General features: G+C 33.4%; 3 protein-coding genes, 2 long non-coding RNA genes and 1 pseudogene across 12 annotated transcripts; 4 read left to right on the plus strand and 2 right to left on the minus strand.

Moving 5' to 3' along the window:
- The first annotated feature begins 10809 nt into the window (after positions 1–10809).
- On the plus strand, positions 10810–12479 carry LOC114176123 (uncharacterized). The gene is made up of 5 exons (XM_085669796.1): positions 10810–11161; positions 11247–11303; positions 11439–11525; positions 11831–12031; positions 12286–12479. The coding sequence occupies exons 1-5, from the start codon at positions 10930–10932 to the stop codon at positions 12375–12377; spliced, it is 669 nt and encodes a 222-aa protein (XP_085525922.1). The 5' UTR covers positions 10810–10929; the 3' UTR covers positions 12378–12479.
- Positions 11316–21449, minus strand: LOC114176116 (uncharacterized). 8 transcript variants are annotated; one of them, XR_014992973.1, is made up of 5 exons: positions 21213–21449; positions 21048–21133; positions 15673–15840; positions 14866–15210; positions 11316–11504 (listed from the first exon to the last, which is right to left on the minus strand). XR_014992973.1 is itself a non-coding variant. In XM_028061054.2 (4 exons), exons 1-4 carry the CDS (start codon positions 21340–21342, stop codon positions 14983–14985), a joined length of 612 nt encoding a protein of 203 aa, XP_027916855.1. In that variant the 5' UTR covers positions 21343–21449; the 3' UTR covers positions 14565–14982. The 8 variants fall into 8 exon arrangements, 4 of the variants coding, with proteins under 4 accessions (XP_027916855.1, XP_085525934.1, XP_085525937.1 ...); XR_014992975.1 differs by lacking the exon at positions 11316–11504 and adding an exon at positions 12906–13208; XR_014992974.1 differs by lacking the exon at positions 11316–11504 and adding an exon at positions 14565–14590.
- LOC114187768 (uncharacterized) lies at positions 13554–14141 on the plus strand. The gene is made up of 2 exons (XR_014992978.1): positions 13554–13695; positions 13765–14141. It is a non-coding gene; the product is annotated as an uncharacterized LOC114187768 (long non-coding RNA).
- A 14937-nt stretch (positions 21450–36386) lies between the features above and the next one.
- Positions 36387–36816, plus strand: LOC114176321 (uncharacterized). The gene is made up of 3 exons (XR_003602988.2): positions 36387–36483; positions 36582–36703; positions 36777–36816. It is a non-coding gene; the product is annotated as an uncharacterized LOC114176321 (long non-coding RNA).
- Positions 36817–39990: 3174 nt separating this feature from the next.
- Positions 39991–48646, plus strand: LOC114187778 (uncharacterized; annotated as a pseudogene).
- Positions 48647–60338: 11692 nt separating this feature from the next.
- LOC114182072 (cytochrome P450 87A3-like) lies at positions 60339–66680 on the minus strand. The gene is made up of 9 exons (XM_028068823.2): positions 66347–66680; positions 65662–65983; positions 65422–65571; positions 62945–63196; positions 62733–62822; positions 62542–62620; positions 61283–61389; positions 60810–60937; positions 60339–60716 (listed from the first exon to the last, which is right to left on the minus strand). The coding sequence occupies exons 1-9, from the start codon at positions 66538–66540 to the stop codon at positions 60605–60607; spliced, it is 1434 nt and encodes a 477-aa protein (XP_027924624.1). The 5' UTR covers positions 66541–66680; the 3' UTR covers positions 60339–60604.
- Positions 66681–72089: the final 5409 nt, after the last annotated feature.

Raw genomic sequence — 72089 nt, forward strand, 5'->3', positions numbered from 1 at the left:
ACATGAGAGTAATTGGATATGAACCTCCCCGCTCATATCATCACATGTTCACCACCATCCATGAACCTACCTACTCATGGCACAGCATCCCCTGATCCAAGTATCACGTCACTGCATAAAAGCAACCCACACAGCCACTATCCGCAGCGTTATCGCCTGGCCCAGCCTAAGCGCCGCTAGGCGAAACCTGCACAGACCGCTTGGCGGTTCAGCCCTTGCCGTTGAGCACCAGCCACTTCTAGACCCCCTGTTACAGGGTCTATCGCCTGGCGGATTACACCTTGTCGCCAGGTGCCACGCGATGCTAGGGCTTCCTTGGAGGTCCAATCGCTTGACGCACACACCCAAGCCGCCAGGCACTATGACAGTAGCGCACCAATGACTCGTTTTTGGCACACAATAGGTCACGTTAACCTTATGCTACAAGAATACCCCCCTTGATTTCGTGTTCTCGCATTCTTCAACCCCTGATTTGTGCAATCTTGCCTTGCTCTACATGGTCCATTACCTATAAACCAATTTCATAGTTTACTTTAGTCCTGGATTAGAATTACCAATCATACTATTACTATCCAAGAATTTTCCCTAATCTGAATGACTTTAACACACACAACCCAGTATATTCAAGTCCACAACTATTTATTCTCCATTGCACAGTACCACAACCAATTCAATTACTTTCCACTTAGGTCCCTATACTATAACCCCTAACTTAGCAACTAATACCTAAACATCACACTTTCCCAACAATACCCCTGCATAACATATCTTTTCCAGTACTTACACTCTCCATCAGATTAATACCTTCTCTATTTCTTAGTGTCATTCCCCCTTTAATTCCAACTATATTCCAGTACCTACACTCATATACCTTTATTCTTCTTAAAAACTCCCTCTCATTTTAAACCTATACATTAATTCTTTTGGTTCCATCCACTAAATTTTCCATTCTCTCTCAATTCCCGAATATCTTGCGCTCTACCATGCACTTAACTACATAAAACTGGGTCTGCACTCTATTATCGCCTGGCAGAAAGCGGGGCGCCGCCAGGCGGTATATTAGTGCTAGGAATTCCTCGTTGAAAACCAACAATTGCAATGATCTATCCCCATCACGATGAAATTTCAAAGATTACCTGAGCTTGTCGGCCATGGCTATAAACTCGTTGAATACATCAGTGTAGCGCGCGTGCGGCCCATAACATCTAAGGACATCACAGACCTGTTATTGCCTCAAACTTCCGTGGTAAGTGGCCATAAAGTACTCTCAACCATTTGAACTAGTACTTTTTCACATCATAGCACTCCGCATTAAATGCCTTAAAGGCTCCTATTACCCGCATTTATTAAATAATTATTTAATTAATTATTTAAATCTCTCAGGTCTTACATTGAATGTGCATTCCTTTGCCACCACAAATAACAAACACATACCACATAAGTGCAAACATAATAGGAAAAGGTATAGGAGACAAACTCAACCTATAACTTCCCTCTCTTTTACCAAAACCTTTAGCATTAAGAAGGAGACTATCTCTACTATAGTCATGAGTGTGCACCCTCATCACTTTACCAAGATATTTTCTATTCTCAATGCTTCCAGTTTCACAACTCTGCGCAGTATGCAAGCAATAGTATGATTGATAGACTACACATTCATTCCTACAAGGTTTCGCAACCGAAACACAACAAGCTCACTCCCCAAGGTCCAAAAATCTTTTTGAAAACCATTGATCTGATACCAAATGTAACATCCTAACTGGATATTACGAATTTAAAATAATAAAATACAAAATAATAGATAAATCGCGTTTAATGAAATACAATTTCCTAAAAACGCAGGAAATTTAAAACTTTATTACGTATTTATGAAATACCTCAATTCATAATTGTAAATATAAACTCAAATACATAACCAAAGTTTGATAAAGTGAAAGTTTACAAATCACTTAAAACCAAAAGCTTAAAATAGCACATGGCCACTACCATGCCAACTATGTTCTTCAAGATGTCTTGCTACCACACCTATCGGCCACAACCAATAGAGCACGTGTGGGAAACCATGCTACGAATCACACACCGTAACGCTAGGTGGAGTTCCTAATACGAACATAGTTCGTAACGTCCCAAGACTACCAAACTCGTCAACTAATTACTAAGGAGGGCAATCTATCTGGACCCATCCGTACGGGCCACAACCAACACACTCACACTAACAACACTCGCCAACTCGAGCCACAACTCAAGAGTTCTTCATGTTCATCCACCATCTTGAGTCACAACTCGAGGGATGCCATTCTGAGCCACAACTCAAGGAACACCAACAAGTCGCCTTTAAGACATTATCAAAGTCTTGTAGACCACACACATACAAAGCAAGCCAAATATCTTTGCCTTAGCAACATCGCTTGGTGCTACTCACGAGCCGCTAGGCGCACCACGCTTCCAGACCGCTTGGTGGGGGACACGTGCCGCCAGGCGCCAAGCGCCTCTGATGCTACTATTTCAGCAAGTATCACCTGGCGGGACAACCCTTACCGCTAAGTGCCACACACTTCAATACTTTACTGGTTTTGTAGCTATCGCCTGGTGGTCAAACACCATCGCCAGGCGCTACACCAGTACTTACGCAGTACTGGTTATTAAGCACCCAGAACAAGGTAAAATTAATCCTATGCGCTAATGCAAATTTTTTATTAACACACATGCATTCATCAATAAACCAATTCTCAACATGTGACTAACCCCAAAGGAACATTCAAATTCATAGAGACTTACAACATAACCCAATCATGCTTGATTAGAAATTACTTGAAATTATCAAGAGGTTATTCATGCATTTTAAAGACTTCAAAACCAACAATCAGTACTGGTTTTTAAGCACCCAGAACAAGGTAAAATCAATCCTATGCGCCAATGCAAATTTTTTATTGACAGACATGCATTCACAAATAAACCAATTCTAAACATGTGACTAAACCAAAGGAACATTCAAATTCATAGAGACTTACAACATAACCCAATCATACTTGATTAGAAATTACTTGAAATTATCAAGAGGTTATTCATGCATTTTAAAGACTTCAAAACCAGCAATCGTGCACAACATATATCTCTAGCTAATGACCACCAAATAAAATCTCCACCGTTCAAAGTGAAAACCTACATGTTATGGACCACCTGTCAAAATTTCACCAAAATCGGATGGTTAACAAATCGGAAAATGCAGTTTTACGAAAACTGCGCAAACGAGAGGTAGTATAAGTATCCCGAAGTAGATGCAACATGAGAAGGCCCCTGTTAGCACTTCAAATTTCATTATTTTTCTTTTCTAAAAGTTTTCTTTTAGTTTAAATAAATATGTTTAAGTCTTTATAATTAATTAGTTTTTGTTGAGTGTTTAAGAAAAATCAATTTTCATAAAAATGTGTTACAAATGTTAATTTTAAGAGTATTTTGTTGCATTTAATTTTGTTCTTTTAGAATTTCCCTTTTTAGAATAAATGTCTTTGCTAGGATACCCTTTTATTGTGTTGTTTTTAGGTTTTGAACCCTTGACTTAACTTTCTCTTTATTGTAGAGCAACCCCTCCTTTGGTCAACTAAAAACAAAACCTTGACTTATTTTCTCCAAATCGTATAGCTCCCCTTACGATGCACGATTGGAAACCTGCTAATTAGGAAATCACGTGAATCTCTCTTCAAGAGAAACGAGCGATGTAGATCCTATGCGAAGAGAGAAAGTTGATGTGGAATCCAATCTAAGGGAGGCCAACGCAGGCTGTAAGACCTGAAAAATTTAAATAATTATTTAATAAATGAGGGTAATGAGAGCCTTTATGACATTTAAATATGGCTCTTTTGATGTGGAAAAGTACTAGCTTAAGTGGTTGTGAGTACTTGGTTATGTTGAAAGGACTTGGGTTCAAGTCTTATGTATGCCATTTATGTGTTACTTTAATTGTTTATTATTTTAATAATTATATGCTTGAACATGATGAATGATAATATAATCCTAGATGTATAGGAATTGTCATGAAAAATGATTTGGTTGAATGGTTATGCATTGGCTTGGAAATTGTGTGATCGTGTGTTCGAACCTTAGCTTACGTAACAGAGGGCAATTGGAAGATCTGTGGAAGAGCAAAGGAGATCGATGTTGATCAGGAAAATTGTTTGAGATGCATGAATGTATTTTGCATGTGTTTTCTTGATTGTGATAGGTTTCTAGAAATTTTCCAGAAACCTCCTAGTAGAGCTTCAAGGCCGCTAGGCGACTCATATGAATTTCCTTGTAATTATGGGTTCTTGCGAGGAATCGCCTGGTGGCCAATTCATGCCGCTAGGCTACACAACCATTATCACCAATTTTCTAAGTTTTTGCATGAAGCGCCTAGGGGCGATAAACACCCGCCAGACGATGCAAGAGGATTTAGGCTCGCTTTGGGTTTTGTTGTGATTTTTAGGTGTTTTGGTCGAGGGAAAAAGAAGACTTACCTGTTGGTTAAGTATTTGATTCCTGTAATTGTTGAAATATGTCTTGGTTGGATGTAATTGGATGAAATCATGATTAAATGTGAATTAGGGTTTGCATTGATTTAGAGAAAGTTAGGGTAGTATGATTTGGATTATAATTTGGTGGTGACTTTCTATGCATTGAACTGGTAATCATTGATATGTGTAATTGGATGTATGAATAAATGATGAAGTGGGAAAGCAGACAAATGGAGACGAAAACTGAGTTACATTGGATTCACACAAGTGCAAGCCAGTTATGGAAATCCCAGAATTCTATGCACCGTCTGGCAGCACTAGAACTATCGCCAGGCACCCTACTAGTACAGGGGACACTTTGTTATTTAACTGGGCTAGCAACAAGGAGTTGGGTCTAAAAGGTTCTTGGGAATTGAGTGGGGACTATATGAAAAATGGACTGCAGAATAGGACCTATGTTTGAATGATTACCTTGAAGTTACCTAAGTTGAAGATATGAGAGAATAGATAGTAAAGTGGGGAAGTAGAGAATGGGATTTCAGGAGGGTGGTTGGAATGGATAATGATAATATGGTGTGATTTGTTTCTGATAAGTATCATGAATTGCTAAAAGTGGGAATTTCTATGGATAAGGTAAGTGGGATTGAAATTGTGAAAGAGATACTACTCCAAATGGTAAAGGGACACTAATTATTGTTGGATGGGGAATAATAGAACTGGGTTGTGTGTACCAACTTGGGATTGTGGGTTAATTAACAAGAGCATGGTAGGTTGTGATTAAGTCTAAGTGATGGAATACTTGGGTTGGTGAAATCACATGGGAATTAGAAATATTGTAAGGAATCTAAAGTGTGGAGTTTAAGACTATGGAACCTGATGAAATTAAATTGGTAGAAAGCATTGTGGATTTTGATGTTGGATGGTGGATAAAGTCTGCACTATTGTGCATAAACTAGTACAACTTGTTGTACTAGTGTAGCGTTTGGCAGTGGGGTTCGAGCCGCCAAGCGATAGTTGCAATTCTAGAGGGCCACAGGGACGCATGGCGCCTGGAGGTGGGGGTCGTCCCGCCAAGCGATACCTACAAAGGCAGTGTGTTCAAGGGTGCTTGGCGCTAGGCGGTAGAGAAATCCTGTCAGGCGGTCTGCAACTAACTTTCGACTGGCGGTACTGAAGCAACACCAGGCGATAATGTAGGGGCAAAATGCTTGTATGCTTTGGATGTGGGTGGTCTACAAGGCTTTGGGTGATACCTTAAAGATCGACTGGCTGGAGTGTTCCTTGAGTTGTGGCTCAGAACGATATCCCTTGAGTTGTGGCTCGGGATAAAGGGTAAACACGTGGCATTCCTTAAGTTATGACTTCAGATGGCAGATGAACACGAGCATTCTTTGAGTTGTGGCTCAGATTGACGAGTGTTGCTGGTGTGAGTGTGAGTATTGTGGCTCGTACGGAGGGTCTCCACTTGATTGAGCAATCACAGGTTGTGGCCAATGATGTGTTAATCTTGTGTTGAGAGTACGAACTTTGGTTCATATTGGGAACTCCACCTAGCATTACAGAGCGTGGTTTTTAGCAATTTTCCCGCATGTGTTCTAGAAGTTGTGGCTTGTAGGTGTGGTAGCAAGAGCATCTTGAGGTATTCATCTAAAGATGTAGAACATTGATAACATGGGGTGGCCATGTGGTATGGAATCAAAGGATAAAGGTTCTTTGATGTGTGTGCATATATTTGAATTATTGATGAAGGATTATCTTGTTCCTTTTTAAGATTATTGAATATGGTGTGAGTTGATTAAGAAAGCTAAGCGAAATCCCCACTGGACATTAAGATAGCAAGCTATCTAGATGTGAAGGTTCCTTTCACAAAGCTCAAGAGAAGAAGATGATGGATTGATTCAAAACAAAAAGGAAATGGAAAGCAAATAAACCATAAAAAATAAAGAACAATTAAAGGAAGAAGAAAACATAAAATGGAAAGGAAAGAAATGGTAAAAATGTGAGAAGCACGCCACTACAAGGCTAGGCTAGAAGCCATGGCAACCTTAAAGATGAGTGGATGTGTGCCGCCACTTGCTATGCAAGATAAGGCTTAAAAGTATTCACTCCCAAGGGAGGAAACTCTCACAAATGGTTGAGACACAAGAGTGTTTTTACTTCAAAATGTTCAACCCTTTTACATGTCTAGGAGCACCCCTTATATAGAAGAGTTTAGGGGCCTCTAAGCAAATAAAAGATACCTAAGGATGTCTCTACAAAAACCTAACCTTAGCTTCTAGAAACTAGGTCAAATAAGGTTACACAAAATGAGAGACAAAAGAGCTAACTATGGTGTGTTCAAGGCTAATTTCGTTCTAGCACAAAAGGAGACAAAAAATGTGTCTCATATGTCTCTAAAAAGTGGCCAAAGTGTGCTAAAAACAAAAGAAATCAAAGGTACATAGGTATACTTGCTTCATGCCTTTTACTTTATGCTTTATGCCTTTGTTTTACTCTCTCGTCCACATCATTTATGTTGTTGCAAGTGGTTTTGATGAGACATAAATAGGAGCAGGGCAGCATGTGATTTTATGATTTCCACTTATTTTCACTACTTTTTAATTTTGTTTAAGAACAATTTTGAAATTGTAAGACTTGGAGTTTAAATCACGATTATTATAATGGACGATTAATGCATGATTTTAATTTTTCCCTTGAAAACAGACAATATAATAAATGAGGTTTTATTTCTTTATTCTATTTTATTTATTTAAAATTAGTGTTACACAGGCACTCTAATCGTGATCAAAGAAGGTGATTTGAAGATCAAAATGGAGAGTGAGATGGTTGAGTCATGATGAACGAAGAAGGATAAATCAAACCAATCAAGGGCAAGGAAATTGGGTGCGAGATTTGTGATTATGGTTTGGAGCAAAAGTAGAAAAGGGTTAGGTTGATTTTAGAGTATTCTATCAATTTTCTGATTTTGCTTTTCTTTTGGGGTTTAAAAAGGGCAGATTCTAGGTTTTGCAAAAGGCCTTGGTTATGCGCGAGAGAGAAATTTTTGGGGCTAGGGTTGATGTTCTTGTGTTCCTGTGAGCGAGGGAGAGGAATTGTAATGTAAGGAGTTTTCTCCATATATGATGAAGCGAACAATAGTCTTCGTGAGATCGGATTTTCCGTAGTGTGTTAAGGTGGTTCTACTTAGTTCACCCACTTAGAAATAGACACCGGGATTGGACTAAGAGACCTTCCTTTCACCATTTAAACTTTTAGCACTCTCTTTGTCTCTGCAATGAAATTCACTTACACTTTGCTGTTCAGTTTACATTCAAAGTTCCAGTTCTTATTTTCAGCTTATGCCTTTGTTTGTTTATTGTTCACTCTCAATGTTATGATTTTTGCCTTCAAATTTTGCAGCGTTTTTAATTTTCTTTACTGCTTTCCAGTTTGAAATTCAGTTTAAGTTGTTGAGTCACTGATTGAACATGGGTGGAATTTGTACAGTTGAATGTTTCTTTTTGGAAACCAAGTGACTCCAAAGTGGACACAAAGTTACAAGATATCTTCTCGAGAGGGCAAAAAAAATCCCAATTTGATCATTGAATTAGTTTGCACGTTTATGATTATTCAGCTTTGTGAATTTCTGTTTAGGCACATTTACAATTGACCATTTTACTTTGCTGTCTGCGTTTTATATTCTGGTTTTAGTTGGAGTTTTCTATATCTCAATCTTAATTTCATGCAGTAGTTAGTTTAAGATCATGCTTTCTGTTACTAATTTTGGTAGAAATTTCCTCTTCATGCATGTTTAACTTCTGCACTTGTATCTGCATCTTTTATTTATTGTGATTAATCATTCAACATTCTATATTCCACTACTATAGCTTCTGCATTTAAGTGAGTTAAATAAGTAATTCTGCTGCTGTCATGTGCTTAGTTAATTCTGCAATACACACTCTGCATGTCTTTCATTCATAATCTGTTTTTGAGCATTAAGCACACCAGTTAGTGAATATAGGGATACATTAGACATCTGCATTACATTAGGACACAACTGACTTCATATTTAGTGTCATCTGCATTTGCATATCACATTTTGATCATTGCTGTCATGGTCCAATTTTTACTGCTGTCACGGACCAATTTTTACGGCCATGGTCTAAAATACTAGAGCTCAATTTGTATTTCATGCAGTGCATATTCCATTCCAGCTTGACATTCTACTTGCATCTGAATTTCTTCATCACCATCTCACATCCATTCATTCATCTTTGACTTAACCCAATTTAGAGCATCTTTGCATTCATACTCCACTGCAATGTGTTCTGTTTTTAGAGTTCTGCACTGAATCCATTTAATGTGAATATGATTGAGCATTCTATTGTTGTCACGTGTTGGCTCTCTACTGTTCTTCTGGTTTAGTGCATTGTGACAAGTGTGCTTGCAACTGAGTCCTTATTCATCTCTGAATTTTAGCTTCAAATGGCATGCTGGTTTTGCTATCAATTGTTGTAGGCATATTCTATTCTCTGCTGTAATTTTCTTTGACGTTTATCAGCTTCAAACAGCAGCAACATTTGTGATTAAGTGTAGGGTCTGCATTTTGGGTGTTATCTATCTGTTGCATCAATTAAATGCTCAATCAAGTGCTGCACATGCTCATAAATTAGCAGTCATTCAAGATTCTGCATAACATATCTGGATTTAATTATTTTGTAATGGCAATGTATGATTTTTCTGCTGCCATATGAAATCTATTTTTTGATGCAAATTTTTGGTCTGCAGCAGCACATTTTCATGCCAATTCTGCATCTGCATGCTTCATTCATCTTCTTCATCATTATAATTAACATCATTCCTTAGATACACTGCAGCAGCATTGCCTATCATGGCATAGTGCACTCATGCATATCATATTTAGTTTCAATTAAAATAAAGTCTGCACTTTTCTTATTTTATTTTAAAATTTCTTTTCTCCTCATTTGTTTTCTTTTATTTTCTTTTTAACGAGATTAAATTACGCAAACTAGACTTAACACACACCATTTCCGTGGATTCGATCTTGAGTATTTTTCTTATACTTCATTAGGAGAAATTATTTGGTTTTGTTTAACACTAAAAACCACTGAAAAATACGATTTAACAGTCCCCACAAATCACTAAAAAATAATTGAAGAGGGTGCGTGCAAACAGTAGCGGAAGAAGAAGATGGTAAGTGATGAGATTTACCCATACAACATGAAGAACAAAAAATGAGATTCTTACTATTAAAAGGAACATTACATTTAGTCATAACAAGTTTCAATACATTAATATTAGGATGTCTTAATCTTGAATGCCATAAATTGAGTGATGATTGGGAACACGGAGTAGCAGTAATGGAGAAGATAGCAGCAGACGAACTAGAGTTGGACAGACCAGGCTAAAAGTGAGGAAAGGAATAGAGACCATCAACACCAACAACACCTTGGAGGAGTAGTTCAGAGTTGCTGGAGATTTAACACAACAAGAATGAGGATAAAACTCAAAATAAACATCATTTTCTAGAGCAAACAAACGAACACTAAGAAGATTTCTAGTGATGGATGGTACAAGTAATGAATGTCGAAGATGAAAAATTAAGGAAGGGTGTGTGGAAGGATGAAGGGTAGTAGAACCAAAAGCAAGAACATGCAGACCTTCACCATTACCAACATTGATGTTGTCTGGACCACCAAGGTCTTGAATTGTTGAATATTTTGAGAGTCATTGGTGAGATGGAAAGAAGCACCTGAATCTGGAACCCAAGATATGGTGGTGGCAGGAGACGTAGAGGATGTCAACATAGCACTAGGAAAACCAGGAACTAACTGTGTGGATGCAGCAACACTAGAAGAAGTAGTGGCAGAAGATGCAATGTTGAAGGAAGAAGCAGAATATAGGGGCTGCTGTGTTGTAGGATCATAAAGAACCAGAGATATGTCAGGCTTAAAATTGGGGTCTGCACGAAAATGGCACATATTAGCAGTGTGGCCATACTTGAGACAAATCTGGCACTGGAAATTAGCAAAACGGCCACCACGGGCACGATCACAGCCTCGGGAACATCGTGCCCCACCACGAAAATTAAAGGGAGTAAAATTGGTGGGGAACGAATATGGAGCAGCACCAGAGGTGTAGTTGATAGATGGTGGAGGAAAAAGAAATTTTTGATGGTGTTGAATCCGTGCTTTATGGGCAAAAAGAAGAGCCTCCACCTAAGTTATGGGAAGGGTCTCAAATTTGCTCTTAATGACTAAAATCACAGTAACATAATCAGGAGAAAGACCCTCAAGAATAGCATCAACATAATCATTGAGGGATACAGGAGAACCAATTCCAGCCAACTCATCCACAAAAGATTTGATGCGGTTGAGAAAAGCATGCATAGATTGAGTGCCAAGGGACTGGTTTCGTAAATCAGTGCGAAACCTAAATGGAAAATATTCCTTCTAACAAATCAACATCAGAACAAGTAAGACAAAGATGGAGAATAAATGCTGCAAATAGAAGACGTAGAATGACCCCCCAACAAAGACTTATTGAACAGTCTAAAAGAAGGAAAAGTAATCCTGAAAACACAACCAACATTGTCCAAATGCCAAACAGAGCTTCCCGATTGAGAATGACATCTATTCGACAAATGGCTCGGTTCGTAACTAATGCAGGTAACATCACATTTTTCCTCATCAGTATTGTATGTAAACTATATATTCGATTTAAATAAAATTTAACTTATCTTTTAAATATTAGGTTATGGTTTGGTCCCACAAAGGTTTGCAGGACGTAATGATAATGAAGAAGAACCAAGTAATACACATATTACTGAAACTCTACATGGTTAATCAATTTTATTCATCAATATTTAATCCATGTTATTTACTTACCATTTTATGAAATATTTACATATTTATATTTATTATGCTTCATGCTTTCACATAACAGGTTCTCCTCATGCACCGCAAAGGTTTGAAGAATATAATGTATATGAAGCATTGTCAAGTACTTCACCTGTCAGTAACATAGATTGTGGTCAGTACACTATATTTGTATTATGTACAACAGTAAAAAAACATATATAAACAATAATGTATTCTAACAATCTTAAAAATACTTCATAAATAATTACATTTACTTATGCTTAAATGTAGAATAATATCTAACTCTATACAAACAAGTATAATACAACTTCTTTGTTTCGGTTTAAACCCACCTCATCACTACTGTATGTCATTACCCGAGAAAATCCTTCCGAGTATGCTTACATTCTTTTTAGTTCTTTCCTGTAAAGTATATATTTGATTCAAATACAATTTATCTTATTTTTTAAATATTAGGTTATGGTTTTGCCTCACAAAGGTTTTCAGGACGTAATGATAGTGAAGCAGGACCAAGTAATACGCACATTACTGATAGGTTTCCAGGACGTAATGATAATGAAGCAGGACCAAGTAATATGCACATTACTGACAGGTTTCTAGGTCGTAATGATAATGAAGCAAGGCCAAGTAATACGCACATTAATGGCACTGAACATGGTTAGTCAACTTTATTCATCAATAGTTAATTTATGTTGTAATTATGATTTTGATATAATTTATTACGGTGTTGAATAATAAAACACCTTTAAGTATCGTTAATTTTCGCAATTACTTCCTTTTTTTTCTCTGTGTATCAAGATATGATAATACTTTATTACCAACTATCATGATTTTTAATTTTCTCTTTATTTATTACAGTGATATTGGTTTTTTATTATGAACTTTTTTTTCATTGATTTAATACCACACAGGTTATGATTTTCCTACACAAAGATTGGAAGGATGTAATCATAATGAAGCAGGACAAAGTAATACACACGTCAATGCCCTTCAACATGGTTAGTAAATTATTTCCATTAATAGTTAATACTAATTTTGGTACCATTGAACCTTATTTGTATCTTTTTCCTACCATAATTAATACATGTTGTGCTTTAAGAATACACTTTTCATACTTTTGCAATTTATAATACTACATTATTTACTATTCCTCCAATTTATCACAATAATGTAGATATGCTACATGGATTCCCCCGAACACCTAATAGTGTTAGAAATTTTTCAAATACGGTTCCGATGCTCAAATTTCAATTGTCTACACTAACTACATGTCCACATTGTCATGCACGATTATTTTATCATGAATCGCGCGATATGTGTTGCTCTGGTGGGAAAGTCTTACTTCCACGTGTTCCTCCTCCACATGAGCTTCTTCAAATATTTTCAGATCAAACATCTGAAAGTAGACATTTTAGACAACATATAAGAAGTTACAATCATGTCTTCTCATTCACTTCTCTTGGTGTTCATATGGATGAAACTATAGTAGCAAATGGTCGTGGTATATATAGTTTTCGTGCTCAAGGTGCAATTTATCATAGGATAGGAGGATTTTATCCAAATGATGGGTCCAGACCCCGGGTTTTGCAGTTGTACATTTATGACACTGAACATGAATTACAAAATAGGATGTTGGAAAACCCTCAACTTCATCAAACTATTGTTCATAAATTGCAACAAATATTACACCGGTGCAATCCTTTTGTGCATGTATTTCGACAACTTGCTCAAGAACCAAATATTCAGATATGTTCTTTACTCATTAAAGAGCGTCCTGCGAATCAACCACAGTATCATCTTCCAACTGCATCTCAAGTACCAACTATTATTGTTACTGCAGACACAGAATCAATGGCACGTGGCCGAGATATTAAAGTTGTAGGTCATGATGGAAATTTAATAAACATACAAGAAACAGTAGGATATTATGATCCTTTACAATATCCTTTATTATTTCCATTTGGAACATATGGCTAGGACACCAACACAAAAAATCATAATGGCCAAAGTATCTCTTGCAGAGAATATTATAGTTTCATGCTTCAGGTAACTTCTATCATAATTATCCCAGTTTCATTAAATTATGTAATATTAAGAAGACTAACATATTTTAGAAACACGTGATTATTTAATGTAGATTCGTCCAAATGATCAGTCTGTAATATTACAAGCAGGACGACTTTTACAACAATATGTTGTAGATAACTACGTTAAGAATGAGACCGGAAGGTTACGATGGATTCGTAATCATCAAAACAACATTCGTGCTGAAGTGTACAAAGGTTTGCAGGATGCTTTGCATGAAGGACAAACTCACGCAGGTAAATATATTTAAAACAACATTTATTACATCTAAATATATTATCATTCACTCTTTCATTTCTTTGAAGATACTGTTGGAAAGAGGACAATATTACCATCGTCATTTATTGGTAATCGTCGAGACTTGACACAACGATATCAAGATGGTATAGCAATTGTTGCTCACAATGGAAAACCTGATATTTTCCTTACAATGACATGCAATCCATCTTGGAGTGAAATTTCTTCTGAACTACAAAATCAACAAACTCCACAAGATCGCCCTGACTTGCTCACAAGAATCTTTCGAGCAAAATTTGTGCAATTGAAGGAAGATGTTGTTAATAAAGGAGTCCTCGGAAAAGTTATTAGTTATATGTATGTTACTGAATTTCAAAAACGTGAGTTGCCGCATGTACATATGCTATTGATCTTAGATAATAATGATAAGTTACGTGATCCACAAGATTATGATAGCATTGTGAGGGCAGAAATACCAAATAAGGCAGAAGAACCACAATTGCATGAAGCTGTGTTGAAACACATGATACATGGTCCTTGCGGAACTCTCAATCCTAGATCACCATGTATGAAGCACAATTAATACCAAATCGACAACAAGTGCGATTTTATAAGCACCAAAACATCAATGACGTGTTGAATGATGATAACAACTCCAAAACCATGCTCACACAATTTTTTTCCCTCAATCAAAGAGTTCCCCAATCTAGAACATTTTTGTATCGGGAAATTCCAGAGCATTATTGTTGGAATAATAAACATAAGGAATGGTATCCAAGAAGGTCAAACAAGAAAGTTATTGGCCGAATTTATATTGTATCTCCTTCTGAAGGAGATAAGTTCTTCTTGCGGGTTTTGCTTTCTCATATGAGAGGACCAACCAGTTGGGAATATCTATTATCACCAAATGAAACATATTGTCACACATTCAAAAAGGCGGCTGAGAAATGGGGATTTTTAGAAAGTGACAATAGTATTCATGAATGCTTAGTTGAAGCATCAACTTTACAAATGGCATATGCTTTACGAAGACTATTTGTGACCATATTACCTTTTTGTGAACCAACTGATGTTAGAAGCCTTTGGAATCACTTTCACACCTATATGCTAGAAATAAAAAAAATTGAAATAACAATTGCATGATTTGCTCTTGGTTCAAGTTAGCTTACCCTTCTTGTATGCTGTGTGTTCCTTGTGTCTTCTATTTATGCAATGATCGTCCTTATGGAATGGCGTGAGCAGATATAGGTGCAGGAGAGGATACACCCCTCTGGGACAGGAGATGATTATGTTAGACGCTCCAGTAGTAGTTGTAGCCCCTTTGTTTTGCTTAGCTGACCGGGTGTTTTGTAACCCTTTAGTATTGTATGGGCTGTATATATATCGATTAGTGTATGTATTGTTATTTTGAGGATGACTGTATTATGCTTCATGCTTTCACATAACAGGTTCTCCTCATGCACCGCGAAGGTTTGAAGAGTATAATATATATGAAGCATTGTCAAGTACTTCACCTGTCAATAACATAGATTATGGTCAGTACACTATATTTGTATTATGTACAACAGTAAAAAACATATATAAATAATAATGTATTCTAACAATCTTAAAATACTTCATAAATAATTACATTTACTTACACTTAAATGTAAAATTATATCTAACTCTATACAAAAAAGTATAATACAACTTCTTTGTTTAGGTTTAAACCAACCTCATCACTACTGTATGTCATTACCCGAGAAAATCCTTCCGAGTATGCTTACATTCTTTCTAGTTCTTTCTTGTAAAGTATTGTCAACACCCAATTTGGTCCGGGTAAAAAATAAATTTTTGACTTTGATAATAATTAAGAGAAGAGAAAAATAGAAAGAAAAAGTGAACATAGAGTATATACATATATTTTTATTTTTCCTTTCTATCTTATTTCAATTTTTTTATTTCTATACGTATACTTATAGGTGTAGAAGAGCCACCAGCATCCTTCTCTTAGGGGATTTTGTGAAGAGAGACCATGGGAAAGTGGAGATGTTCCCAGATTCATTACCCCTACCAACTGCAGGAACAGAAGGACCTTCCATCCCTGAACCAGTGGTCCATCCTCTACCCACCGCAGCACTCAGTACCAGTCCCATCGCAGCATCCTGACCCAACAAATTCTTATCAGAATTTAACAACTTTCATGACCTAAAAAAAATACACTTTTATGCACATCACTTGACCCTTTTAGATACCGATGCAAATTGAACAACAGATTTTGGAAAAGGAATAGCAAAATTAAATATTTCTATTAAAGTATAATTCAAATTCTAGAAGAATCTAAAAAAATATAAGATAGAGTTATTGAAATGTAAAGAAACTTCTAGAGTATTGGAGAAAAGCCTAGGATAGAAAGAAAAATCAAGAACATTCAACTATGTAGAAAAATCTAGAAGTATTTGCATTAGTTCTAACTAGGAGTTTCTAGAATAATCTATGGGACTATAAATACCCATGTATCCTACCATTTTGTAACATCAAGAACAACTAACACAACATCCAATACAACTACTCTCAACTACAAATACACTTCTCCAACTACTACTTTCACACTCTACTATCTACACATTTTCTCTATCCCTTCAACTATCCCTTTCACAACCTTGAATTACTATCAGTGGTACCCGAGCTACGTTCGGTCATCTACTGGGCGTAGATAAACTTTTCAACTACTTCAAAAGAATTAGAACTCCATTCTATACTACTTCCAAAATATTTTCTCAACCTATGGCCACTACCAATCAAACATCATCAATTCCAGTACCTATTTTCACAGGAGAAAATTATGATTTTTGGAGTGTCAAAATGAAGACATTCTTTCGCTCCTAAGATTTATGGGACATTATAGAAGAGGAATTCACTATTCCAGAAGACATTTCCACTCTTACTGCAGCTCAGAAGAAGGAGTTGAAGGAAAACAAACAGAAGGATTCAAGGGCTTTATTTGCTCTTCAACAAGCAGTTGATGACACAATCTTTCCGAGAATAATAGGTGCCACAAACGCAAAGCAAGCTTGGAACACAATACAAGAAGAGTTTCAAGGAAGTGATGAGGTACGCAATGTTAAACTTCATTCTCTAAGACGAGAGTTTGAATTAATAAGAATGAAAGAATCTGAGACCATTAAAGACTACTATTCTAGAATAAAGGAAATAGTTAGTCAGATGAGAGCCTATGGGGAAACTATTCTTGACAAAAAAATCGTTGAGAAAATTTTAATTTATATTCCCCAAAAATATGATGCAATCGCAACTGCGATTGAACAAACAAAAGATTTGGCCACATTGTCAGTAACACAACTAATGGGCTCTCTTGAAGCTTATGAACAAAGATTGAAAAGGCATGAAGAAGACTCAGTCGAAAATGCCTTTCAATCAAAACTAAAATTACGGTCTCAGAATAAAGAATATGAAGAAAATAAAAGTAGAGGAGAAATTTCTAGAAATAAAGAAAATTCTAGAAGCTTCCCTATGACTCGTCAAGGAAAATATCCCCCATGTGGCATATGTAAAAAGACAAGTCACATGGAAAAAGATTGTTGGCATCATGGAAAACCTCAATGTCAATACTGCAAGAAATTTGGCCACGTAGAGAAGTATTGTCGTAATAAAAATAAGCATCAAGCAAACTTTGCTGAAGAACATAATCAGGAGCAATGCTTATTTTATGCCAATCAAGAATCTCCTAACGGAGGAGAAAGTTGGTACTTGGATAGTGGATGCAACAATCACATGGCCAAAGATCAAAGCATCTTCAAAGACATTGATAAATCTGTCAATGTCAAAGTTCGACTAGGAAACGGTACCATAGTGGAGTCTCAAGGCAAAGGAACTGTCATGGTGGAGACAAAGAAAGGTACGAAATTCATCAAGGATGTTTTATTGGTTCCCAATCTTAAAGAAAATCTTTTAAGTATTGGTCAAATGATGGAGAATGGATATTCTCTCCACTTTGAGAAAGATACATGCAAAATTTATGACAGTAGAAAGACAGAAATTGGCCAAGTAAAAATAAAGAAGAGAAATAGAAGCTTTCCCATAAGCTTCAAACTTGGAACTAATATTGCCATGAAGGCAGAAGTTGATGACTCGTGGCTTTGGCATAGGAGATTTGGCCACTTCAACACATATGCCTTAAAGCTTCTATATAAGAAAAACATGATGAGAGATCTTCCATGCTTAAAAGAGAATAATGAATCATGCGAAGGATGTCTCCTTGGTAAACAACATCGATTACCATTCTCGACCGACAAAGCATGGAGAGCTAAAGACTTACTAGAGTTGATCCATACTGATGTTTGTGGACCAATGAGGACGCCTTCACATCACAACAACAGGTACTTCATCCTCTTCATTGATGACTTCTCTAGAATGACATGGGTTTATTTCTTAAAGGCAAAGTCAGAAGTCTTTGGAATATTCAAGAAATTCAAGGCCCTTGTTGAGAAGCAAAGTGGAAAACAAATAAAAGTACTTAGAAGTGATCGTGGAAAGGAGTATACATCTCGCGAGTTTGACAAATTCTGTAAAGATGAAGGCATAGAGAGACAACTCACAGTCGCATATACTCCACAACAAAACGGTGTATCAGAAAGAAAAAATCGCACAGTCATGGAGATGGCAAGATCAATGCTAAAAGAGAAAGGTATGCCTAACACTTTTTGGGCTGAAGCAGTCTACACTGTAGTTTACATTTTAAACAGATGTCCAACTAAGGCAGTCAAAGACAAGACTCCTATTGAAGCTTGGAGTGGAAGAAAGCCATCAGCCAAACACCTACGAGTATTTGGATCTATCTGCTACATACATGTTCCTGATCAAAGGAGGCACAAGCTTGAAGACAAGACTATACGAGGAATATTCTTGGGATATAGCACACAATCAAAAGGCTATCGAGTTTACAACCTACAAACAAAAAAGCTCGTCATTAGTCGAGATGTTGAAATTGATGAAAATGCTTCTTGGAATTGGGAAGAAGAAAAAGTTGTTAAAAGCACCACTTTAGTTCCAGTGCAACAATATCAAGAAGAGGCAGAAGCTTCAGGTACGCCTTCTCCACCCCCATTAGAAGATTCTTCACTAGAGTCCACTCCAAGACGAGTAAGATCTTTGGTAGACATATACGAAACCTGCAATATGGCCATGATTGAGCCTAACTGCTATGAGGAAGCATCAAAGCAAGAAATATGGGTCAAGGCTATGGAAGAAGAGGTTAAAATGGTTGAGAAAAATAACACTTGGGAGCTCGTAAACTGTCCTCAAGGAAAAGACATCATTGGAGTGAAATGGGTATATAAAACAAAGCTCAATCCTGATGGAACTATACAAAAGCATAAGGCCAGATTGGTCGCAAAAGGATACTCACAACAACCAGGAATCGACTACAATGAGACATTTGCTCCAGTCGCACGACTAGATACAATAAGAGCTCTAATAGCCCTAGCAGCACAAAAAGGATGGAACATCTATCAACTAGATGTCAAATCAGCCTTCCTAAATGGAGTGCTCGAAGAAGAGATTTATGTTGAACAACCTCAAGGCTTCATCAATAAAGGCAATGAAGGCAAAGTACTAAGACTAAAAAAAAGCCTTATACGGCTTGAAGCAAGCTCCTCGAGCATGGTATAGCAAGATTGATCAATACTTCATCGATCAAGGATTCAGGAGGAGCAAAAGTGAGCCAACACTATATATTAAAGCACAAGGTCAGTATCACCTCATTGTCTCCTTATATGTTGATGATCTTATCTATACAGGAAACAATTTGGAGATGATGAAAGAATTTAAAGAAGACATGATGAAGACATTTGAGATGACCGACCTTGGGTTCATGAACTATTTCCTCGGTATAGAGGTGAAACAACAAGAAGACGGCATATTTATCTCTCAAAAGAAATATATTGAAGCCCTATTGAAGAAGTTCAAGATGTATGATTGTAAACCTGTCGCTACTCCATTGGTGGTAAATGAGAAACTACAAAAAGATGATGGAGCACAAGAAACAGATGCATCACGCTACAGAAGTTTGATTGGAAGTCTCTTATATCTCACAGCCACAAGACCAGACATTATGTATGCCACAAGTCTTCTATCAAGATTCATGCAAAAGCCAAGTCAGATTCATTATGGAGTAGGGAAAAGAATTTTAAGATATCTACAAGGCACAAATGAGTTTGGAATATGGTACAAAACCATGACTAACTCAAGGATCATTGGCTACACCGATAGTGATTGGGCAGGATCAAAAGATGACATGAAGAGCACCTCAAGCTATGCTTTCTCGCTTGGATCGGGAATATTCTCTTGGGCATCAAAGAAGCAAGCAACTGTTGCACAATCAACAGCTGAAGCAGAATATGTGGCTGCTGCTGAAGCAACAAGTCAAGCTATATGGCTTCGAAAGATATTCAAAGATATGGGAGAGAAACAAAGTGGACCTACTACAATCAACTGTGATAATAAATCAGCTATCGCAATGACGAAGAACCCAATACATCATAGTAGAACAAAACACATAGCAATTAAATACAACTTCATCAGAGAAGCGGAAACAAATATGAAGATACGACTTGAGTACTGCCCGACAGAAGATCAAATTGCAGATATCTTCACAAAGGCCTTACCAAGACCAAGATTTGAACTACTACGCGCTATGCTTGGAGTTACCGAATTTGCATCAAGGAGGAGTATTAAAGTATAATACAAATTCTAGAAGAATCTAAAAAAATATAAGATAGAGTTATTGAAATGTAAAGAAACTTCTAGAGTATTGGAGAAAAGCCTAGGATAGAAAGAAAAATCAAGAACATTCAACTATGTAGAAAAATCTAGAAGTATTTGCATTAGTTCTAGCTAGGAGTTTCTAGAATAATCTATGAGACTATAAATACCCATGTATCCTACCATTTTGTAACATCAAGAACAACTAACACAACATCCAATACAACTACTCTCAACTACAAATACACTTCTCCAACTACTACTTTCACACTCTACTATCTACACATTTTCTCTATCCCTTCAACTATCCCTTTCACAACCTTGAATTACTATCAATTTCCGTGGCAACAATTTTACTTTTATTCATTGCAACATTTCACAGAAGGTAACCGACCCTTTGAAATTTCACATATGTTAGGCATGGAAATGCATTGAAGCATAAATTTGGGGATATGATTAACACAGTTGATTTATTTTTCTTTTTGATAAAAAAAAACAGTTTTTTATCCATTAAAAATAATGCAACTGACCCTTAAAAATTCAGGATAAGTTATGCACAGAAACTGATTCAAGTTGAACAAAAAGAACGTACTTTGGACAGAGGGGAAAGGGAGAGGCAGCGATCACTGATAATTGGAAGGGTGTTATCCTTGGCGTCTGAATCGCGAGCATCATCACCTGAAACAAAACAGAAAATTGAAGAAAAATGACGCAGAAAACAAAAGGGTAAGCAAAAAGAATATAATAGAATACGCACGCTTGGAGGGTAATCGAAATTGGAGAGTCTTGGGAGGATAAAGAGAGGTTCTTCTCGAAGGGAAAATCGAAAAGGGAGAAAAGGAAGATGGAAGAGCTGCAGAAGAAGATGTGGCCAAGGTTTCCATCATCAATCAGATTGTGTTGTCTTCTCAGACAGAACAAACTAAACTAAACGAAACCAAGAATCCAATTCCTTGTCTAAGCTTCTTATTTCTAATTTCTAAATACCACAAAATATGTTAACACCACAAAATAATAAACTATATATAAAATATCAGAGGACATACGTGGAGTCACATTTCTTTTTAGCCAATTAAATTTTACTTTTATTATTTTTTATATACCACTCATGTTTTTCATTAATAATACTACGAAAACACAGACGCTGTCGTGCATGTGTGTTTGCTTTTTTTTTTATGTATTTATACGTATAATATTAAGAATAATTGACGACAACTTATGATGGGTATACGTAGATTGGTTGAAAAAAAAAACAGTAAATTACTAATTCGTAAAATTGTGTATCAACTAATATTTAATACAATTGATCAAGATTTGGAGTTAATGAGCTATATGTGATGATGGAGTCAATGGTAGTTGTCTATAAATATACAAACTATTTTTTAGTAGGTGTCTATAAATATACATTCATTAAAAAAATAAAATATATATTTCATACATACATGATGTAGAAAAAATTAGTAAATGAAAGTACCATAGATTTACATCCTTAAACATTTCTTTAATTGGGAGGCCAAATAAAGATTGATGTCTAGAATGTGTTTCAACTTCCCTGCATTTTAAAAAAAAGTAAATATTATTGTTAATATATATGCAAATAACAGAAATATTGTGTAGCAATTGAATTATGTATAAATAATAATAATAAAAAATTTATTTACCTTTGAAGCAGTCTTCTTAGTTCTTTGTAGAAGACATGGTCCATAAGTTGTTGAGTTTTAAAGAACTAAAAAATATTATTAAATAATGTTATTTAATTATGAGTCATTAAATGTATATGTAATGGTATACACATATTGAATAGTAATAAACTCATTGATGTATATATTTTGATAAACACAAAGATTGTTGTTGTAGCGAGTATGGATTGGTAATGATTTTTGTTGTTTCCTGGTAATGGAAAGAAGTTAAATAAAAAATAATAAAGATTTTGTGTGGTATGATAGAAGAATAATGGAAGAAAGTAAATAATTTTAAATGTGCATAATACCTGCATGTCTTTTGAGTAAATAATTCTCGTTTGATTAAATTTGAAAGTTGTATTTTATCAGTTATCATAGTGGATCCCAACCAATAGAATAAATTTCCAAATGATGAATCTACAATTGAAGAATATATGTAAACATGATGCATAATATAGTTATATTGATATATGTAAACATGACATATTATAGTTGAAATGAATTAATTTGATTACCTTGTTGTCTATTGGCCTAACTAATGAGAGTGAATATTCATCCTTCCAAGTGTTGTCTGTTGCGCCTGTGTGTTCGCATTTTTTAATTTTCAAGAAATTTAAGTTAAGATCAATAACAAATATATAATTTTTAAAATAGTTGTTAAACATAAAATTAAAAAAATATATATGTAAAAAGAAAATTTAAATAATGATTTAAGACAAAAGAGATTTCTAGAAAAATGATTAAAAATAAATTATTTATAAAGTAATTAATTTTTAAAATAACTAAGGGTAAAACGGGTATTATGAAATATGGACACAAAAAGAGGAATCCTCCTTATTGTCATAGAGTTAAGATCAATAACAAATATATAATTTTTAAAATAGTTGTTAAATATAAAATTAAAAAAAAAGATATGTAAAAAGAAAATTTAAATAATGGTTTAAGACAAAAGAGATTTCTAGAAAAATGATTAAAAGTAAATTATTTATAAAATAATTAATTTTTAAAATAACTAAGAATAAAACGGGTATTATGAAATTTGGACACAAAAGAGGAATCCTGTTTATTGTTATATATATATATATATAAACTAAATAATTAAATGTATCAATAATGCCAATTAAAGATTTTTATCTTATGTATTATCGGATTCCTGAAAACCATGGAACCAGTTGATGCTTCACAATCTATTGAGAATTCATTACAAATACTTGGAAGTTGTCTTAAGAAAACAAGGCGGTGCTTGCTACAAGTGTAGCTTCTCTGGCAGACTTTATCAAATCCAAATTTGGTAAACTTGATATTCTGGTAAAATCAGACTTTGATACTCCTGCCTTTGTTTGTTCTACATGAAAGTTTATCATAGAAATTCTCCATGCTTAAGCTTTAGTTAAAAGTGAAGTTTGTTGGTGTGCTCACCTTACTACTACTGTTAGTTCTTCAGTTTTAGAATGTTAGTTGTATGAGTGTGAAGGCACACTTCTTGTTTTTACCATAGTTGTTAAACTTTTAAATATTTCCTTTTATGATAGTTACTATTCCTCTTTCTAAATGTCCATGATAATCTCATCTCCACACCAAAGTCTTATGTTTTTTCTCATTTTTTAATGGAAATGAGATCTTTTACTCTTTAGTAACCATTACTTTTAATGACACTTTTAAGATAGTAGAGCCACCAGAGGTAAAGAGATTGAGTATTTTATATACCTGATTTATTTTTCCTTTCTTTATATGGCATGGGATGATTATGGCAAAAACCGCATTACAGGATTTTAAGAAAAGTACATTACAATTGGATTTAAAAAATAGTTCTTTATGTATCATTAAATTGCCAACTTATAGGATTTATGTATCATTAAATTGCCAACTTATAGGATTTTGAAGTATGTGTTCTTCTTGTAAGACTCGATAAATTTAAATAATTAAATAAATAATTATTTAAAAAATGCGGGTAATGAGAGTCTTTATGGTAATTAACACTGGAAGTAATGACAAGGAATAGTACTAGCTCAAGTAGTTGAGAATACTTGGTTATTTTGAAAGGATGAGTTTGAGTCTTGGATATGCCATTTTTTGTGTAATGTAATTGATTATTCTTTAAATAATAATATGTTTGATCATGATCAGTGATTATATAATTCTAGAATTATAGAGATTATCATGAAACATGAATTGGTTGAATTGGTTATGCATTTGAATTGTAATTGTGTGATAATGAGTTCGAAGCTTGGCTTAAGTGAAATAAGTTCCTTTTTGCCAAATTCTTTTTTCTTAGCATGAATGAGGGGGATTAGAAAACCCTAGCCATCTTGAGGAGCAGATGGATGGGTTGGAAAACCATCTCATAAGGTTGTTGAATGGCAATTAAACCCCATTTCAATGCATTTGGTTTTCTTACAATAAACCAATATTAACGCATAATTAAGGGGAAAATTAAGGGTGATATAATGTGTTTTGGAGGCTGCTTTTAGTGAGTACTCTAAGGAGAGAAATTGTAGAGCAACTATTGTGTTTAGTGAGTGAGAGGGAGAACTGAATTGAGGAAGATGATGTGATCCCAACAAGGCTTATAACTTGGGTCAACGCCTAGGCCCAAATCATGCTTAAGGCCCAATACATGGCCCACATGCACCTTCAAGCCCAAGCCCATCAAGAGGCCCAATAACAAGGAGCATGCTCAGAAAGATCCAATTAGGCTTCATTCAAGATGGCCCAAACCCACATAGGCTTCTCATACTCTTCACATGGGCCAAAGAAGATGTGAAGATTTGAAGAGGTGTCTCAAAGAGCAATAGAATAGCAATAATATTGGCCCATTGTTTAGGCTTTGCTTTCTAGAATAATAAGTCAAACAATGAGTAGTTCAATTGATAAAATTGGGCTTGACTAAGCCCAATAGGAGATTTGGCCATGAGCTATCAAAAGAGCCAAGGTGGACTAAGTGGAAGTCAACACTTCTTCCTACACCTCATGGATCCAAAGCATCCAAGGGTTAGGAATGCTTCCTCCTTTTCCAAGGCATCATCCAATGGCCAAGATCAAGCCTCCTTCTCCAAGCTTGATCTAAGGGCCAAGATCAAGGCCCACTCCATCCAATGGCTCTCCTTTCTCATGTGTTAATGGCTTCATATAAAAGCCAAAATTTCACTCATTTGTAGACACTCTTGAAATTTTATGCAATAGATGCAACTTGAGTTGAGAGCACTCCTCCCTCTATTGCCTTTGAGAGTCACCACTTTCTAGAGATTTCCTCTCTCTACCTCTAGCCACCTTCCTTAGGCTAGCATAGATTAGGAAATCCTATCACCTCTTTCACCTTCCATTGCTTGCAAGTGCCTTCCAACTTGCCTCCATTCCTTCATCCATTTCCGCTGCCCATGGAGCTCTTCATGCACCTTTGGAGCTCCACCATAATGGTATCAAGAGCCATCAAACCATGGTCTCTCAAGGTTTGGTAAGGTTCTTTCCTAGTCTTGTGTTTCCTTCATTTTCCGTCTTGTTCTCATCATCATCTTCTTCTTCTTCTTTGTTTTTCTTTCACATTTACCGTTCATTGTCTATTATATTGTGTTTCTCCATTGATTCCATGCAACTATGAGACTACAAGAGTGTTCTACACTCTATTTGTAGATTTCCTTGCTTGCTATGGTTCACATATTTTACTAGCTTTCCTTTACATTTCAGCACAATTTTTTTGGTTCCATTGTGTTTCTTATTATTTTTATTCGGTGATTCTTTTTTCTTTTCAATTTCCACCATTCAAGTTGTGTTCTATGTCTTGTTCATGCTTTCTTTTACATGTTTCTTCAATTTTCCACCGTTTACAATCATTTTCTGCACTTGCTTGAGTGAAACCGTGCCAAACTCCACTCCAAAACGCAATGAAGCTTCATGCTATGCGTGTGGTTGTTTGAGTCAGCTTTCCTCACTGTTTTAAAGCCATTTCACCGATTGGTTTGTGCCTTAGAGTGTCCTAAGATGTTCATCTTCATCTATGCTTGATTCTAGATCATAATCAAGCTCCAAATCCAATTGATTTGTCTATTGAACATCTTCCCCTTTCACTCTGCTTTTGCTTCTGTTTTCAACTTTTTTCCACTGCACACCTTCTGTTTGAGAAGTGTCACGAGTGACTCAGTGCACCAAATTTTAAGCTAATTGTTGCTTCAAAAAGCTAAGTCATAGACGAAAATTCTCCAACAAGAATCATTCAATTATGTTGAGAATTGAATTCTATACAAATTTTTGAAGTAGAGGCAACTTTCAGCGTTTTTCGGTGCCAGTTTGCTGCTGTTTTCACTTGTGTCCTGACGCACACTTTTCTTGTGTGATTTAACTGTAACGATTCATAGCACCGAATCACCTTCTAAGTTTTGCCTAATTTTCTTCACATCTGGACGAAAAATTAGCAAAAAGAATCATTCAAATATGTCCAGTACAAAAAATATGAAAAATCTTCAAAGTTAAGGCATCTGTCAGCGTTTTCTGGTGCTGTGTTTTCGGAAAAATCACTGTTTAGTGCGTTTTCGGTGTGTTTTGCTTCAGAATTTCAGTGCTCTTGGTCTATACATTTGCTTGTTTATGTGTGTATTCCATATTGCCATCAATTGCTTTCATTTGGAGTGGATTACTTCCCTCACATTGGCATACATGCAATGAATACCATAAGCATTTTATGAGCACTGCAGTTTCTGTTTTTGGTTTTGACTCTATTCTAGTTCCATTCTAGGATTCCTTTTGTTGTGCTTTCCTTTCTTTCAAGCCTTAATTTCTTGCTTGTCCTTGTTTTTGGCTATTCAATTCAGTCTTGTCAAATCATATTCAATGTGGTTTAGCTTTCTTAATTAGCTTTTATTGTGTTATACATTTCAATTGGCAAGTAATGTTGGCTTCAATGCTCTTGATTGTGAATTAAGTGATTTTATTTTCCAAATTGGTTGCTAGTCTAAGGTAGCATTTTAGGTGGTGGTTGAGAAGTAAAACTCTAGAGAGTGTGCTTGAATTCTTCCTCTCACCTTCACCATATTTTGGAAAATTTTGAGCCATCAATTTCTTGCTTGAGTGAGAGCTAACCAATGCCTTTGGCATAGTTTGTTTGCTGTTTTTGTTCATTATTTTGGCCAGGTTTTGTTGCTGTTTGGTGTTGCATTTTGCATCCACAAGGGGTCCAAATATTCCTCCAATTGGTGTATACTTCAAAGCCATCAACTAAGGCTTCATTTGGCACCAAAGTGCTCTTGGGAGTGCATCACTTTGATGTGCAAAATTGTGGTGTTCAAGTTGGCCTCGGGAGTAGCTTCCAACACCAATTTCAAGCATTTTTGTTGGCCATTGTGGCTTGTAATTGTTGTATCTTTTAGTTTCCTAGTTTTTCTACAATTTGGTCACTTCTTTTGGTCAATTTGGAGCATCCTTTGTGCCTTATTTTCTACTCAAAGTTCTCTAAAAGTTTGGTGCTCTTGGGTTGCTCCTCTTTGCCTAAATTTTGTGTACCAATTTTAACTCTCTTTGAACTTTTATTTTGGCCTACTTAGGTGTCTTGGGGAACCACAAGATGTTCAATCCCATCTCCTACGTAGAACCTTTATCATCCATTAGTAATTCGCTTTTAGTGGTAAGTGTGTTGAAAGTTCTAAGTGCTTTCTCACCTTACATTAGGCCATATAGCTTAGATTCATGTTTTCACGTTGCATAGTGGCTTGATTTATGAGACCAAAGTCTCTAATCTTTTGCCATTTAGGGGTCCGTTTTTAGTGTTAAATTTCTTTGAGTCTTGTTTGCTTGTTTTGTGCTTAGTGACTCAAGTGATTCTATTTACTTAGCACTTAGACAATTGTGTGATCTTTGAAACCTCTTACAAGTGTATCTTGGCAAGGATTGGCCTTGGTATTTAAGAAGTCTTAAAGACTCACCTCGCCTAACCTGGAGGTCCACTTGTGATTGATTTCCTCTACCACACTTTTTTCAAGTTGCATAAGTTCATTCAATCACCATGAGTACATATTCTACATATAGTCCTAGGTTGCATAAGCATGGTAGTCATGAGTTGCATCATACATTTCATAGTGACATTCCATTCTTTGGGGAGGATATAGGACCAATATCATTTAGAGATTGGATGTGGGATACCGAGAAATTGGTGCAACCATTGTTTAGTAAATATAGTCAATTTGACATTCTTAGGCATGTTACTTCTAGGTTTATAGGACGTGCATCCGAGTGGTGGCAAGAGAGGCAGTATCGAGTCAAAAAGGGGAGAACATCATGCATCAATACATTTTATGAATTAAAAACATGCATGTGGAAACATTTCATTCCCCCTTCTTTCAGGATCACTAAAGCCCAGCAAGCTAGGATAGAAGACTTCATTGACATTGGGGATGCATTCATCCAAAACATTGCTAAGTTTTCTAGACTAGAAAAGGATTTTAAGCACAATTTGGAATTGTTCTTAAGTGAACAAAGAAAGAGAGAACAATATAAGAGAGAGCAAGCAAAACTTGGAAAGCTTCGAGAGTATGAAAAGAAGTTGAGAAAAGAAAATGAAAAAATTGAGAAGAAGAAAAGAGATGAAGAAGAAAAGGCAAAAGAGGATAATATTAGAAAAGATAAAGAAGAGAATGAGAGAAAAGACTTTGAAGCAAGAGAGAAATTAAAAAAAGAGAGTGAGTTTGAAAGAAAATCAAAAGTGGTCGAGTTAAAGAGTAATTCAACCTCAAGGGAACTCATTGTTAGGGATTTGGTGTGTAATCCTTCACCAATTCCATTCATGAAGACCCAAGTTCCAAAGGGAGTTTTCCCATCTTTAAACTCTTCTCACTTTTTCATTAAATCTCTTGTTTTGTTTCCTTCTCAAAAAATTTGTTCTTTATCTCATTCCCTTATTTCATCCTCTTCAAAATATAGTGCCAAAATACACTTTGACTTTAAAATTCTTTTCAAAAATCATCCAAGTCAAAGTGTGAAACACTCTTTTTGTGAAGTGGGCCTAATACCAACTTTTTCCAAATTTATAAGCCCACTTTCACACATTCCCCAATCAATTATACTGCATGGTCTTCATGATTTTAATCCAATTCTGTTTGATGACTATTGCAGATATGTTTTTGATCCTGGTGGAACCCAACTTTAGTTGCTGTGAGCCTTAAATTACCTTCTTGATCTGAGGTCAGATCCTCTTCAAGTAGGAGGGGATGATGTGATCCCAACAAGGCTTATAGCTTGGGTCAACGCCTAGGCCCAAATCATGCTTAAGGCCCAATACATGGCCCACATGCACCTTCAAGCCCAAGCCCATCAAGAGGCCCAATAACAATGAGCATGCTCAGAAAGATCCAATTAGGCTTCATTCAAGATGGCCCAAACCCACATGGGCTTCTCATACTCTTCACATGGGCCAAAGAAGATGTGAAGATTTGAAGAGGTGTCTCAAAGAGCAATAGAATAAAAATAATATTGGCCCATTGTTTAGGCTTTGCTTTCTAGAATAATAAGTCAAACAATGAGTAGTTCAATTGATAAAATTGGGCTTGACTAAGCCCAATAGGAGATTTGGCCATGAGATATCAAAAGAGCCAAGGTGGACTAAGTGGAAGTCAACACTTCTTCCTACACCTCATGGATCCAAAGCATCCAAGGGTTAGGAATGCTTCCTCCTTTTCCAAGGCATCATCCAATGGCCAAGATCAAGCCTCCTTCTCCAAGCTTGATCTAAGGGCCAAGATCAAGGCCCACTCCATCCAATGGCTCTCCTTTCTCATGTGTTAATGGCTTCATATAAAAGCCAAAATTTCACTCATTTGTAGACACTCTTGAAATTTTATGCAATAGATGCAACTTGAGTTGAGAGCACTCCTCCCTCTATTGCCTTTGAGAGTCACCACTTTCTAGAGATTTCCTCTCTCTACCTCTAGCCACCTTCCTTAGGCTAGCATAGATTAGGAAATCCTATCACCTTTTTCACCTTCCATTGCTTGCAAGTGCCTTCCAACTTGCCTCCATTCCTTCATCCATTTCCGCTACCCATGGAGCTCTTCATGATTAAACTTTTCTCTGTTTTCGTATTTTTGGAAAATTTCCAGAAACCACCTAACGGTCTTTCAAAGCCATCAGGCGATGCATGAGCGCTGGACCCATTTTTTAGGTTTTTGAGATGAATCGCTTGGTAACAAGGGTGACTCCGCCAGGCGACTTGAACACTGGTGCAGTTCTTGCGATTTTTATAGATTTTATGGTATTATGTGTTTCCCGTGTTATTTTCTATACACATCGTATGCGCAATATTGTATAAATGATGTATTGTATGATAATTGAATGAGTGAATGAGGATATAAACCATGAAAGATCTATGTTAGGGGTGGGACTGGAATCTAAATTTGATTCTTAAAGTCCATTTATTATAAATTTGCAAATGTATGAAATTATTGGTTGAGTCTATAAGCAGAAAACCAAAAATTTTTGTGAATTCATGTGCTGGATTGATGGAAGCGAGATTTGGGGGTTTAGGGTTCATCACGGGTGCAAAACAAATCTGGGGTTTGCCTAGAATATGATGTGTCGCGTGGGGGCAAGGATGTGCTGCTAGGCGATAGACGCTGTAGTAGTGGAAATTGCATTTTGTGACTGTTCTGGCGCATTTTGGGATTTTGTGAGGGTGAGGCTAAATCCTACACGTGATAATTATATAAAATAGACCAATTGTAATGGATGGAGGTCTAACAATGATTGAATGGTCATGGAGATTTGGTAGAAACTTGAGTCGAGTATAGTACATTAGAAGTAAAGGAACTTGAGTAATACTGGTTGGTAATGAGTCATATTTAGTACACTTGAGATATTTGCGATATTGCAGCTTATTGTTAAAGTAAGGATTGGTTAATGTGTTTGAATTTATATATATATATATATATATATATATATATATATATATATATATATATTTATATTTATAATACAATTCAAAGAATCACAAAAAGCAAAAAAATACACGTGTCATTTTCTCAGAATTTGTTCAATTTTAGAAATTTAAATTTTTTTACCTCTTAAGGTAATTTGGACACGTGTCATCTTCTTAGCCCGTCTCAGCCATCTTTCTCGCTTTTCACCACACTCACGTTAATCCTCTCTCTTGACTTCCTCTCTCTCTTCATTTTCTCTCTCAGTCTGTTTACTCACTCTCCACTACTCTCCTTTCTCAAACCTTTCACTTCCTCTCTCTCTCTTCATTTTCTCTCTCAGGCTGTTTACGCACTCTCCACTACTCTCCTTCCTCAAACCCTTCACTTCCTCTCTCTCTCTCTCTTCACTTTCTCTCTCAGACCGTTTACGCACTCTCCATTTCTCTCCTTCATCAAACCCTAGCCACACCTCTGCCTTCGCCTCCACCTTAGTCGTTCTGTTTCACTCTTCCTCCACAAACGCGACACCAAATAACGTTCTCCACCTCTCTTCACTTTCCTTTTGTCGAACCCTAACCTGTTTTACGCATTCTTCACTTCTACGCGATCCACCTCCCTTCCTTCTCAACTTCATTCGACCTTTTTGCCGCGTCCAACCATCTCCACGATTCTCTCGATTTGTACTGTTTAGGGTTAACATCAATTTTTTTTGCTTCTAACTAATTTTTTGGTTTGTTTTGTTTGTGTAGATGGTTTTTGTGCTTCAGACGCTCTTCCTGCACAAACGCGATCCACCTCTCTTCTTTCTGAACTTCATTCGACATTTTTGCCGTGTCAAACCATCTCCACGATTCTCTTTACTGAAACCATCTCCACTTTTGTGCCGCATGAAACGCTCTCCATTGGAATCGCATTCTCCCCCTTTCTGCCACATCAAACCCTAGCCAGCTCTCTAACGTCGCCTGAAACGCGATCCTCAAACCCTAATTTTTTGTTCTTAGACTCAGTGAATCCAACTTCGTTAACATCAATTTTTTTGTCTTCTAACTCATTTTTTGGTTTGTTTTGTTTCTGTAGATTGTTTTTTTCCTTCTGGGCGCCCATCTCTCTAACGCCGCCTCAAACGCTCTCCATCGCTCTTGGGTAATAACTTTTATCTCTTCACTTTTAATTTTGAAACCCTAATTTTTCATTTCTTACTCATTTTTTTCTTTGTGTAGATTTTTTTGTGTGGTTCTGTACCTTTTGAAACCCTCTCGATGTCTCTGCTGAATCAGACTCAAACCCTACCATTTCAATCTAATATGTTGTTCTAACTCATTTTTTGTTTTTTTTTTGTTTATGTAGGTTGTTTTTGGGTTCATTCCTTCATTAACTCTAATAAGATAACTTCATCCTGACGTGCACTACGTATTCCAGTTGCTGATCAAATTTCTTTTTCTCCACTGCTGATGAGAATATGTTTTAATCAAATTAATTCCTTTAATATGTTGTATTGTTTAATTGTTTAATTCATGTGTTTTGATTAAACATGTCTTTCTTTGTTATTGATTTTTTGATGTCTGATGAAGAACTTTGAGCTTGATCTTATTGTCCCTCAACTTTAAATGCAGAATCTGTTGCCATCTTATTTCATAAGATAATTTGTTGTTGATTCTTTATGAATTATTTATGAATTTGTTGTATTGATTTCTTTTGTTGTTGTATCCTCATTCAAAGATCTTCCATATTACAGTTTTAAAAATCTATTTTTGTCGCCTATTGCATGTTTTATTGATTTCTATTAACTGATAAAGTTGCTTCACTTCTTAATCTTTTTTATTGTTAATGTTTGCTCAAATTTGATGCGATTATACATCAACTTTCAAGAAATCCCACCATTTCAGGTTTGCTTAATTTCGAACCCCAACATTTGAGGTTTATTTCATTTTTATGTTAATTTTTTATTTTATCTTACTTCATCAATCTGATATGATGTTCTAACTCATTTTTTTGTTTTTTTTTTGTTTATGTAGGTTGTTTTTGGGTTCATTCCTTCATTAACTCTAATAAGATAACTTCATCCTGACGTGCACTACGTATTCCAGTTGCTGATCAAATTTCTTTTTCTCCACTGCTGATGAGAATATGTTTTAATCAAATTAATTCCTTTAATATGTTGTATTGTTTAATTGTTTAATTCATGTGTTTTGATTAAACATGTCTTTCTTTGTTATTGATTTTTTGATGTCTGATGAAGAACTTTGAGCTTGATCTTATTGTCCCTCAACTTTAAATGCAGAATCTGTTGCCATCTTATTTCATAAGATAATTTGTTGTTGATTCTTTATGAATTATTTATGAATTTGTTGTATTGATTTCTTTTGTTGTTGTATCCTCATTCAAAGATCTTCCATATTATAGTTTTAAAAATCTATTTTTGTCGCCTATTGCATGTTTTATTGATTTCTATTAACTGATAAAGTTGCTTCACTTCTTAATCTTTTTTATTGTTAATGTTTGCTCAAATTTGATGCGATTATACATCAACTTTCAAGAAATCCCACCATTTCAGGTTTGCTTAATTTCGAACCCCAACATTTGAGGTTTATTTCATTTTTATGTTAATTTTATATTTTATCTTACTTCATCAATCTGATATGATGTTCTAACTCATTTTTTTGTTTTTTTTTTTGTTTATGTAGGTTGTTTTTGGGTTCATTCCTTCATTAACTCTAATAAGATAACTTCATCCTGACGTGCACTACGTATTCCAGTTGCTGATCAAATTTCTTTTTCTCCACTGCTGATCAGAATATGTTGTAATCAAATTAATTCCTTTAATATGTTGTATTGTTTAATTGTTTAATTCATGTGTTTTGATTAAACATGTCTTTCTTTGTTATTGATTTTCTGATGTCTGATGAAGAACTTTGAGCTTGATCTTATTGTCCCTCAACTTTAAATGCAGAATCTGTTGCCATCTTATTTCATAAGATAATTTGTTGTTGATTCTTTATGAACTATTTATGAATTTGTTGTATTGATTTCTTTTGTTGTTGTATCGTTCATTCAAAGATCTTCCATATTACAGTTTTAAAAATCTTTTTTTGTCGCCTATTGCATGTTTTATTGGTTTCTATTAACTGATAAAGTTGCTTCAGTTCTTAATCTTTTTTATTGTTAATGTTTGCTCAAATTTGATGCGATTATACATCAACTTTCAAGAAATCCCACCATTTTCGGTTTGCTTAATTCGAACCCCAACATTTGAGGTTTATTTCATTTTTATGTTAATTTTATATTTTATCTTACTTCATCAATCTGATATGTTGTTCTAACTCATTTTTTTGTTTTTTTTTTGTTTATGTAGGTTGTTTTTGGGTTCATTCCTTCATTAACTCTAATAAGATAACTTCATCCTGACGTGCACTACGTATTCCAGTTGCTGATCAAATTTCTTTTTCTCCACTGCTGATCAGAATATGTTGTAATCAAATTAATTCCTTTAATATGTTGTATTGTGTAATTGTTTAATTCATGTGTTTTGATTAAACATGTCTTTCTTTGTTATTGATTTTCTGATGTCTGATGAAGAACTTTGAGCTTGATCTTATTGTCCCTCAACTTTAAATGCAGAATCTGTTGCCATCTTATTTCATAAGATAATTTGTTGTTGATTCTTTATGAATTATTTATGAATTTGTTGTATTGATTTCTTTTGTTGTTGTATCGTTCATTCAAAGATCTTCCATATTACAGTTTTAAAAATCTTTTTTTGTCGCCTATTGCATGTTTTATTGGTTTCTATTAACTGATAAAGTTGCTTCAGTTCTTAATCTTTTTTATTGTTAATGTTTGCTCAAATTTGATGCGATTATACATCAACTTTCAAGAAATCCCACCATTTTCGGTTTGCTTAATTCGAACCCCAACATTTGAGGTTTATTTCATTTTTATGTTAATTTTATATTTTATCTTACTTCATCAATCTGATATGTTGTTCTAACTCATTTTTTTTTTGGTTTATGTAGATTGTTTTTGGGTTCATTCCTTCATTAACTCTAATAAGATAACTTCATCTTTGTTTGTTATTGATTTTCTGATGTCTGATGTTCTTTGTTTGATTCTTAATTGTTGTATCTTTGATTCAAAGATCTTCCATACTATAGTTTTAAAAATATATTTTTGTGACCTATTGCATGTTGTTGATTAGTTATGAATATTGCATTCCCCTTACTTTTTTCATTACTTTCAAATGTTCAAACTTGAAACTTGAAATCAGATCTTTATTTCCTATTTTCGTTGATTTGTCAACCTTTTCCAACATCTAAAGTTACTTTTTGTTTTCTTTTTGTACTGCTTTCTGCCATATTTCCTTTTATTGCATAACATTGAGCCATGTGAAAACAACTTTTGTTTTTTTCTGTGATCTTCGTATTTTTGTCAGTCACTTTTCCCAATTTTTACTCCATTTGTTTAACCTAAACCACACTTTGCGTGTTATTTCAGTAAATATCTTTTTTCATGTCAAAATTTGCTTTTGCTTTTGCAGATTGTTTCTAAATTTGTGAAATGAAAACCAGAGCATGCGTATTGTGTTGTTTTGTATTTATGATCTTCCAATCTATTCTTTTTATGTTTTTATGTTTTGTACGAATACATTTCTGCAGACCTTTCTTCATTCCTTACTCTACTCTGATTTCCCTCATTTCCCTCATTCCTTCAACCATGTCTGTTATCCAAAAACACACTCACTCTTTACAAGAACTAAACCTTGAGAAGGAGAGTTGGAATATCCTTGCAAGAGTTGTAAGGTTATGGTTTGTTGAAGATTACACAAAAGGAAAAACTCCATTTTCCATGGAAATTGTTCTTCAAGACCAAGAGGTATCTTCCTTAAACTATAAACGACTTTTATTTTTTGACTTTTCCTAATTTTTTTTTTACCTAAAAGTTTAGATATGTTTTTGTAAGTTTAAATCTGCTTCTATTTTTTCATTTATGAATATGTTTTTTCAGGGTGTACTAATCCATGCATCTGTTAGACGCACATTGATATACAAATTTCAGTCTGAAATCAAAGAGGACAAGGTTTACACCATCCAATCTTTCAGTGTTTCATGTAATGGTGGTTGTTATAGAACCACAAAACATGCCTATAAGATTAACTTCCAATTTGGAACCAAGGTCAATATGGTGCAAAGTACCTTAGTTCCGAAAACTACAACTTCATACACCCCTTTTTCAACAATCATAGTTGTTGGTTTTGACACAGATTACTTAGTTAGTAAGTATGTTTTGCTTATTTTTCTTCATTTTTTTGTATAACTTTTTGTTAATTTTTTTTCTTTCTTTTTCCTCTTTCTGTAGATGTGATTGGGATGTTTACTGGTGTTCGAACAGAGAGGGAGCTAGAGAAAGCTGGTAAGAAAACCAAAATGAATGTCATCCTTATTGAAGCTGATGGGTAAGCAGATTTCATTTGTTTTTGTTCTTTATTGTTTTTTATTTTTCTTCATGTATTTCATCTGCTTCTCTTTTTATGTGATTTTTAACATTCAATAGTTTGCAACTGGAGTGTACTTTATTTGGTCAATATGTTGATATGTTAAATGCATTTCTGGCCTCTGGAGAGGATCAACATGTTGTCATTGCTTTGCATTATTGCAAAGTGAAGACCTTCCAAGGTAACTAACATAAACCACATTATTACAGTTGTATTAATGAATAAAAATCTTTTTGACATTTTCTGTTTTGTAGATAAAGTTTCTATTCAAAACTGTATGAACTGTACCAAGATCATTTTTAACTGTGATGGTGAAGATGCAACCAAGTTGAAAAAATGTAAGTCTATATACATAACATATATCTTTGTTCATAGATAGATATATGTATATCTTTGTAATATAACATATTTTTTTAACGTAGGATGTGGGATAATACTGAATCTCCTTCTCAAGCTCTTACCCAACTTTGTGGTTCTTCTAAAGTTAGCTTGGAAGATGATTTCATTAAGCTGCATCCTAGGAGTTCAATTGAAGGTCTAAAAGATTTTAAGCAGGTTCAAATATTTGTCTCTATGTTCCACATAAATTTTTTTATTTAATGACTATTTATTTTTTTGTTCATAATTTGATATTCTTTATTTTACAGGAAAATACTTTTGTAGTAAAAGCTACTATCAAACATGTGCTAGATCATGATGATTGGTGGTATACAACATGTATCTGCAACAAAGCAGTTTATCCTGATTCCAAAATGTTTTTTTGTGAAAAGTGTAACAAGCATGTCATTAAGGTTACACCTAGGTAATATTTTCGATATTCACAACATGATTTTATTAATATAATATTAAGAAAACTTAATAATGTTCATAATGTATTTATTGTTTTTTTTTAGGTTTAAACTGAAACTTCGTGTAATTGATGCTACAGATTCTACAACTTTTGTTGTATTTGATCGTGATGCAAGTGCAATGTTGAAGAAATCATGCTCTGACATTCTTGACTTGTAAGACAAGGTTAAGTTTTTAATCTAATCATTTCTGCTTATATTGTTGACATTTAACTTAAATGTTTTGTAGAATTTTCAAATGAATTCATAATCAATTATTTCCTATTCTATATTGGGTACTTCGTTTCCACTTATTTTACTCATTATTGTTGTACATTAATTGTTTTACATTAATTTACATCATTTATATTAATCCTTTTTTTAATAGAACACTGCTGCTGGAGACTTGCCTAAAGAGTTTGAAGTCCTAATTGATAAGACCTATCTGTTCAAAGTTGAGTGCAAGAATGATTATAATAGCAAATTTGAATCATTCAGAGTTAAAAAAGTTTGCATGGATGAAAAAGTAATTGAAAGCTTTTCTGATGTTGAAATTAAGTCTTTGGTAAGTTTTTTTTTTTTTATTTTTTTTCACGTGTTAGCCTATTTTTTTCTTAAATTTTATTATTATTAATATTGTATACAATTTTTAGGATCTATACTCTGCAAATGAAGAAGAAAGCAAATTAAATGAGCAAACAAATCAAATCTCATCTGATTCCATTGCAGAGGTAGTTGAAGATTACATTTTAACTTATTTTGTAAAGCTTTGTATATGCTAATCTGTTTTTTTTATTAGGATTTGTTGATCAAATTCACAGAAGAATCAAATGATCTTAAGACTCTAAGTGATGATTTGAACAATATAGTATCAAGCCATGTTCCTCCCGAAGAATCCTTGAAAAATAAAAATGTAATTGATGTTCAAATTCATGAGTTAACCCGCAAAGAATCATCTCATCTAGACAATCTTGATTTGGTTACTCAACCACCTGTTCCAGTACTTAAAAGACAAAGTCGATCTATGCTTCAAGAAAACAAGAAGATTCTAGTGAAGATGTTGAAGAAGAATATAAAGATTGAAAAGTGATAGACTTTATTTGGATTTTTATGTTTATTATGTTATTTTTTGAAAAACATTTGCTGCTGTTATGTATTTGTACTCATGACCATTTGGTTGTTATTTTGAAAACAATATTACTTCAACTATGTTTTAATTTAATTATGAATAGATTTCATGCTTGTTTTTAATTCTGTACTCTATCTTTACATTCAAAATTTGCTAGCTGAATCAAAGTGTGTTGATATAATTTGACATTGTCAACACGATAATCATGCTAACTACATTAAATTAATTAATTTCAGCATAGGTTTTTCCTTTTGTTTTGGTTTATAAAAAATCCTTTATTTTCACTATTTGTTTACCTTTTTTAAATAGATTTCTTTAAATTTATATACGTTTTGTTGTATATGCTTATTTTTAAAATTTAGTATATATTGCTAGCATAATGTCGAAGTTTTGATATTATTTTTAATGTCAACTATATTATGATGCTAGCTACATCAAAGTCATTAAATTTTTATCTATGTATATTTTTCAACTACATTATTGTTTTCGTAACATATAAAATTTATTTCATGTTTTCAAAACCATGATTCCTTCATCAAACAGATTGATTAACAAATCAAAAAACATTTGTGACTATGCCTTTAAAGGATAAAAGTTGATTTTTATTTTCTTAATCATAATGGTACAATTTTTGAAATGTTATCTTTTCTTCTTTTATTAATTAGTTATCTTTTATCTTAATATTTTATTATATTATTTTTATGTGCTATTACTCTTTCAACTTCTTATTTGTTTTTATTTATTAAAAAAATGTTCATTTCTTTATAATTTTTTTAAAGTTATTTTTACTTTCTCAAAATTAATTTTAAAATTTTATTAAGTAGCATTGAATTTTGAAAAACCCTTCTTTAATTTCTCTTTAATTACAAGTCTTTTCATATCTATATATTAACTTTTAATATTATATTTTATTCTTTTATTAATTAGTTTTCTTTTTTCAGAAATTTTTATTATATTATTTTTATCTGTTATTACTCTTTCAAATTCTTATTTATTTTTATTTATTTTAAAAATGTATATTATTTTTAAAGTTATTTTTACTTTCTCAAAATTAATTTTAAAATATTATTAAATATGATTCAATTTTCAAAAAGCTTTCTCTTTAATTACAAGTCTTTTCATATCTATATAACCGTCTATTTTCCTTATTTACTATCAAGTTTTATGTTTTTACAAAATCACTGAAAAAGAAAGGTCACTCCCCTACACTTGCTTCCATGGATTCCTCTTTGAGTGTCACTGCCAGAAAAACTTTAGGAAGGTTCACCACGTATCATTTTGTTCATAATTAGGTACGTCTACTTCACAAAAACTTAAAAAAAATATGTGCTTTGATTTTTTTTTTTTAAGTTTAGACCGTACCACATTGCTTCGTCATCCATCTTAATCGTTCAAAAACATGTATTTATGTTTTCACTTTTTACACAATATTACTTATTCTCGATTTTCTTTCTAAAACTTCAAACTTTCTGCAATAATCGTTCAAAGGTCGTTTTTTTCTATTTGTTTCCCATGCTTCATGTATGTTAAACTATATTTTCCTTCGTCATCTATTCTCCAAATCTTACTTCATTTCATTTTTTGTTATCAAAATGTCATCTTTCTTCAATAATCGTTGAAATCAGTTAAAACTACTGTTTTTGATGCATTTCTCATCTATGTCCACCTTTTTTGTCTTTCATAAGACAACTTATATTTTTACTTTGTTTGAACTCTGACTTACTATTGGTTTCTTCTAAAGATGTCAACTTTTTTCATTAACCATTCAAATTCACTACTTTTCTGTTCTTTGTTTTTATCAGTTTTACATCACCCATTCATGTTTTTATTCCTGTATTTTAATATTTATGCGTTCATCATCAGTATCATATTTGTCTTATTCATCTTCTTGACCTTTCTATTTGTTTTTTGTCTCATTAGGAGTTTGGACATGTTGATCCAATATTTTTCGCTATTTTTGGTGAGGAATTAGGACCCGTTTGGCACTTGGAAGATATTGAAGGGAATCAACATCAGTTAACCTTTGATATGGATGTGAATCATCCCGTTCTCACGGATGGTTGGTATAGCCTACGAGTTTTTTTATAAACTGCAACATATCCATCAAATTGTATTTAGATATGTTGGCAATTCTACCTTCCACATCACTGTATTCCCCAACATGTCTACAATATCAACTGGTGCCAAATTTCTTTCAAACCTAATTCGGTTGTGAAAAAAACATCTCTTTAGAGTCAAATTGTCAAAATCTCAATGCAAAGGAAGCCATCTGGTGAACTTATAATTTTATTATTTTGGTTTTATATTTTGTTTTCTTTATATATTTTTATTTGTGGTCTTATTTTGTTCTTTTTTCAGGACCTACAATCTGACTTTGCAGATTACGTTCGTAAACGTAGATTGAGGAGGTTGGAATTGCAGGGACGTCACAACACCTTCATTGTTCAATGTAAACTTCTGCTCCGTAATACACCAAAGAAGTCAAGTAAGATTGGGAAGGGATGGAAGGACTTTTGCACATTCAATCGTTTGGAAGAAGGAGATATTCTTGTGTTTCTAGCGGACAAAAAAAATGAAAAAGAAGAAGATCAAAGTATACGTCCACAAAGAATGCAGTTTCTAATATTGCACTTTTCTTTTAGTTTACTATTTATATTATGTATGTTTTTTTGAAGAACTTTGAAAGTACTTTGGTTTTATTTTGTTTGTAATAGTTTTAGCATCCTTTTTTTGTTGCTTCTAATAATTAGAAGCCATATCTAAAAGTATTTGACTTAATTTAATTATCGTCAAGTTTTATATTTTAATTATTTTCGTAATACAAATTTTATTTAAGTACTGATTTTCTAAAATAAATTTTAATTTCCGATACTATAAATACTTTAAATGATTATGATAAGAATTTAAATATGTTAAAATATTTGATTATTTTTCTTTAAAAAAAGGTTAGAAGTAATAATAAAGAAGCCAAGTTGATATTCTGCAGTACTAATAATTGGACATACTAACTGAATATAATTTTCAAAAGATTTTATTAATTTCTTTACAAAAAATATTTTCATATTTCTTGCAAAATTTATTGAAATTGTTTTTAAGTAATAGATTAACCATGAAAACATTAAAACCCATTTCATTTTGAACTCTCTTACAAGTTTTTTAATTTAAATTTTATTTCTTCAAATTTTTTTTTTCATTTCTAAACTTGAAAACAATAAAATAATTTTCTTTTGCCCTTTCTTTAGTAGTTGCATGTTACACTCAATGTAGAAAGAAATGTTTACTTTAATGGTTGACTATTACAAAGCATAGTACTTTTGTACTTGGCAAAAAAGGACATATATCACAGATCCACATTCTGAAATGAGGCTTTGCATTGTCTGCAAATCATCAATTTGGACTTTGCAGATCAAATCTTTTTCAAAAGGTACGCTTTTCCAAATTTTGAGTTATTTGTTCAGTTCTGATATTTCCATATCAATGAAATGTTTGTTGTTTTTTGTCAAAAGTTTGTACTGACAGTACCTGAATCATCAGGAAGAATGTTGGTTGAATACTGAAAATGTGCCTACATATACTAATAGGTTTTTTCTTCCTCTCTGCTTTACTTACTTCACAGTGCATTTGTTAATTGCTTTTGTTATTAGTTTTCTATTTCTAATTTTAAATCTTCCTCCAACATGTAATGAATTTGTAAAACACCATAATACCACAATACAATGCATAACTTCTGCACACTTTGAACATTATCACAACAAAATGGATTCAACAAATGGAAGAAGAAAAAGGAAGAACATTATCCCACAAAATTTTTCCAATACCTTGATGAAGTCCACAGGTTCAATATTTTTATGTTTCTGACATTGCATTTTTAAGTTTCTTCATTTTTTGGAGCTCATTTCATTTGTTTCTCATCCAATTAAATCTACACTCATACGTAAAAACAAAGATGCAAATTCTAATCTTGCTTCATCTATGTTATTTTTTTTTCTTATTTTGATTTCATTAACAAATGAGGACAAATCTAGTCCAACTGAAGCATTTGCTTTTCCAAATACTACATCTCTTTCTCAGTTAAGATATTGTGGTAATAATCTTTTCATTCACTATACATTTCATCCAACAAATTTATTACTGCATTCATTGCTGTCAAACTATTTTTCATTTCATTCACAAATATGAATCCATTGATTGCACTAACACAAATCTTTATTAATGCATTCATTTTACATCTATTCTTTTCTCATTTGACTTTTTAACTATTCTACCAGTATCGAAAGAAAATGTTACGCCAGATTCAACTAGCAAAACCTACTTATCTCTCAATGAAGATACAAACGTGCAGAATAAAAGAATTCAATCTACTATTAGAAAGCCATTTTCCGAGTTGACATATTGTGGTAAGTTTGTTTTTTAATTTAATTTTCATTCAAATTCAGTACAAATGCTAGCACTGCATACTTATTAGTCTTATTATTCATCTTTAATGCATATTATACAATTAACACACATTGATATTAGATGACATCATTTCATAATTAATTGGTTTCATCTTTAAATTCATTTCATAATCCTTTTTTTAACTGCATTTTGCAGAACTTGAACAAAATAATGGGAAAGCTGCACGAAGAAGAAGGAAACTTATTATAAATCAGAAGTTGGCAGATAAAAGTAATTACAAGCGTAATAAAAATGATTAAATACTAATTCTTTATATATCTATTATTATCTTATCTTCAATTGAATTTCTTTCATACTAAATTTTTCTATTACTACCTCTCTTATTAGGATTTCATGGTTCTACATCCATTGGATCTACCAATGCTCCAATTTTGCAAAATAGCAACAGTAACAACACAGGTACAAATGAAAAATATATTAATTTTTTTAATGTTTTTCTCTTAATATATTAGTGCTTTAATATATTTTACTATTTTTTGTTTTAAAATTGAGGTTTGCATACTGAAATTGAAGTTATTTTAGTTATTCAAATGTATACCACTAATATATTTTACTATTTACAATTATATTTCAATGATAAATTAAATTAAGAACAGAATTACAAAATAATATATATCAATAATATTTAGTTCATTAATTTATGGATGTACTTGCAAGTATTGTTCAATTTGATTGTCCTATTGGAAGAAGCAAAATCAATGTGTTTAATACAGAAGAACTGTTACCTAAAGAAATTGTGGGTAGCAGCTTCAGTCATGCTTCACTAAATTCTTGTGCTTTTTCTGAAGTTGTTAATCCTTTTTATGTTCAACAACACCAAAGTGATGGTAATTTATAATATAAACAAACTTCATTTCATTACTTTAATTTCTTTAATTGTTACAAATTCAGCTTGCTAATATTAATTTCAATCTATGTTAAAGGTTTACAATTTTGTCAGCCTTCTCGGAAGCAGGCTATTAGATCTATTTCGAAGATATTGGATTTTGACAATAATTCTGAAGAAGATGAAAATGATGGTAATCAATAATGGTTCATTTTAAATAATAAATACTTTCTATTTCTTTATGTAAAATTGTTTTTTAAATAATAAATACTTTCTGTTTCTTTCAGATAACATAATTGGACATTTCAAATTTGATTTGTATTCAAAAGCTGAAATTCAAGGTGAAACAATACTTTTTAGTGTTTTTATATTTAAGTATAAATGTTATTTAATTACTGACATATATGTTTTTTATGTACTTAGGAAATGTTGATGTTGGGGAGTGTTCACTTGAGTGTCCCTATTGTCAAGCTCAACTGTGGTACGAAGAAAGATATGATAAATGTGAAAGATTAAAACAAGTTGATTTCTCTCTTTGTTGTCAAAAGGGAAAAGTACAACTTCCATTGTTGAAGAAACCTCCACAATTGCTTCAAAAGTTGTTAAAAGGAGAAGACAGTACAAGCCAGAATTTCTTACATAACATAAGAAGTTACAACAACATGTTCTCATTTACATCCATTGGAGCTAAAATCCATTCCTCAATCAATGATGGATCAGGTCCTCCTCAATTTATTCTTAGTGGTCAAAATTACTATCGCATTGCAAGTTTATTGCCTGAAAAAGGATCAAATCCCAAATTTGCACAACTATATATTTATGACACAGAAAATGAAACAAGCAACAGAGTTAGTCACTTTGGGTATGTTTAAATAGTTTCTTTATGTTTTAGCCATCATTGCGCATATAATTGACTAATTTTTTATTTTTCAGGTCTGATAGTCAGCAATCCATATTTGATAAATCATTGATCGAAGAATTGAAGAAAATGATTGACAAACACAATGTACTTGCTCAAACATTCAGAAGAGTAAGAGATTTTATACATGATCATGAACAATCAGATTTTGGATTGAGGTTATTTAGACATCGCTTTAAGGATCCTAGAGTATATAATACACCAGTAGCAGATGAAGTGGCAGCATTGATTGTTGGTGATTTGAGTACCTTAGATGTAGGAAGGGACATCATTGTCAAGAAAGTTTATGGTCAATTAACAAGACTACATGAAACACACACATGTTTCATTCCTCTTCAATATCCTTTGATTTTCCCATATGGACAGGATGGTTATCAAGAGGATATTCTAATTAGAGATTGTCAAAAATATGGACAAAGTAGAAAGAGAATTCGCATTTCTTTACGAGAATTCATTGCTTTCAGAATACAAGATAGAAAGGTTGAATTTGGTAATGTTGTAAATTCACGTAGATTGTTTCAACAGTTTTGAGTGGATACATACACCATGATTGAAGCCCAAAGGTTGTCTTTTATACGAAATAATCAAAAACTCATTCGTTCAGATATTCTGAATGGGTTACAAGAAGCTGTTAACAAAGGTGAAACTGATCCTTCTTCCATTGGTAAGCGTATTGTTCTTCCAGCTTCATTTACAGGTGGTATGAGATATATGTTCAATAATTGCCAAGATGCTATAGCAATTTGCAAGAGGTATGGCTATCCAGATTTGTTTATAACAATCACATGTAATGTAAATTGGCCTGAAATTGTTGATTTTGTCAAATCAAGAGGATTAACTGCTTTAGATAGGCCGGACATAGTTTGTAGAGTTTTTAAAATGAAATTAGACCAAATGATGACCGATTTCAAGAAGAATAATTTCTTTGGCAAAGTCAATGCAGGTATAAAATTTTAATTTTCTTAATTTATTTTTCTTACTGCCTATTGTTTTCTCTAATAATTATTTTACAAATATAGGTATGTATACAGTTGAATTTCAGAAGAGAGGTCTGCCACATGCTCATATATTACTATGGTTGAGTGACTCTAACAAGTTAGAAAATGCAAAGCATATAGATCAAGTTATCTCTGCTGAACTTCCTCATCCAGATCTCTATCCTAAACTTTCAAAGGCTGTTCAAACATATATGATACATGGTCCTTGCGGAGCTGCTAGATTCAACTCGCCATGTATGAAAGAAGGTCGGTGTTCTAAATTTTTTCCTAAAAAATTTAGACATTCAACTACAATTGATGAAGATGAATATCCTGTATATAGACATAGAGATGATGGTTTATGTGTTGAAAAATGGACATAAATTAGGTAATGCAAATGTGGTGCCGTATAGTCCTATTCTCTTAATGCGTTATCAAGCTCATGTTAATATAGAATATTGCAACAAATTCAACTCAATCAAGTATTTGTTCAAATATGTAAACAAAGGTCCTAATAGAGCAACAATTAAAATTACAGACAAGGAGAATGAATCTACAGAGATGCGTATTGTTGATGAGATAAAAAGATACTATGATTGTAGATATTTATCTGCATGTGAAGTAGTTTGGCGAATTTTTGGTTTTGATATCCATCATCGATGGCCAGCTGTTCAACGATTAAATTTTCACTTACAAGATCAACAACCAGTTTTGTTTAAAGATGATGATCGAATTGATGATGTATTGCATAAGAATGAGAATATGAACACCATGTTCCTAGCTTGGTTTGAAGCTAACAAAAAATTTGAGGAAGGTAGAAACTTGACCTATGCTGAATTTCCAACAAAGTTTGTTTGGATGTCTCAACAAAAACAATGGAAACCAAGAAAGCAAGGTTATAGTATTGGTCGACTAACATATGTTCCTCCAGGATCAGGTGAATGCTACTACATGAGAATCTTACTAACAAAACAAAAAGGTTGTATTGATCATGATAGTATAAAGACAATTAATGGTAAAACATTCTCCACATACCAAGAGGCTTGCCAAGAATTAGGATTATTGGCAGATGACAAAGAATTCATTGATGCCATTAAAGAGGCTAGCCATCTTGCATCTGGAAATCAACTTAGAAGGTTATTTGTTGCTTTGTTAATCATGAATACAATGTCTAAGCCAAATGTTGTTTGGGATGCAACTTGGACTTTACTTGCAGATGATATCCTATATCAAAAAAGAAAAGACTTGAACATACCAGGTACTAAATTGAATTATTCTACACTGTTTTTTCCATAATTAGGTATTAATTACATATTCTATTTTGTAGATTTTCAAATTGAAGAGCATGATTTACACAATCTTTGCTTACTAGAAGTACAAGAACTTCTAAATTCAAATGGGCGAGCTTTATTAGATTATAGTTGCCTTCCTCAACCTGATCTTTCAAATTCATTCAAATTTCAGAACAGGATCATTGTTGATGAAATGAATTATGATAAAGAACAAATGGAGAAGCTACATCAATCTCTATTGCAGTCTGTCACTAATGAGCAACTACATGTTTATAACAGAATTATGACAGCAGTGAACTTAGAGGTAGGGAATTTCTTTTTCTTATATGGTTATGGTGGTACTAGAAAAATATATCTTTGGAAACTTTTGTCAGCTGCTATTAGAGCAAAGGGAATGATTGCCCTTAATGTAGCTTCAAGTGGTATTGCATCTTTATTGCTTCCTGGAGGTAAAACTGCTCATTCTACTTTTTGCATACCATTAGCAATCAATGATGAATCAACATGTAACATCAATCAAGGAAGTCTTCGTGCTAAACTATTGATGGAAGCAAAACTTATAATATGGGATGAAGCTCCTATGATGAATAAGTTATGGTTTCAAGCTTTTGATAGAACATTGAGAGACATTATGAGAGCTACGAATCAACATAATGCTGACAAACCATTTGGTGGAAAGGTGGTGGTCTTGGGCGGTGATTTTAGACAAATCTTGCCAGTAGTAAGAAAGGGATCAAGGTATGATATTGTGAACTCATCAATTAACTATTCTGATTTGTGGCAATATTGCACAGTTCTTAAGCTATCACAAAACATGAGGTTAAAGACTGCTACTTCAAATGAAAGTGCAAAAGATATAAAAGAATTTGCTGATTGGATTCTTAAAATTGGAGATGGAAATATGAATTTGAATGAAAGTGGTGAAGCCAACCTTTCAATACCAACAGATCTTCTAATTCAGGAAAGTGAAACACCTTTACTTTCTTTAGTCAAATTTGTTTATGGTGGTCTAATTGAAAATATCATGACTCCTGGATTCTTTGATGATGGTGCAATACTTTGCCCTACAATTGATAGTGTTAAACAAGTAAATGACTTCATTTTATCTTTGATTCCTGGTGAAGAACAAGTTTATTTAAGTTCAGACACTCCTTGCCAATCTGATGATGATCAAGAAATTCAAGGTGAGTGATTTACTCAAGAGTTTCTAAATGATATTAAATGTTCAGGAATTCCAAATCATAGGATTAAATTGAAAGTTGGCATACCAATTATGCTTTTAAGAAACATTGATCAAGCAAATGGTCTGTGCAATGGTACAAGGTTGCAAGTTAATGATTTGGGAAAGAATGTTATCTCTGCTACAGTAATAACTGGCAAAAATGTTGGTGACAAAATATTCATACCAAGAATGAACTTGACACCTTCTGATTCCAGCATCCCGTTCAAATTTCAAAGGAGGCAATTTCCAATATCCTTATGCTTTGCGATGACAATAAACAAAAGCCAAGGTCAAACTCTTTCTAAAGTTGGACTTTATCTTCCTCACCCAGTTTTTACTCATGGACAATTGTACGTAGCAGTTTCTAGAGTCACATCAAAGAAAGGACTAAAAATCTTAATTTTGGATGAAGATGGAAAAGTAACCACTACAACTACAAATGTGGTTTACAAAGAAATCTTTGAAAATCTTTGATAAAGGTATACAAATTACTTTTATATAATTCTTACAATTTTTCAATTATTTTACATTTAACTGTATTTATTTTTTACCTTGCAGATTACAGTTAGTGCAGATTACTTTATTTTTTGGGTCCATATACAAATTTTGGTGCACATTACAGTTCATGCAGATTAGAACTGTATAATATATAGTGATTGATAAATGTTTTCATACTTTCATTGTTTATCATTTTTTTCCACAAGCTACTTCTTTGAATTCCAGTAATGCTTCTTATATATTAATACACTATTGTTTCTTTTATTAGTTATATATATGTTGGTTTTCAATTGTTATTTGTTGCTTTACTTTATTATCAACAATAAATATCTACATACATGTGCTTGGGTGTTATTGAATCCGAATTGACATAATTGCATTTCATTTGTTTAATTTTCTAAATGTTAAAGAATCTGAATTATATATTTTTGCTGTTACTTTACCTGTAACTTCTATACTTTATTTTATCTGTTACTTTTTCTGACAGTGAACAATAACAATTTTAAATTTGTTGTCACTGTTTGCACGTGACAATGTTCTCTATTCTGACTTAAAATTTCTCATTCCTTCACAACTTTCACTTTACCATTTCATACACATCCTTCACTCAACACTACATTTGAACCTCCATTTCTCTGCAATTACAAAATTGGAAATGGACCAAACCCAAGATCAGAGAACAATACTTTGGAAGTTCAAGACCATCTACATATTCTCTAAGGTATGTCTTCAATTTTAACACAATTACAAATTTAGATCTATTACCTTGCATTGAGATTTTCTGTTCTATGTGGTTCGCAGTGTTCTATATTCATAACGTATGTATTGCGCCTTTCACTTGAGTTTGTTTATTATTTCAATGTTCAGAAAATTTTCAATTTTTTTTTTCTTTCTATTTATTTTTTAAAAGAATTATTAATTCTGAATTCAATTTTTATCAACGTCTGTTATAAATAAATGTATTTTTTGTTGATATATAAGTCTGTTCACAACTTATATATGTTTTGTTTTTCATTATGTTATTGCAGAAAAAATATTCATAATGTCTTTATTGTTTGAAAATAATTTAGTGTCCTCATTATTTTGTAGCCATTTTTGTTTGTTGATCGACACTTTGTTGTTGGTTATGCACATGAATTAGGCCCACAGTGGCACTTGGTAGATGTAAATGGTATGAGCACAACAATTACCTATAACATGGATTCAGATAACCCAAGGATCACTGAAGGTTGGTTTAATATGAGAAATTTGTATCAAATTCAAAGTGATTCTCACATCCAGTTTCAGTATTTGGGAAATTGTTTATTTCACCTAACAGTGTTTAAAGGTGGATGTACACGAACAAGTTGGACAACATTTATGAACCGTATTAATCATCAAAATACAAGATCTATATTTTCAGTGAAATTGTCAAAGTATCAAAGCAAAGCAAGTCACTTGGTATATTCCTTCTTATTTATTATTATGCTTATTACTATAATTAAATTCAAATACTTATACTAACAATAAACGTTTTAATGATGTAGGATTTGCCATCAAAGTTTGCCAACTTTATTCGGGAGGTCAAGGTAGAAGACGTCTTTCTTATAGGGCCTAAAACTATAATGAATTGCAAAATACTAATATCCAACAAACAACGAAGTTCAACAAAGATTGGTCAAGGTTGGAGGTTATTTTGTTCTGAAAATGAATTAAAAGAAGGAGATATTATTGTCTTTCAAGTAGACAATGATTTCATCGAATCAAATGTTGAAGTATTCGTGAATGGTTGTTGTTGTGATTAGATTAACGATAATTTTTTAATGTTGATGAATTATGGTCATTGAACTTTGTTATATGACAATATAGTTGTGTACTTCATCAATTATGGATATTGAACTTTGTTATATTACAATATAATTGTTTATAATAAATGGTTATTGAAACTTTGTTTACAATATATAATTGATGATAATTATTATAAATAATCTCGTGCATTGCACGGGTCAAAAAACTAGTATATATATATATATATATATATATATATATATATATATATATAATTGACCGTACTTAACTGAAGCCATGTGTAAAATTATGAATGCAAATATGTAAGCTTATATAACTTTGACTGTGTGTAACGGTAATGGTGTTGTTTGATGAAAGTTATACACATAAACATGTAATTTTAATGTGAATTTGAATTGTGCGGAGTGCTAAAACATGTTTTTGGAGTGCTAAACCAGTAGCTGGCATGCTACTAGTATAGCGCCTGACGACGTGGGAGAGGTCGCCATGTAATTGGGATACCAAGGGCATCCTTAGAGCGCGAGGCGCCTGACAATGAGGAATAAACCACCAGGCGATAAACACTAGAATAGTAGGTCTGGTTTGACCTTGGCGCTTGGTGGTGGAAGATTTCCACCAGGCGGTCTATGCTGGAATGTTGCCTGGGGGTGCTTAGGCAGCGTTAGGCGATAGCGCAAAGAGTAGTGTGTTTTGTTGGCTTGCATTTTGCGTGTTTTTGATGTTGGACTTAGACCAGGAGATTCTTGACTATGTCATGAGCAGGTAGGTTCATGGTTAGTGGTGAACATGTGATAATATGAGCAGGGAGGTTCATATTATGATGCTCTCGGTGAGGATACGAGTGGGAAGGTTCGTATGTTCCATGCTCACACTTGAGGGTTGTTGCGAGCGGGGAGGTTTGTAGTTGTTGGATCACGTGTGTTGGACTACGGGCAGGGAGGTCCGTAGAGGACAGAGCACGAGTGGAGAGGTTCGTGGAAGCATGCATATCCTAGGTCCATGGTCAAGTATTTGTATGGTATGCTTGGAATAGTGGTTTCATGTGCAAAAGGAGATTTACAGTTTCACAAGACTTGTGGCTTGTTCCTTTGGATGTGCGTGGTCTATGAGGCTTTGGGTGATGCCTTAAGGATGGACTTTGCTGTGGCATTCCTTGAGTTGTGGCTTAGAATGATATCCTTAGAGTTGTGGCTCAAGATAGAGGGTAAACACGAGACATTCCTTGAGTTGTGGCTCAAAATGACATCCCTTAAGTTGTGGCTCGGGACGGCGAATGGACACGCACATTCCTTGAGTTGTGGCTCGGGTTGGCGACGGTTGCCGGTGTGAGTGTACGAGTTGTGGCTTGTACATATAGGTCCAGGAAAATTGTCCTCTTCGGCGTTAGCCGACGAGTTTGGTAGTCTTGGGACAAATACGAACTATAGTTCATATTGAAAATTCCACCTAGCGTTACAGAGTGTGGTTCATGGCAGGTTTCTCGCACGTGTTCTACAAGTTGTGGCTTGTAGGTGGAGGCAGCAAAGGGTATCTTGAGGTTATCATCTAAAGATGTAGAACATGGATAACATGGTGGCGGCCGTGTGGTATGGAATCAAAGGATATAGTTCCTTTGATTAGTGTATGCATATATATTTGAATTGTATATTTAATTTGATACTGTTAGCTCACCCTATCTGCTTTTGTTTGGTGATGATCGTGTAATGTGTTACACGGGAGCAAATGATGTTGCAGGTGGTGCTTGTAAGACATAGAGCCGGAGCAGGGATGTTTAGAGATTTGATTTTATTATTTACTTTGATTACTTTGTAACTCGAATTTTGATTTTCCAGCATTGTAAATGTATTGAATTATATTTATTATGAATGACGATTAATAAGGATTTTAATTTCCCACATTTTGGGAAAGATATTTAATTAAACGTGACTTTATTATTTCTTTTATTTTTATTATTTAAAATTAGTAATATCTGACTAGGATGTTACACTTCTTACTAGTTAACATCACATTTTGATGTTGAGCAAGGTCTCATAAAATTGAGCTTAAAATGTTTTGGCAAGACTTTTTGTCTTGTTTGCTATAATGAATGTAGAGGTTTCCTTCAGAGTTTCCACATCTTAAAAGAAGTATAAAATTAAACATGAATTTCTTTGTGGTTCTAATTTGTATGCTTTACAAGTTAAAAGGGATTGAAGGATTTATTGTTAGTCACATTTGATTCAAATCTATATTATTTTTAGATGCTCTTGTTGACATTAAATTGTTTGTTCATGGGATAATGAACCATTCAAGTGTCGATATAAAGTATAAATATGTTCTTGTAGCATCCAGGCGCGCCCGAGCCATGTTCGATCATAGAGCCCATGGAGGACGGCCCAACCCATGCACGACTCTAAATGGCCCATCACTATTAGCTAACAGAGGAGTTAATACAACGGTAGGATCCCCCACAAAGCGGGGGAGGCGGAGGAAATATCGCAACGATAGGTGATCCCCCATAAAGCGGAACCATCTCGCCACATAGTCGGGTTTTTAGGCTGATGAATCTGCGATTAGCATACAAAAGGATGGGAAAAACACTAAGGAAAGGACAAATTGTTTTCTTGATCTTACTGGACATCAACTCGGTTTCAAATCAGAAGAACTCCAGCAAGAACAGTTCTCTTTAGCATGCCAAATGAGATACTTTGTATTGAATTCATTTCTAACATACTTGATACTTTTAAATATAGTTGCACAACTTAAACCTACCCAAAACAACATAAATAGTTAAGAAAAACTCTAGAGATAAGGGACTTATGAGGGGTACTAAAATGTTCATGTATTTTCTTCATGTAGATGTTATCAAGTGGTTCTGGCCATCCTCTTCCTCGTCAACTTATGCCAATAAAGGGAAGGGGAAAACAAATCTTATACAGTAAAGTTGTTATCTCATATGAACAACCTAAATCCTCCATGCACTCAGCCAATACCTACTTCAACCTCCACTGCTAGGTCCACCCCACCTGCATTGGATGTTACTCGGTTGACATTGACAACACCCACAATTATTGGATTGAGTGGACAAGCAGCCTATGCTGGCCATCTTCGATATTGCCGGTTGACCACCCCATCCCCTTCCCCCTAAGTTACTTCTAATTCATCAACTCGTACCACAGATGTTGAACCATCATCTTCTACACATATTTCAGGGACACATTGAAGTTCAACAATTAAAGACATTGATGTGGAAGAGGACTCCAATCATTGTCATATGATTTGATCTGTTGGAGGAGGGTAAGAATATAATGGATTTTTTTTATATATAATTTAATGTTGTCTAGATCAATTTATTGAATTCTAATGTTTGAATATATTTTAGTTTAGGTTTTATCCATCAAAATATGCATCAAAAGTCATCACAACCACCATTAAGCAACAATTTGATCAACCATGACTAACATGGGGAGCAATCCCTCAAAGAGAGAGGTCTTTACTTCCAGTGTTTTAAGGTACTCACAGAGTTAGTTTAGGACAATCAATGCATTGTTACTTTCCAAACTAACATAGATTCATTTTTTGGGGGTTATTTTATGATATGTATGCTATGTATGCTTAGGAATTGTACTTAATCCATTTGGACAATGATAACCTATTCATTATAATCTCAGAGAAAGGTATCATGGAGGATTGACGATGAGGATAAAGTTATTAAAATTTTTCACTCCAAAGCTTGTCAAAGACTCTTAGAGATATTTAAAGAAGCTTGAAGGGAAGGTAATAAGCTTGATTGGATTGGAGATTCTATTTGAAACAGTTTGTTGGAGAAGTGGAACATGCCTACATTCAGAGGAAAATGCGACACAACTAAGAAAAACCGTGCATATGAAAATGGTGGGACTTTGCACACCGAGGGATTTATCAGCGTGCAAGGCCATGCTATCTGTTTGGTATGAAATCTTTATATATTTTCTATTCATTTATGACTTAATAACAATGATTTACTTTATAACTTTTTTTTTGTTTCTAGATATAAGAGCATGGTCGTTTAATCTATGTTGATGAAATATTTCAACAAGACACATATACGAAGGGCTACATGGGATTTTATTGATGAATGATCTAAGGAGGCACATTTTAGTTTCTACGAAGTTTATTACATTTTTACACCTCAATTATTAACTATTTTAGCACAAACATTTCTTATTTGAACAAAAAGAATTACAAACTAGATTTTCTCAAGCATTATTTGAGTGTGCATCTGTCTCACAATGTAGTCCCATGGACCTTGTTGAGGAGGAAAGACTAACAAACAGATGTTGGTTAGAGGTTGCTGGTGGAAGGTACAAGGGATGAGAATATGAGGTTAGACATGGTGATTCTCATGATGATTGTGTTGACAATTACTTACAACAGACATAAGCATCTTTTAGCAAGTAAATCCAAATGAGATAACTCAATGAAGAATATGTCTTGCAGCTAGTGAGGAGAAAATTTGTCAAATGGATTCTCAATTTCAAACAAAATGTGACACAATACAAAGTTTCATTGGTGCAATCAGTTTCTCCCAGCTCCAGCAGTTGTGGCAGCATAAAATATTTTTCACCAACCAAATACTACTGAACAAGGGAATCATATGCAGGATAATCAACCATTGGAACAAAATGATGTAGAACCCCTTAATCCACCTCGTTCTAATCGTGATTAATGTGTTAGGAATATTATCACATGACTATATGCTTTTTGTTTTCATATACTTCAATTTGGATTTTTTATGTTGTTAAACCTGGACAATTGTTTTTGTATTCAGATACTTGTATGTTTAAATTATTTGCTTTAGTGACTACTTCTTAATATTATAATTCCCTACAATGATGAATTTCAATCTCCATATTTGTATAAGTGTCCCCAAAAAGCAACCATTAAAGTTGAGAAGAATTCACATTAGGTAATACCTACAAATTTTTCCATAACTAATTACATACGAATAGCTACGACTATATTTGTATCTAATTACCTAAAGATATATCTGTAGACACATCAGTTATGACTATTTGACCCATAGATTTTTGTCCGTAAATAATCCGTAATTAAAGTTGCATTACCTACAGATTTTGTGACTCACTTTTAGATTTTTGTCATAAATAATATGATTTTTTTAATGTAGTTGTTGAAAATTTTCCTTATATGAAAAGATATCACATTAGATGTAACACCCCATTTAAATAATAACTTTAATTTAAATGAAATGCCACACAAATAGAAATTTAGTGACAAGTCCTGGAGTATAAACGCTACTCCTGAAAATATCCAAAGGATGCTAGGAGAAACCAAGGCACACCACGATGCCGAATACAAACGAAATCCAAGGACCTCACAATAGTTAATAGAGTACTAAAGGGCAAAGTAGTACATGAGCCATAGCCCTAAAGAAAAGCCCAAAGAAACATGAGGTCCAGCCCAGGTAGATTATGCAGCGAAACGATCCCTTCCCAGTTGACCTCGAGTACCTCTCGCATATGCTCCCATCAATAAATTGATGATCATCGCAAAAGTAGAAGAGCAACATACAAAACAATCAAAAAAAGCAAGGGTAAGCTAGAGCCAAAATTAGTTTTATCATGGAATCAGATATACTTTCATAGTCCAATATATATACATCATCCAAGCATGTTATGACCTTCCAATCAATACACTAAGACTCGACTCGACTCATCCGGATATATATAACCTGGTCGGATTCAGCGGATGCTTGCACTTGTGGTGGATACCTCTGCTCACCCCGAGCTATGTGTTACAAGTGTTACAATGAATCAATCCCCCACACACAAGGTTAGCCCTTAATGAGTTTTAGGCCTCCTGCTACTCTCACCACAAGAGTAAGTCCGCTCTAAGTGAGACTAACTGACTCCTTAGAGTGTCAGGATACAATCCTTACCTTGAATCCTTACCAAATTATATAGATGGGGCACCACTAGGGACACCCACTAACAGGGGCCATGGAATTACATCCCGACCACTGAAGCACGACCTTGAAATCCCACCTAGAGATTTCAAGGAATTATGCACTGACCATGGACCAATCATAATCAAACAAGTAAGTAATATATTCATCACGCATATATATATATATATATATATATATATATATCCCATGTCAACCTTTATAATCAACCTCTTTTATATTACCCTTACCCTGTCAAGCCCATATCTTGAATTCTCTTTTACAAATAAACACCTACCCTTGCTTCCTTACTTCAAGGTTGGTACCCTAACTTGAAAACATAATTCAACTACCTCTCATTTCCTTGGTCCAACTTCCTCTGTGCAACCTTACACTTCCAACTCTGAATGATCATTGCACACTTTTACCTGATACTCACAAGAATTGATGAAGGATTAACTTGTTTCCTTTTAGAGTTATTGAATATGGTGTGAGTTGATTAAGAAAGCTAAGTGAAATCCCCACTGGACATTAAGATAGCAAGGTATTTAGATGTGAAGGTTCCTTTCACAAAGCTCAAGAGAAGAAGATGATGGATTGATTCAAACAAAAAGGAAATGGAAAGCACATAAACCATAGAAAACCAAGAACAATTATAGGAAGAAGAAAACATAAAATGGAAAGGAAAGAAATGGTAAAAATGTGAGAAGCACGCCACTACAAGGCTAGGCTATAAGCCATGGCAACCTTGAAGATAAGTGGATGTGTGCCGCCACTTGCTATGCAAGATAAGGCTTAAAAGTATTCACTCCCTAGAGAGGAAACTCTCACAAATGGTTGAGACAAAAGAGTGTTTTTACTTCAAAATGTTCAACCCTTTTACATGTCTAGGAGCACCCCTTATATAGAATAGTTTAGGGGCCTCTAAGCAAATAAAAGATACCTAAGGATGTCTCTACAAAAACCTAACCCTAGCTTCTAGAAACTAGGTCAAATAAGGTTATAAAAATGAGAGACAAAAGACCTAACTATGGTGTGTGCAAGGCTAATTTCGTTCTAGCACAAAAGGAGACAAAGAATGTGACTCATATGTCTCCAAAAAGTGGCCAAAGTGTGCTAAAAACAAAGGAGACCAAAGGTACATAGGTACACTTGCTTCATGCCTTTTACTTTATGCTTTATGCCTTTGCTTTACTCTCTACTCCACATCATTTATGCTCCCCAATCACCATGCACCACCTAGCATTGCTTTCTTACTCCTAATTAACCTACAAAGCAAATAAACATAGATTAGCATGTTGGCTTAAGTCAAGTCAACTATAGTCAACAAGTCAAACCTAGTCAAAGGTCAACAAGTCAACTAAAGTTGATTCAACTAAGTTAACTTTGGGAATCAAAAATAACAAATACAAATGAAAGGGATGAAGGATTAGTGAACTTCCTTTCTAAACATGCTTAGTCTTCTTAAGCATGTGCCTCCATCCTTGGTTAGGGTCAATCCTTCATCAAGAACGAAACCTTTGATGTTTTTAAAGAACCGGTCTTCGTAGAAATCGCTAGGTCAGGAGTAAGATAGTTCTTCTCGCACACCTCTTACCATTTCTAAGCATCATCTGCCACCATCCCGTTGCGCTTCTCTGATCCATACACAAGCTCACTTGTTTGCCTGCTCAAAATAATGATCCTTTCATGTCCGCCATGACAAGGAAGCAATCGTCGTTGAGAAACCTTCCTCGAGACCCCTATAAAACTTGCATAACCCTTTAAACTCCTCTTTTGATAGCCTTAGCATGCCATTTTCTCAACCATGTATCTATCCTTTTTAAAACCATATTTCTTATTAGCCACTCCAACCTTAGTCAATACTCTTCTTGAACGACTTGACACACCACAACTTCTTTTTAAAGATTCACCAAACTTGTCGTCATCCTAGTGATTATACTAAGTTTATACCATTATGTCTCCAACAACTCTTTCACCTGTTCCTCTTACCTCACAATCTTAGCATAAAGCTTCCAATTAGAAACTATCAGCACAAGTTCGACTTCAGACCCAAATGCAAAAGGGAACTTCACCACTCCAAAGCAAAAATTCAAATATTTACTTCAGAGCAAATCTATAACTCTTCTACCACTGAGATTCCTTGCGTCTATTTTTCACTTGCCTTTGTCGTATAACTCTAATTCACATGACATCCTACCCTCACCTTTCAGCTTGATCCATACTTGTTACACCACTATTGACATATCTCTTTAAATCAAAGGATACCACTTCGTTGGAGATCATATCTCCTAAGAATGAGATTAAGAAAACAACCAATTCACCTTTGAGATTATGTCCCAACCTTGTAAAGGAAACAATTCAAATTGGTTTTGAATTTAAATACTTTGATCATCGTGAAGGCACCACACACCCGAGCGAGTCTCCACTTGGTTGCAATTGTAGCAAAACCATCATCTCAACCTCAGCCCCTTCTTAAAGGCAACCATGACTCCCTTACCATACTGGCAACATCAAGGAGTACACGATCCTAAGAAAACCGGCTCTTAGTCCAAGCATCACTTCGTAAGGTGTATCTCTGGATGAGATTTATTCGTGCTAACCACTTTAGCATCAACCATCGTAGACACCATGTTAACCACTCAAAACTTTTCTTTTCATTCTCTCCATCATTGTGCTCCAACATTAGTTGGGTCGTCCTTCCATATGAGAATAACCTTTAAAGGTGTGCTCCTCCGTCTGGTACGTGAAACCTTCCACTTTATACTCAAGGTCAGATGTTCTGCTCATGGAAACTATTTTTCCTTGAAACATCCCGCTAACAAATTTGAAAAGACACATCATTACCTGTTGACTATTAATCCTAGTAGGAATCCCTTATGCCACTTCTTTTCCTATCCATAAATTGTTCTTTCCTCTACTTAGGAACATCATCTTTCCTAACTGGTTAGTAAAACCTTATCCAATTCAGTCTCTCACTAGAGGTTTTCCATCTTTTCGCACTTCACGATCTCCTCTTTTTTTTTTTTGCTCTCTCGTTGCCAAGCAATCTCTCCACTTTCTGCAACTTAGAATTTGCCAATTGTCCCTCTTCCACCATTCCAATAAGCACTAGATGTGACCATATGACTATATTCAATGACACTTCGTCTAACATTGTATGCATTCAGATAACTCTGAACTTCAACATTGACGGGATGTAGAATCAGGTTGATATTCCTCAAACGTTGTTACACTTGCATGCACTGATATCTCCCATATGTTCTAACCTCTAGATTCAACTCATTTTGGAAAACTTGCGGTATTTGATCCCAAACTTGTCCTTGAAGCTCCCTTAGTCCAATCGTTGTTAAACTCCAACATCTTTTCTCAAACTATTAACCCAAACTTAGCTTCCCTGGCTCAACCGTATACAACACACATCCACTTCCTATCTCTAAGGCAAGAAGTTGTTTTAGAGACCTCATCCAACACTTGTAAAGGAAAGCAGGCCAAGTTGACATTGAATCTGCATTCCCTTATTTCTATAGACACCAAACACAGAGTACAAAGGCATAACAAGACAAACTAGAACATACGAAGCAACACTCCATCATTTACGGACAACCAAACCCTTTTGTCTGTCATCCTTCTTTCCACAGCTAGTAGAATTAAGAAAGAAAAAACAACCTTTAATCTAGTCATGAGTGTGCACCCTCATTAGGGCAGATAAAAAGTGGACCTTACATTAAATGGACGTTGTTAAGGATACTTATATTTTATATATTTTGATACTCAAATTTTAAAAATAAATATAATTCTCTTGTCGATACAAGTTATATAAAATTTTAGATAGTCTAGATTGATTTTTATGAACATCGTATGCTAATGATATCATGTAATAACATTCAACGCTCATTCATACGTCTTAACATTGCAAAGCTTTATTAGTTTTAGACAGAAATAGATCACCAAGTATTATCACTGCAAAGCTTTAGCAGGTGTTTAAAATAAGAAAGTTTAATTGATACATTTTTTTAGTTTATAACCACAATAGTAGACATGATCTTCTCTGTGACAGAATAAAACATTCTACTTGCTCCTCAGCTTGAAGTTTTACAATAAACCTTTATTATACTATGTGATATCAGCTCTACTAAAGACCATGAACTGAACTTTATTCTCTAATAAAGACAATGAACTAAGTTTTATTTTATTCTCAATAACACTACATTTTCTTAGATTCATTCTGATTCATACTTCCATGGATCTTTCTCCGTTATCCGGACATAAAAGCCATCAGGAAATCGTAGCCCAAGATTTCGAACAATATTGCCTCCTTTGATGGGTCGCCACCTAGGTTTGAAGATGTTGAATTAATGTTTTATTTTAAATTCACGTGAAGAAATATACACAATCATTCATGGCGTTGGCAATTGGTAATCTTACTTGTACTTTGTCACCAAGTTATGAAGAAAAACAGCCATCTGAACCTTCGCAAAGTCTGCCCCAACACAAAATCTCATGCCTCCGCCAAAAGCCATGAAATGTTTGCTGGCGCCACTCATTTCCATTCCCTTATAGGTTTTTTTTTGTCACAATTGTAGAGGATACAATAATACCAAATGTCATTGGAAAATTTTGCATAATTATATGAATCATAGAAAAATAAATATAATAAAATAAATAATGTATGAATGAATTTATTCATTTCTACCAGTTTTTGTTTTTCAAAATCTTTTCTTTAACTCGTGTATGATGTAATTTTAATTTAAAAAAGGGTTAATTCTTTTAATTATAGAAGTTTTTGTGGGAAAGTTTTGTCAAAGATAGAACCTTATTGAATTAATAGGTAGCTAATAGGGTACATGAAAATAAAACAAATGAAGAAGGTTTAAAAAGGAAATATTAGTTAGACTTACCTCCCATCTCCATGGATTGAAGGAAAGGGGATCTTCGTATAAGGTTGGGTTCAAGTGTACAGCTGGAGGACAAATCATTATTGCCCACCCTTCTGGTATGGTGTATCCTATGCATTGTTTATCAGCAGTGTTAGTTTGACTATAGTTTTAAACTACATGCCCCCAAAAGTTATATATAAAGGTGTTTATTATTTTAAATTTTTTTAATATCTATTATTTCATTTATAGTTAACATTTTTATGATTTATAAAAATTATGTACAAAGTACACTTATTTATAAAGAAAAGGTTGAATAATTATACTACCATTAATATATATTTCTTTGTAAACAAGATATTTAATGCCATTACAAGAAAATCATGTATTACCGACGATAAGTTTTGTTAGTAAGAGAAAATATCCGTCAGTAGTTGTTAATTTTTAACAGATTTTTGATGGTAAAAATTTCGTCGATAACAAACTTGTCAGCAAACATTATCGACGAATATATCCGTTTGTAATTATTTCTAATTAATGACTACAAGAAAACTCCTAAATAATGACTAATTTTAGTGACCAAAATTATGTTTAGAGATCAATCTAAATATCAACTTTCTAATATGAAACAAATTTAGAAACCAATTTATTTGGTAGTCAAAACTTTTATAGTTAATGTTTGTGATCAATTTAGATATCAATTCACATAGAAACTATTTTAATGTTACCAATTTCAAAGTCAATCAAATTTTTTTATTCATAATAAAAATTATTTTGATTACAAATAAATTTTAATTTATAAATTAATATTTAAATTGTTTATTATAGTAACTAATTATTTTTAGTCACTAAATCTAAAAATTTTATTGTAGAATGTGATCCCTTCATGTTTGTTTGATTTTTTTTTAATAAATTTTTCATGTAATGGTAACAATGTATGAGTCTATTTTGAAAAATACTTTTATTTTTTTTTATTATATATCGTCCTATTTTTCCTCTAAAGAAAATAAAAAAGATATTACAAAAATATAAATTGTTTTACTTTTATATTCCTCATATAAAAGAATATTTTTAATGGTAATTGATTTTTACACGGTTCATTACATAAGACTGAAATTAAAATCTGTGTTTACAAGAAATATATATGTGACAGAGTAAAAGTTACAAAATTTATAAAATAAAAATCTAAAATAGTAAATATAAAACAATTTCTTAGATTGCTCTCATTCAGTAAGGCTTCAGATTTTTGGATGTATTTGATATATAATGAGGAAATGACATACCTCCATATTTAACTTCCTGGATTGTCTTCCGAAATATTCCTGGAACTATGTTTGCGAGCCTTATCGTTTCATTTATGACCTGTAGATATTCATCAATTAAACATTAGATATATGCATTATATATGCACACACAGAATTAAACGAAAACCTCGTTAGAAAAAATGAAAATGTCTTATTGATGATTCAACCACCTGAAGTGTGAATTTCATTGATTTGTACTCTTGCCATGTAAGTCCAGAGTTTGGATCTTCACGACCTTTCAGGATGGCTTCATGTTCTTCCTACAAAAGTATATTAAATCATTACAAAATTTTTAAACTTTATTATAAAATCTAATTAAGGTTAAGAAATTCTTTGAACTTGTCAATAACTTATAAGAACAAAACATATATATTTGACATACTTCTAATCGCTTGAGGACTGAGGGATGGTCAGAGAGTGCTTTAATGGCATAAGTGAGAGCCAAAGAAGTGGTTTCAAAGCTTGCAAAGAGCAGTGAAAACATGAGGTCCAAAGCGATCTCTTCATTCAGTAGTGTTCCCTCTTTTGAAAGTTCTTCCACAACAAAATCAAAAAAGTCGCTTTCTTCTTTCCTAGGCTCTTCTCTTCTTTCATGCAGCATCTTCTTCAGTTTCTTCATCGCCCTTTTCCTACCCTGCCAAAAATGACGCCTTCACTTCTCTTTAATGCTCTTAGGCAAATTTGGCTATCAATATTTTTTAGTATCAAATTCCGGTTGAATTACTTTTTTATCTATTATTTCTTTTTAAAATCTCAAATTGATCATCTAATTTTTTTTAGTCTCAATTTAGTCTTGAATTTTTGAAAATTGATGTAATTTAGTTCTTTTGTTAAATTTGTTGAAGCAAAATAATGATTTTTCATCAAAATTGATATTAATACTTTGTAAATTACACCAACAAAAACAAACCATCTTTAATTTTGATGATGAAAAAACCTTCATTTGATTTATGAAATTTAAGGAAAAAAGAATCAAATTGTAACAACTTGATATGTTTGAATGATAATATGAACCAAAAAATAATTCCAAAATTTTTATATAAAGTTTTAAAAACATTATAATAAAAAATAATAAAATTATATTTTTTGTTTTTATTATAACTATAAAATTAAATAGAAATATTTTTATAATTTACTATAATTAATTTTTATTTATAATGATTAAGTTTAAAAGAATAGTCAAATCCAAAAAATGATTATTGAACAAATGATCACTTAAAAGATAATATGAATAAAATAATTATTTTTATTTTAAAAAGTTTTTAAAAGGCAAAATTGAAAAGTAAAATGTGTAAAAAAAAAATTTCCTTAATATATATGTATAAAAATATTTTAATATATCAAATTATATAAAATATATATATATATATATATATATTAAAAATATTAAATTCTTAAAAAATATATTTAAAATTACATATTAAATTATTTAATTCAAAAAAAATTGGAGAATCATGACTCTCCTTTCTCATATCAAAGATCCGCCGATGCAAACCACCAAAATAAACTAACCTACAAATTAAGTATATAAGCACCGCAAAAATTCTTTGTATCTACTTACAAAATTTTACTAAAAACTAAAAATTTTCGTGAGTAGATTTTATCGATTAATTTTAAAATTTTATTAGTCACAAATACTTTCCTTAATAACAAATATACTGGTATATAGACAAACTTCATTGATAATTGATAATTTTTATTATTGACATATATTTTCTGCCAAAAGATATACTAGTAAAATTTAGGTTAAAATATCTTTGTATTTAAATAGGTTCTCATTTTCGTCAATTTTGTTCTATTTAGTCACTTTTTGCTAACACCGTTTAAAGCATTAATGGTCATGAACAGTGACTGTCACGTGTCACTTCGTGTTTTTTTTTTTACTTTTTAATTTTTTCTTAAATGTTTACATGTCAACACAACATAGTATCACGTGTCAGAATCAATATTTTATATCCAATTTAGTTCTTATATTTTGTATTGTTGTTCAATTTAATCCATTTTTTTACATGAACCAATTTTGTCCCTTTCTAAATTGAGACCAAATTTAATTTTTATATTAAAATTCATATTTTTTATTAAATATATAAAATTCATATCATTATAAATTTTATATAAAAATTTAATTTGATCCCAATTTGAAAAGGGACAAAATTGTTCGATTTTAAAGAAAATTGGGATTAAATTGAACAAAAGTAACAAATATATGAACTAAATTGAATATAAAACGTTGACTCCTAAAAAGTAACACATGCTGGGTTGACACACGGAAATTTAAACAAAAAAAAATAAAAATTTAAAAGTATATAAAAAATTTTAAAAACCGTGAAGTGACACGTAGTCACTGTTCATTACTGTCAATGATTTAAATGGTTTTAACAAAAAATGATCAAATTGAACAAAATTGACGAAAATTATTTGAGAAAAAAAAACAAAATTAAAACTGATTTAACAAAACTATTAAAAAAAAAGATTTACCTGTCCATATTCTTTAGTTTGTGTTTTGAACATTTAATGATAATATCTTTGTGGTTAATTATTTGTTTTTTTTGAAAGTCTACAATTAAAATGGACGTGAAATCTTTCTCCAACTGATAAAATGTTGTTAAATACATTCGAGGGTGAGAATGAGGAGTAAGAACTACAACTGGAAATCGAAGACGTGGAGTTGGAGAGGAGGAGACGGTGTTGGAAGAGTCTGTGATTTCAACTTCTCCATTATTAACAAAATACTAATTTCTCCATTAACAAAATACTAATGACTAATAATTTGTCAATAAAATTTGTTCCAAGAGTTGAATGTTCAACTCCTGTACTAACAAATACTAATAACTTACCATTGTCAATAAAAACATTTACCTGCAAACATTTGTAATAAGCTGTTCCGGGAATGTAGAGAGGGAGTGAGATAAGTCCTTCCATAAATGAAACAAAGTTGGCCATTAGACTCTCCAAAGTCTCTTTTGAATCACAGCTGAGAAGTTTTTTGGCAGTCAAATCAAATATCATCTGTAAATGAAGGACGGATCAGGAAACCAAAGGAAAGAGCTTTTAAATGAAAACAATAAAAAAAGTTAATAATGAGTGCTGTCATTTGACCCTTTTTGTTGCATCCATCAACTCAACAGCATCCTGACATGACCACTGCTGCAATGTTGTGCACGCTTTCTGGTCAACCTCTGAGAGCATCCTTTTGAGGCCTTCAGGACCAAACATTTTGAACACCATGTTCTTAACGTACTTGAACACAACACCATGCAGGGAACCTAAATTTTGTTTCCCAAGAATCTCGTTTAGTGTGTCTGGGTACCAGCTCTTGAACATTTCTCCTTCTTGTTGGAATATTAAGTGATTAAACTTTGGGTCAGTGGACACCACAGTTGGTCGTCCAGCAAAGCCGGTCTTGAAGATTGGTCCATACCTTAAAAGAAACGAAACCAACGAGCGTAATCTTTGTTCTATTAGTGTTTTATTGCAGATCCCATATGAAAATTTATGTCATTTAAATTTATCACAGTTGATGTACTTGTAATGGAATCACAGTGAAAGAGATATTTCATGGTTACTTATTGAGAAAATATTATACTCTAATATTAATATTATGGATAGTCTGAAAGGGATATTTCATGGTTACTTATTGATAATTGTACCATGCGTAATGGTAAAACTATTATATTTTAGTTTCAGAGCACACATAAAATAATGTCAAGATGCAATTGGCATGAGCAGTTATGGTTTTAAGTTACAATTTCTCATGAGAAAGGAAAAGCTTGCATATATATACCTGTTCATTCTCTGCTTTATGAATGGATTAATATCAGAAGAAGTGTACGGGGTGAAGAACTGAAGGGATTCACCAAGAAGGGGAAAACCCAATGAACCAGGTGGGAGTTTTCCATTGCAACTGGGGTTTCTCCATCTATAAACCCAATGTGTAATGCTTATAACAATCAATGTTGCAAGACATAGAACCCACATTTTTCCCCCTTTGTAAACGGACCAATCAAGTCTTTAGAAAGTTAAGAGAATATAATAGACTAAAGAGTTTGAATTAAGAAAGAACTAAAGAAGAAATTGCTGAGACTCATGGCTACTTAAGAGTAACGAACAGTTCCAGAATAAAGTAAAATGTTGGCATTATGTTGTCGCAGAAGTTGCTTTATATAGGCCAGCCACTTCTTCAATTCGATGCTGTTCATCTATCACCACTAACGACAATCATTTTCAATTTTAATAAAAGGACTGTTGTACGAGAAGAAAATTAGGTAGAACTAACCGTTGAAAAATTGACATCTTCATCAATGCCCATTAAAGACCATAAATGTTCTTTTCAATTGAATAAAACATGGTGTAATGCGAATGACTGTATGACGCCGTGCAATTATTTTATATTTCTTGCAAATAGAGAATATAAAAAATTATAATTATTCTATCTTCAATTAGTATTGTACCTCTTCATGACAAGTACGTCGAGGTTTTGCCGAGGTGATTTCCTAGGGACTGATGTTGTTAGGGGTTGTTAAGAGTAGTGATGAGCAAATATGCAGATTAATGTCGCCATAAAGTCAACACCAGAGTAATGATGAGTAGAGATGTAGAGTAATGTCGCCATAAAATCGACACCAGAATAATGATGAACAGAGATATAGAGTGATGTCACCATAAAGTCGATACTAGAGTAATGATAAGTAAAGATATAGATGAATGTCTCCATAGGACTGATGCCATTGAGGTAGTTTGTTGATGGTTCAAACATTTGTGAAAATATCATTCCAAAAACGACCTCTTTGTAGGAGGTTAAAATTGAGAGGAGGATATTGGAGAATATAAAAGAGAATCTTGGAGTAAATCTCATTTATATTGGATGAATATAAACCAAATTAGGAGATATTATTGTTGTTATTTACTAATTATCTTTTGACTACATTATTTGAAAATATTTGATTATGTGTATCTATAAATATTGTACCTGACTTACCTATATATAAGAATGTTACTCCCACGATTAAGGGACAAAATTATTTTAGCCTAAGTGAATCATTAGCTAGGGTGAAAATACTTCTTTCTTTTTTGTCTTCGGTCTAAGGTTATTCTACACCTTTCTTGATCGGAACAAGTATATATTTATAGATACAAAAGACAACTCAGATGACACATAACCCAAAGGTTACAACTGTTAATGTAAATAATTTAAATAACATCAATAGTAATTAATCATGAGTAATTGTTAGCAAGTCAATGAGCATCCATTGATTTCATCAGACTCCCCTTGGATGTGCATTGATCAGATAATGTATCTCGTTAAAACCTTATAAAGAAAAATCCTAAATCCTTTGGAATTAGAACCTAGTGAAGGAAAAAAAGTACATCATTCTTTATTCTTCAATATAATATTATTCATCACGTCTTTTATTTCTCCTCCTCATGTAAACTTACATCATTAAGATGACGAAGTCCAATCTTGTGAACCAATATGGGAAACATGTGCCTTGTTCATGAAAAACCCTATTTTTCGTGTTTTTCTGCAAAATGGGACATTAGGCACTAGGGCACTATCGCTAGATGGTAAGTCTTGGGATGTTAGGCACTAGGCACCAAATTCAGGGTGTTGGGCACCACTAGATTTTTCTGGCTTGCATAGTTTATGAAAAAGTTTAGTTTTCTAATTCATTAATTATTGGATTTAATTGAAACTCTAACAGTTGTTTGGTAACATGTTCTTCAGTTTAACTGGTGTGATATGCATTTGGAGGTTTATAGTTGGAGATATATGTCACGCGAGATGGTTCTTTTATCTAGAGGGCTTTTTCGAGTCAGGCAAAAAGGGTTTCGTTCTGGCATAAATCTTTGGTATGAGCTTAGCAAGAGCTCTCCTACCCAAGGCTTTATTGAGTGGGTGGAGTTGCTGCTTTTAAGTCTATGAAAAGCAGTGGAAGGAACTTTTGTAAAGAGGCGCCATTGCATAGGAATGATAGAGTGAATGGTTGAGAAAATGTCATACCGTTGATATTACTTGATGGTAATATGTTGATGATTACATGTTATAGTTTGGCAACATGTGATGGTTTGTTATCTTGGTTGAAGTAATGAATATATTTTGTGATAATGCTAGGTGAGTTGTAGGTTGATAGAAGTATTGTTATGTGATGTGTTACATGGTTAGCTCACCCATGCATGTTTGTGTTTGTGGTTTGCACCTGTGATTATCGTATAACATGTGTTATACGAGAGTAGATATTGATGTAGATGCTAGTGGAGATGCATAGTTGTGAGGAGCTCGTGGAGAAGACTAGAGTGTTTTACTTAAAAGTGATTTGGACTTGTCTTTAGACTATAATGTAATAGTTGACTACCTTGAAAGTTATTTTCTTTTATAAGGGTTTGTAATAATTTTATTTAATGACTTATGATGGAAATGGTTTTGTGCAGACTTTAACGGTGCTTTAGTTTTGCTGAATAAAATTTTATTGAAATGAATATTTTGGTAAAAGGTTTTGAGGCAAAATACTTGTGAAAATTCCTATCTAAATAGGATGCTATATGAGTTTCTTTTGGAAGTCTTGGAAATTTTTAAAATTATATGTGGCATCTCGAAAGTGGTTTTATATATAATGTATAATATTGTTATCCATCTATAATTTAACACTTGCTAAGTTAGATTGTCTTAAAATTAAGAACATAATATGTGAAAATCTATTTCTCAACACCCCCATCATGAATGAGATGATCAATGCTTCCATCTAGTTTAACAAAGAAAATAACAATATCAAGATGAGCGACCTCCATATGGTCATAATCAAAATCCCCATCTTCATAAACAAAATGTGTTTTTATGTTCTTCTCCTTATTCTTTAAGATGCTTTAGTGTACGACAAGTACAACTTAAATGACATTTACCACTGCAATGATAACTTATATTTTCATCTTATTTTCCTTATTTTCACATTTTTCTTTTCCCTTTTTCACATTATTGTTCTACTTCTGGTGATAAAATGTCTTTTTGAAATTTCCTTTATGACCATGTCCACAATCATGATGACTAGCACGACCACAACTACGACCAAGGTCACAACTACGACCATGAAAAAATGAATTAGAGATATTGTTGTGTTCACTTATGGGAATGAAATAGAACCAATTGGGTGATGTCGTGATAGTTCATCAAAAGCTTTTGTGAAATCCCTTTTTGACGATATTGTTGTAGGAGCAATTAGTTGCTCAAATGCTTTATTTCTTTCTTTAATGGCATCACTAAGACGTATTGCATCTAAATTGCATCTTTATTTCTCTCGTAGTTTTAACATATGCTTTGTTATTATTTAATTTATCTTTTATTTTTAAATTATTTACATAAGTATCAATCAAAATTTAAGACGAAAGTTAAATTTCACTTGAAAAACTTATCTTGTGATAAATTTCATCTGGAATCAAACCACCAACTGTAGTAGCTCTGTTGTAGATAACTTTTACGATGTATTCACACACCATAAAAACAAACTCATAGAAAAGTAAATAAAACCTAGCTTAGTTGATTAGAACCTCATGTTGGCTCAGTTGATTAGAACCTTATGCTAGTTTAGTTGATTAGTACCTCTTGCTGATAACATGTTATAAAATAAAGCTAATAATAGAGAGAATAAGAAAAGGAAGAAGAGAGAATGAAGATCAATATTTCTGGGTATAATTACCAAGAGGAAAAGTTCTTATTTATAGATACAAAAGGCAACCCAAAGGATATAACCAAATGGTTACAATAGTTATTGCAAAAATTTAAATAACATCAGTAGTAATCAATCATTAGTAATTGTTAGCAAGTCAATGGACATCCATTAATTTCATAACAAAAATACATTATTTATACACAAGTAAATCAAGAGGAAAAATGTCCTCATAAATAATAGAAGTAAAAGATATGTGTTTCTCAATTTCTATATCCTTATTAAATTAAAAAGAAATAAAAATATTCTTAATAGAAAATATATTTGTTTATTATTGAAGCATTGAATTTGCTTCAACTCTTGACATTGTTCTCCTAGTTGTCTTTCTTCCTTAAGAGAATGTTACACCCTATATAAAAAGAAAAATGTGATGCAGGACCAACTTTACCTATTCTACATTGGGCACCAAAATGTTGTTAAAGTAGACGAGTCTCGTTAACTAATAAGGTTTTAATGATAACAAAATAATCACTCTACTAGACAAGTAAGTCTCTTGCTAGAAATGAATCTGTATTAGACAACTAAGAAAGAGGTCCACTTACTAATGGTGTGATGATGGATCCGACCCAAGCCCATTCTAAGGCCCAATTCCAAATCAAGGCCTAAGCCCATTAAGAGGCCCACTTACTAGAGGGCCTAGACCAACAAGAGCCCAATAAGTGCATGGGCTTCACATACTATTCTCTTGGGCTAAAGAAGATATCAAAATATTTTGGGCTTCATGTAAATTAATAGCATAATGTTTCAATTGGGCCAAATGTTAGGAGTTGCTTTCCAAAATAAATGGCCAAAGTACATTGTTTCTAGGTTCCAAATTGGGCCAATCTAAGCCCACTTTGTAAGCTTAGCTGGGAGCTACTTGGAGTACACCTTTCTGACATTTTTCACATAGTGGAAAGGCATAAGAAGAATTATTTGCCATATGTCACACGATCCATGATCCACGGATCAAGGAGGCATGCATCTTGCCTAGTCCATGCATCTTCATTCCATTTCTACACACATTTGCATTGCATTTGAGGAAGATCTCTCTACTATAAATGGGAGACTCCTACACTTGTATCCGATTAGTCTTGATTAAATGGTGAATGTCTTGATATTGAGAACACTCCATACATTTGCCTTATTGAGAGCCATAACTAGGATTCTACTTGTTTCCCATAGCCAGCTTCCTCTAGAATAGAACTCTATTCTAGCCTTCTACCTTCACCAAACCATTCCATTGTCGCAAGTGTAAGACCTGCGGAATTTAATTAATTAAATAAATAATTAATTAATAAATGCGAGTAGTAGAAGCCTTTATGGCATTAAATTCTGATTGGTATGATGTGGAAAAGTACTAGCTTAAATGGTTGAGAGTACTTTGATTGTGTGAGAGGACTTGAGTTCGAGTCCTTTGTATGCCATTTATGTGTTATTTAATTATTATTGTTTTACTCATATGATTAATCACATTCTCATGATATAATGCTTGAATTGTATTAGTTAGTATGAAACATGAATGAGCATGATGGTTTAGCATTGACTTGACATTGGTGTGGTTATGGATTCAAACCCTGGAGAACCCAAATTAAACTTTATTTATGGTATTTTTGGCTTTGGCTTGAATATGAAAAGTTGATGGAAAACCTAGATGAATAGACAACCTGGAAGCCTAGAAAAGGCTGAAAAACATACCATAAAGGAGTAATGAATGATAATAAACATTACCATTAAGAACTTAAATTCGTTTTTGGTAATTACCTAATGGTAAGGCATCTTTAAAAGGCCATAAATTAGGTTAGGAGAAGGGTTTTGCAAGGCTGAAAT

The sequence above is a fragment of the Vigna unguiculata genome, chromosome 1, assembly GCF_037176805.1.
Source record: "Vigna unguiculata cultivar grain cowpea cultivar isolate G323 ecotype 2 chromosome 1, ASM3717680v1, whole genome shotgun sequence".
NCBI lineage: Eukaryota > Viridiplantae > Streptophyta > Magnoliopsida > Fabales > Fabaceae > Vigna > Vigna unguiculata.

Coding starts and splice junctions, on each gene's coding strand:
- LOC114176123 (XM_085669796.1), top strand. CDS start 10,930: ATGGAAAATATTCCTTCTAACAAATCAACATCAGAACAAGTAAGACAA. Junction 11,162..11,246: donor TCGGTTCGTAACTAATGCAG/GTAACATCACAT, acceptor TTTAAATATTAG/GTTATGGTTTGGTCCCACAA. Junction 11,526..11,830: donor TGTCAGTAACATAGATTGTG/GTCAGTACACTA, acceptor TTTAAATATTAG/GTTATGGTTTTGCCTCACAA.
- LOC114176116 (XM_028061054.2), bottom strand. CDS start 21,342: ATGATGGAAACCTTGGCCACATCTTCTTCTGCAGCTCTTCCATCTTCC. Junction 21,134..21,212: donor ATTTCGATTACCCTCCAAGC/GTGCGTATTCTA, acceptor GTTTTGTTTCAG/GTGATGATGCTCGCGATTCA. Junction 15,841..21,047: donor CCCTTTCCCCTCTGTCCAAA/GTACGTTCTTTT, acceptor TTGTTGGGTCAG/GATGCTGCGATGGGACTGGT.
- LOC114182072 (XM_028068823.2), bottom strand. CDS start 66,540: ATGTGGGTTCTATGTCTTGCAACATTGATTGTTATAAGCATTACACAT. Junction 63,197..65,421: donor CTTATTACAAATGTTTGCAG/GTAAATGTTTTT, acceptor CATTTTTGGCAG/GGTAGGAAAAGGGCGATGAA. Junction 62,621..62,732: donor CAATGAAATTCACACTTCAG/GTGGTTGAATCA, acceptor GAATATCTACAG/GTCATAAATGAAACGATAAG.